Here is a 72,089-nt window from a genome sequence, read left to right as displayed (position 1 = left end):
GAATCATCACTGATGCCTCTTCTGCATTAATTAGCTCTAGTAATGATGATCCAGCAGTGCTCCTGTACTTTAAAGTCTTGTTAATTTTATACATAGCAAAATGAATTGTTTTGTAATTATTAGTAACTACCTTTCATATTCCAACAAAATGTGGAGTCTTATTCAGGTGAAAGTCATTCAGCAAGACTTTTCCCACACTCAGCAAAAGTCTTAAATAATGTAATTGTACTTTGATGCCTGAAAAGTTACAGACCTGTTAATCACAGAGAACTGATATGATTATCCTCCATGAGGTCTTTTTTCTGGTCATCCTGGGTGTATGACTGACCCTGATTCCCCTCGCTGGGACTGGTCCTATCTCCCATGTTCAGGCTGGCAGCCTTGGCTCTCCCAGTCTCCAGAAAGGTGCCCATCACACCCTGGCCTAGCAGCCCCCATTAGGGCTTTCATAGTCCAACAGAGGGACAAACCCATAGTCCAAGGGAGTCCCTGACATTTGCAATTGCCCAACTGTGAGTGCAGACATGGACAGAGGAGCCTGGGGTGGACTGGAAATGGGGTGATCAGGTCCAGCCAGCTGGATTTGTAAAAGGCGGGTTCTTCTTGACTCACCTGATCTATGACGGGACCTGATTAGTCAATGAGGAAAGGCTGTGGATGTTGTCTGCCTGGGCTTCAGTAAAGCCTTTGACACTATCCCACAGGACTGTCCTGTAGGAACTGGCTGCTCATGGCTTGGATGGGTGCACCCTTTGCTGGGTAAAAAACTGGATGGCCAGGGCAAGAGACCCGTGGTGAACGGAGTTACATCCAGCTGGTATTCAGTCATAAGCAGTGTGAGTCTCCAACTCTGGAGATATTTAAAAGACATGTAGACATGGCACTTGGGGCACAGTTTAGTGCTGGACTTGGCAGTGTTGGGGCAACTGTTATAACCAGTTTTCTTAGGGGTCTTTTACAACCAAGATCATTCTACAGCTGCTAGAGAAGCACATAACCTACTGTTTCATTAGCTAAGAAGTGCAGTAATATTTCCATAAGGATTTGTTATCAGAGGTTTTGTGCATCCTAGAAGCTTGTAATAAAGCAAAAAGAGGACTAATTTTTTACCTTAAATGCTTGCAATTTTTACTAAGAATGCTGCTTGTAAAGATTTACAAATTGTTGCTTCAGGAACATCAGAAAAAGAATACACTTTAACACCAATTGGTTTTATTTCACTTGAAGCAAAAAGCCTAATTTCTGTGATCTATGCTCTTATTCCCAAGTGGAAAATGGGTAGTTTACTTGTCAGTTTTATCTAAAGAAATTTGTGTTTTCTTCAAGAAATGCTTGAAGTCCATTTTCATCGCTTCTCATTTATTCCACACCATTTTTCACCATAATCTGTTAATTAAACTTGTCCTTAAACCAAATAATTTTGGGAATTCTAAGACTACATATTTAGGATTAAAAAGTCCTAAAAATAAAAGGTAGAAGTTTCTCATACACAGACCAAAAAATAAATCTTATTTAGAAAGACTTTTAACCTCACAATTTTGGACAGTGTAAAAGCATAGGAGATGCTGAAATAAGCCCTTGGATAAGCCAGTTGGTGCAAAACACAGGATGGTCAGGATCCTGAGGAACATTGCTCATGCAGAAAATTAGTCTGAATTCCTCTTTCAGAAAAGATATCTTATTTGTATAATAATAATTATTGTCACTCTTTTTGCTTCCATCTCCTGCAGTGCAAAAATGATGCTAAAATGTCCACTTTCTTTCATCAATTTTCTGTCCTATTCAAAAAGTTAAGTCAAAAAATTATTTTTAGTTTTGATCCTTTTGTACAAGGAGTTAAGCATCTGTGAAGTTTACCATAGCTGTAGTTAGAGGAGAGAACTGGTTAACCACAACACAACTATTCCTGCAATATTTTTCTTACATGTGGAATAATCAATTCTATGCCAGCCTCTTTGAATGGTCCCTTACCTTTTACTGATAGATTTTCTCTGGAAATCAATATTGTCAATGTTCAATCATAAAAAACATAAAATGATTTGTTTTGGAAGGGACCTTAAAAATCATCTTGTTCTAGCTACTCTGTTGGGGCAGTGGCACTTTTCACTAGATCAGGTTGCTCAGAGCCCTGTCCAACCTGTTTTTGAACACTTTAGGGATGGGGCATCCACAGCTTGTCTGGGCAATCTGTTCCAGTGTCTCACCACCTTCACAGAAAATAATTTCTTCCTAATGTCTAATCTAAACCTACTCTTCTTCAGTTTAAGACCATGGCCTTTGTCCTCTCATAACATGCCATTGTAAAAACCTCATTTCCAAGCCTTTTTGTAGGCCCCTTTTAAGTACTAGAAGGTTCCTATAAGATGTCACTTTACAACACATAATATAAACCACAAGGAAGTCCCCATGCTATTGATACTGTTAAAAAGTATTCAGTTTGTGATCAGCAAATGTATCAAAGAAAAATGGAGTATGCCTGGATTCAAATGTTCTTCACTGTCTTTTTCTTCAAGCCTCATGATCTCTATCCCTCAACATAGTAGAAACGGTTCAGGTGTAATGCAGTATCCAGAAGAAAGAAAAACTAGAAGAAATATGGATAGCACAGGAAGTACATGCCTCCCCACATGCTCATTCCAGATCTATACCATTTCAAAATAAGGAAGCCTATGGGAAATTTTTTATCTGAATATGATCACTTGTTCTGGGTTGGATACTGTTCCCCATGCAATTTAAAATGCTGCAGCTGATTTCTCTTAACTTGGTGTATCTTCCAAGGGTTGATTTATTGGTATATTCAAGTTCTTACAGCTGTCATAACTTGACAAACCCCAGAGCCTTCACTCAAAATAGCACTCTAGTGTAGCAACAAATGGTCACATGCTGGAGAGATAGGTTTTGGGTAGGTTTTCTTTTTTTTTTTTTTTTTTTTTTTGGGGTTGTTTGGTAGGATTTTTGGTTTTGGGTTTTTTGTTTGTTTGTTTGTTTGTTTTTTGTTTTTTTAATTATTGTTATTTTGGCCACAGAAATATTGAAGGCTTAGAACTTATAGACTCCATTGCCTACATAGCCATTGGAGTGCAGTTTGTGCATGTGGGTTATATGCCTAACTATGTATTAGGAGTACCTCTAAATATACTTTTACTCCAAGAAGCATGATTATTCCTTCTGTACCTATTATTTAATTGAAATGTATCTGGAAAAAATGAAATGGGGCAAAATCCTCTCTGTTTACAGGCTCTATAATTTTACTAAATATAGTACTTTGAAAAGCAGTGACAGTGTATTATTTTCATGGACAATTTGTGCAGCAGAAATGCAAGAGGCTTCCTCACATTAAAAACTCTACATTCCTTGAGTTGATCTTATATATTCCTACAGATAAATATAATAAAAAAACCTTAATTCCTCCTTTTTCTTTTGTTACTTTCAACTTATGAACTAGTTTCAACTGATAGAAATAATTTATAGCCTAAATAGAGAAAAATGGGGTGGGTGTGGGTGTGAGTGTGGGGGGAGGGGTGCGTCTGTGTCTTTCTTCTGGGAAAAAAAAAAAAAAAAAACAACACCACAAACAAAAACTCCTCAAATTTTGGGTAAAAGGCCATCATTTAGATAATACTGGATAATTATTATTTTGTGATATACTATATCTTAGCCTAAAATTCCCTTTTTTTTTCCTTTTTCTTTTTTTTTTTCTCATCAAAAAGTCACCTGTTCTGTTTCATATATGAAAGGTGCACATTAAAAGAATATGAGCTAGCAAATATCTTTACTGAAGCACTGTTGGCAGCCAAGATCACTGACAACTTCCTGGCAGTGATTCATAATCTATATTGGTGCCTTTGAGACAGCAAAGTATTGATTTTTCCCAGTCTATAATCCAAGACCATATACACAGCTTGTTAGACATCTGTGGGAATATAAACTGAGTTTTGATACAATTTAGGGAGCTTCTGTTAGCAGAGCACTTAGTTTTTGTCTTTGAGAAAATCTTTACACTTCTGTGTAATCTTGAAGGGATTTTTAACAGTTAATTCGATAGCATTTGAGTTATCTTTTTTTTTTCCCTTTTTGTAAACTGCTTTCCTGAGTGCAACTTACGTGAAGCAAATTTTAAGTGGGAAATTATAACATACAGGGAACTTTTTCTAATGCTACTATAGCTTTTCTCTTCTTTTTATTTCCTTTGATCTTTTTCAAGTATAATTTGGAAGTACTCCTAGTTTTTCATGTTTAATATCTTGTCCTTCTCAGGAAAACATTCCTGTCTTTACTGTGATACTTATGGTGCATATGCATAGAAAACATTCAAAAGAACAATCATTAGCTGCAATGCAGTTCCTCCACCATAAAGGACATTAGATAAGTGCACTAAAATTCTTCAAAAACTACACATAGCTAAAAAATACTTTTTGGGTTCAAGAACTACATTTAGTGTTAATTTTCTGTCTTCTGAGAGTCAGCTAAGGCAAAGGAAGAGGCTAATAATGATTGCAGTTTATACACTAATGTAGGAATGCCATAAGGAACAGTCTTAATATACATTCCTTTAAATATCATTTAGTATTTGTCCAAGAATACTTTACAGGCTGCCATGTAGGGAGAATAATACTGATGTACTTTGTGGACTTCAGATGAAAGAAATATTGCCATGCATGTCGTCACATTGCATGCTGGTTTGGAGGGACAGGAAAATACTTACCCTCTCTCCAAAATCAAAATAATGCATTCTTGACTGTACGTTATAATTTAGCTAAACTTGGATGATCCAGAAACTCTGTCATCAGAATGGGGTAATTGCTTGTTTTATTTTGTATGATAGATAAATTTTCTTAAACAATAAGGAGAAAAATGTTGGTATCCATGTATATAGAGATTAGCAAAATTTTGTATTAGAAAACTGGAACAATCTTCATAAGTAGTGGAAAAAAAATTATAACATGAAAAAATCACATTTGAATAGACTGATTCTAAATGGAATTTTTACAGAAGACCATTTCAAATTTGAAAATAGTTTTTCATAAAGTTTTTTTTTGACTAGCTCATTTATCTACAACTTAATTGGTTTCTAGGAAAAATAAATTTAGTTTCTAATTCTCTGTATGTTTATACATTTCTCAACCTGAAGATCATGAGTAAATCCACTGAATTAGTATATATGCTTTAAGTTAAACAAAAGATTGTTTTTGCAAGGTCAGAGATAATGGAATGTGGAAAAAGTTAGAAATCTAGAATAGATTTGATTTATTAATTTTGGTTTCAATCAGCATATTTCACAACATTGCTTCCCACTATTTGTATAATTTCATTGTCATATTTAAGCTGGATTATTTACAGAAAATCTTTAAATAAGCCCTCCTCAAAAAAAAAAATAAACCTTTTTTTTTTATTTTATTCTATCCTTAATTACTTTGTGGAAGAATCTTACATCTTCCTGTCTTTATCTTTCCTAATTTCCTATCTACCTGCTGGAATCTAATATGGAGCAAGAAGACAACTTATATGGACTGAACCAGACTGGCCAGTGCAGACTGCAAAATGAAATAGGAATGACAAAATTATAAAAAGGCAAGGAGAACATATTGAAGTTTTCAATGCTAATTATAGTTCACTAGGTTCTCCAGACCAAGCAGCTACAAGAGAAAAAGCAAAGAATTTGGTTTTTTTTCAAGGCTTCTAATGTCAAGAAAAATATTTGTTATTCATTATTTCTGGAAATGTGAAAGGATTTTGGATCCATTCATCGTCTCAAAACTGTGAGAAACAGATCATGCTTGCTCATATCACAGGATGACAAAGAAAGAATGAGCAGACACTGTGCTCATTAGCAGTCTAGAAATACATGTGATGATAAAAATTATGAAGTAGGAGATGGAGCTTAGTTATCAATAGCAGATAATAGTTTTACTAAACAAACTGCTGTTCTCACAATAAGTAGTTCAAAGTTGTTCTACCTAGAGGTAGATAGTTCAGTAGAGGTTCATCTCGCTCAAGTTCAGATGCTGTTTTAAAAGTGGTTACAAAATGTGGAGAAATGTCAGTGCTTAGTGCATGCCTAGGTTTGTACTCTTACAGAAAGGCTGGAGACAAATATTTCTTCGTTATAAAATTCCATCTGAAATTCTGCATACACAGCTGTACCAAAGACACAGAAATTGCACACTGCCCTCTTAGTTGCCCTTTCCTATCTTCTGAATTCAGTATTGTAACAAAGGCTGTTTTCCCAATGTGAAAGTAAATGTATGATTATATTCAAATGATGCAGGGTGAGGAACAAGTATTTCCATCTTTATTCTCCTATTACTCAGCAAAACTTGCACTCCCCCTTCATTCAACTTCCTTCTACAAGCTAAGTACTGCAATAGTCACAAGTTTTCTCTTAATGAACATCATGGGGTAAAAATTAGCACATATTTTGAGAGTTCATTTTCATGTAGTTCATTTTCATGTAGTTATAGGAAAGGATAAGAGCACATTAACTAAAATGCATATATTGTATTTTCATCCAAAGACAGACTCCAGAGATCAGTGGGTGTAATAAAATTCCAGTGTCCCTGGTCAGGATATTGTAAATGCTCTTTCTTTCCTTCAAATTAGAGTATCAGTCCACACAGAGAAACTTATTCAATGCCTGTACCACACCATTATAAACTGAAATTGTGCAAGCTTTTCAAGTGGTTATACCTTCATTTTTCACCTTTTGCTAGCTTTCAATACAAATCCACCTTTGTCCTCAGCTAAAGGGAGTAAGTTCTAGAGTAATAAACATTGTATATTATAATTCCTCTTATTTTTAGGACCTAGGATCTGGAAATCAGCACAGGGCAGAAACTGGGCAAACCCAACTCTATATAGGGGTACAATCTATGATGTACAGATTGTGCGGTATATCCCAGCAAAGGGAGTCACAGCATATGATTATCACTTGGAGTTGCAAATGGGTGTAATTATGAAGATTGTAATTTAATATGAAACATGTTAGATCTCGTGGGTTTCCAGTTTTTAAAGGACTTGCTCTTTGGAACCCCCTTTTTCAAGGAAAGTCCTAAGGGCCAACTGCTTTGCTAGATGTATATTTCAAAGACCCAGGGAGAGAGAGAGCAACCGTGACCACCCATGTCAAAGACAAAGTATATGCAGAGTAGAGGAGATAGCTGTCTCTGATTTGTGAAAGCCCGAGTAAGTTTTTAGACTTTCTACTTATTTAATTCAGAATAAGATACTGTCTTCCAAAGTAGATGAAAAACACTGAAGAGGAATTTTTGGAAACTTCTGAAGGCCTTAATGATTTTATAGAAATAGGTAATGACCTGTAAATACATATTTCGAATCGGACAGCTTTTTATATGTCAAAAATAAGAAAGGACATCAGTTCCTTAAATTATCACCATATAATCATATAAAAATTGAGAACTTTAAATATTTACTATAAATAACAGAAAATTGCTGTTTCAAAGTTGTCTCTAGTAGCTCATTACATGGCTACTAGAAAAATTCAGTGAGACTTTATCACTCTTTCTGTGAGAAATAGAGAATCATGTTTCATAATTCTGTTTTTAGATAATTTCAAAAATTCTGTGTTTCTTGGATTTAATTTAGATCAAATAACATCACAGAACCCTGTAATTCATTTAACCTCTTCTTCCAGAGTAACATTTGCATTATCTGCAGATGAAGAACATATATAATTAAAAATGAGAATGAGTGGGTTTTTTTAATGTATATATATTTTTATACCAGCAACAAGAAAACTAGCTTCTGAAGCTCAGCCATCTCTACTTTAAGGATGGATGATAATTGCTTCTTAACCTGCTGTATTTTTCTCAGAAATCATATTCTGTATTCTTTCCTCAAATAGGAAGAAAAAGAAAGGGCCAGTCCAGAGGGCTAAAATATAGACCCCAGATTCCTAGAAAACAATTATTTTAAGGAAACATTAGAATATTTCTGTGAGTAATTATGAATATTGTCATTTAATATGAAACATGTTAGGACACGCGTTGTTGTGGGTTTCCAGTTTTTAAAGGATTTTTTTCCTACCAATTCCCAGAACTCCTATTTACTTCAATAGTAGCTGCAGGTGCAGAAAATCCATTTGAATAGTCCATAGTGATTTGAAATTTGCAGTGGCTTTTCTCTCACACACATGCTCACACATGTTACTCCTTACCCTTCTATCTTTTTCCCTCCATCTGCCCAAGATTAAGGCCAATCTTGCCAGACATGGATACTCTTAGAGTGGAGATATGAAAATTACAAAGAGGCAGTTAAAATAATGGGGGGGGGAAAGAAAATAGAAATAAATTTGAAGTTCTTATGCTGCTTTTTTCTCCCAGAACTTTTCAAAAACAAAATGCAACCTTATTATGAGGAGCTAGATTTCCTAGAATATTAATCGAGATGCAGGGTACATGCAGATGACTGAATTCTTTTAGAAGAACCTCTAATGCATTTTTACAAGGGTCATTGTGTTTTACAATGTAACAAAAAAAAAAAAAAAAAAAAAAGAGAATAAATCACATTTTTACTATACTTGAAATAAAAATAGGCAATTGGAAATGCATTGTAAACAGAATTATTCAAACTCAGCTTGCCATAAGATAGAAACAGCTTTTAAGCAAGCTGTTACATAAAGGTCCAGTATTTCTGAGATTTTTATGAGAGTAATCTAATGCATTGGTCAGACAAGGTTAAGAATAATGCCCTTGCAGTCTCCCTAGATGCAATAATGGAATTTGATGTGAATAAAAAGGCTACACTTTCGGGGTGTTGCTGAAACTGAACTGCATAGACATCTATTTGGAGATTTGGTTATGAACTTTAATATTTCTCAGGAAAAAATAAAATCAAATTAAATTTCCATAGTCTTTTTGAATCTTCTTTTTTTTCCTGAGTTTTGCACTTAGGCTTTGTTGTCCATCTTTTACTCCTTCCTCCACATTAGCTTTCAAAACACTTCCTGAGGCTTTTAGAAATGTCGTAAACTTACTGTATTATTACTGATGCACACAAACAGGAACATAAATGAATACTGTATGTGGATGACATTCTTCTCTTTATAACCCATCCTGATATTTCAATCCCAGCTATTACACTGTTCATAAATCAGTTTGGGATCCTCTCTGGCTTTAAAAGTAATTATAATAAATCCAAAGATATGTTTATGTATAGGAGGCCAATTGAACCCTTTGCTTTTCAGTTTCCATTTAAATTGGTCTCCAGAGGTCTTACCCCAGGTTATTTATTCCTTTTTCTTTAGATCTGCTGTACAGATTTAATCTTGCTTCTCTGCTTTGTAAAATTCAAGAGATGCTGTACAGGTGGTTTTCTTCTTTCTTTTTTTTATTACAGGCAAAAGCTGTCATTAATTAAAAACAAAATGCATTTTTTGTTTTTCTCTGATAATAAATAAACTTACTAAGGTATTGTGAAGACTGGATTAAGAAATGTTTCTAGATGCCTTGAAAGGAATTGCCCAACTCAGTTACTTTAATACAGAACAAAAAATGTTAGTTTGCTCTGTAATTCTTCCTTTTGCCTGACTGTTAAGTAGAATTCAGCTTCTAAGTCCTTTCTTTCTGCATCTTTCTGACTGATTAAATTCCCATACAGGAATCTATCAAGGTAAGTTGGCATGTCAGTAGGTGTGGATTAGAGCTACAGAACTGCATGGCTGGAAAGCTTTGTCTGATCACACAGACTTCTGATTTCACAAAGCTATTCTTCCAGAAATGCAGCAAATGCCAGAGTATCTTGAAAGAGGTCAACTGAGAGAGAAGATGCAAATCTTAGCAACGACCTGTTAAGTGCAATGTAAAAAAACAAGGGAATTTATTTCATGAAATATAGACCTGAGGAACACCCATGCACAGCATTTTATTTCACCTTTTTCATTTTATCTCCATCCCCTAAATAAAATGTGAGCCACATGTAAAATTCAAATCTGTGAGTGAAAATGTCCCTTTTCAAATATAATAGCTCATCAAATAAATATCAAATATTTTAAATCCTTTTCATCGTCTTTGCAGGTGAAGCATATAACTTAATCTTTGTAAGAGAGATAAAAAACAGTGCTTCATATGTTTTGATTGTGAAATAATTTTCACTGTAAGAAACAGTTTGATGTTACAGAAATGGGCATATGAGGAGGGATATTTATGAGGAACAGTACTGTGCTCACCTTAGTATGCATCAAGTCTATTTATGTCCAGGACATGCTAGAATAGAGAGAGGAGAGGAATTTTGTAAGAGAAGCTTTTTTTTTTTTTTTTGGTGGAGAACAGTGGGGGTGTGGGGGTGTTTTTTGGCTTATTGGTAGAATTTTCTTCTTTGTTTAGGGTTTTTTTGTTTTGTTTTGGTTTGGTTTTTTTGGTGAGGGGGAAGATGTATTTTAGGAAAGCTCTGAAAGACATGTAATAATCAGATGTCCAGAAGCTGTGGCTTTAAGAACACCACAAGTTATAAAAAAAGGTAGAATAAAATTTTCATATACTCTTCCGGAAAGTGGGAGTTTTTCTAGGGATTGAGATTGTAGAATTAGAAATGTTAGATGCTAATGTAAGCTGAACCAGAAAAAAAAGACTAGAAAAAAGGGCTACCTGCAAGGGCCAGATAAGCAGGTTAGCTCAAGAGCTTTCATTTAATCTCTCACCAAAATGATTCAAGCTTCCTCTCTAAATTACAGAGAATAATTGTTTTGATTTTTTTTTTGTTTGTTTCATCTATTTTTTAAATTTATTTTCTGTTACTAATAGACAGTCTCTATTTTTGAAATTTCCTGGAACATTCATTTGTAAGAGGGTAAAACACTTCCGCTTCAGGGTTCAGGTTAGTGCACTGTCAGATCATGATGTGCCTTACCATTTTTAAATTACCTCATATACTGACTGGAGGATTGAGATATATCTGCCACTAAAGGACACTAAGCAAACTGGCCTAAATACTTTTTCTCTGATTCAGATCAATAGACCCAAATGATCCTTTTTATAGGACAGTCTTTCCTGGCAATGTACTACACAACACGTTATAAATATGAATCCCAACAATATAACTCTTTAAAATGCAAATAATGTCAGTGTTCTAGATGGCTTCAAATTTCTTAGCCTTCCTCATTTTTTCATTGATTTGAGATAGGAGCTTTATTTCTGTTAAATTATGACCAACTATGTTTTTGAATGTCAGTTTAGTATACAGATTTATTAGCTCATACCATATTCAAGACTCCATGGCCTTATCCTAACCCACTTGTGAAAAATACAGATTGAGTAAATTATTTCCGTGTTTGGACATGCACTAAGAAAAATGTCTTCTGAATGAAGCTAAAATCCATTTTCAGCCTAACACAAACCTTTACTTGGAGTTGCATCTGTCTTCAAAAAAATCAAACAGGTCTTGCTGGTGTGTATTTTTTTTCTTATTGGGCTTTTTCAACAAAGAAAAATTAACTTCCTTTCCATTCATTTACAAATGACTGACATCAACCTCCTCTGTATCCCCTCCCATGGTATGATCTCCTCAAAGTCTTGTGGCCTAGGTTTGGCTGGGATAGAGTTAATATTGTGCTTTAGTAAGTGGTACAGTGCTGTGGTTTTGGGATTTAGTACTGAGAATAATGTGGATAGCATATTAATGTTTTAGATGTTGCTAAGTGTTGCTTAGTCTAAATCAAGGACTTCTCTGTCTCGTACTCTGCCTGTGAGCAGATTCACAAGATGCTGGGAGGGAGCACAGCCAGGACAGCTGACCCAAAGTGGCCAAATAGATATTCCATACCACAGAGTGTGATGCTCAATATATAAACTGGGGGAGTTGGCCAGAAGACATTGATTGCTGCTCTGGGACAGACTGGACATTGGTCAGCAGGAGGTGAGCAATTGCAATGTGCATCACTTGCCTTTCTTGGGTTTTATTACTCCCTCTCTCCTTTTCATTTCAATAATTATTGGCATTTATTTCATTTATTAAAGCCTGCAGGTTTTACCATTTTCTGATTCTCTTTCCCATCCCACTTGGGCCGTGGGTGGGTGGGAGAAAGTGAAAGAGCAGCTGCAAAGTATTTAGTTGTCCGCTGGTTTTGAACCACAACAGTCCTTGAAACTGAATTGAGACCTTGAAACTTATTTTAGTAATGGTTCTTTCTTTAGAAGCACACTTTTACACAAATGAAGCTATTGACATTTTCCTGGGAATAAACATTGTCTCTATAGAAAAGCCTGTAGGATCTCAAGCCTATTAGGTTCTGAGATGCCATTTGTTTTTCAAGTGAATACTTACTGCTGATTTTGACCTTAGGAATACTTATGAGGTTTACACTCCTGCCTGCAATGGATACGTAGATTTTGGAGACCTTCAGTGTGCTTACCTCTAGGGTTAAAAAAAAAAAAGAAAAGACTAATACTGGGGTTCTCTTTCTTAGATTGTTTTTAATTCCATTTTTCTACTGAGAACCCCTGGATATACAAATCACGAGGCTATTCTGGAAGGCTTTTCTGTTTTTTAAACCTCTTTTGGGTAGGAAAGACATGAGAGTAGCAGTAAGCATTTCTCTGCTGGATATATAGTAGAAGTTCAAAAACTACATTGAACTATCTGCATTATTGTACAATAGTTTTGATGGTAAACAGGATTTGTGGATTTGATTCCCCTTTGTAATTTGAAATCTCTCTGAGTGTTTGAACATATAGTATTTAGAAATATTAAGAGGCATTAAGTTTCTCAATTTCCTTGGTTCTCTTTCGAATAATTTTACATAATATCTGTGTGGGCCTACATACATGCAAATATGCATATTTAGATTTGGTTGGTTTTTTTACCATGATTTCCCTTAGTAAAGGGAAATAATTTGATCCAAGTCATTCTAGGATCAATGAGAATCATATAATTGATTACTGTGGAAATATATTCAGTTCTCAAGTATCCAACTCTGGTCTCAGTTACAGACATAGTGTTATGATTGCTGGGAGCAGTCTATCTCTTATTCTCTAATTCTTGGTCTTTCTTGGTAATTTAATTGGCCTTATACATAAATCCAGAGGAAAATGTCTTTGAATAAGCATGTTTTAATATGAATACTGGAGATAGTTTGCTACTACAGAATGATATATTTCTGAAATACTTAAAGTAATACTAATCAGCTGAATTTTTATTATTTTTGTGCTTATTCTAGAAAGTTTTCTTGGTAGGCATATTTCTGTTTATTATCATCAGCAAGTGCAGAATACATTCGGGTCAAGTAGACTCAAAATCATTTAGACCAAAAAACTGCATCATGTTGCTGCATGATAGCAGAATTATGCACATGAATTCTATCAAAATCAGACTTGGTTTTTTTAAGCTTTTTTTTATTATTTCCTTAGGTGTTTTGAAAGTACTTTTCAGAACTCTGTGTTGAACAGATTAATTAGCTACTCTCACCTCATATAATTAAAATTACCTAGAATATGGGGTTGCATTTTAAATGTACTTGCTTGAACCCATTCCATGTTAAAAGCTACACAGTCTAGAAAACTCAAGGAGTGTTTTGCATGTCTTTGTGTATAATTCTCTTCTTTATTTGATACTATGTAGGCCAATATGGAAGGCAGAAGGAAGACACGATTGAGACATGCACAATATGTATGATAATGAACAAAGTTATATAGGCTATTTATCTTCTTTTAACAATTAAGACCAAGGAAGAAGCAACAGATATAAAGAATATCAGAGGGAAAAAATTATATTTTATGTCATTCTTAATCTGTAGAACTCCATCCAAAAGATATCTGATTCCTGATTTTGACAGGATTGGAAACATGGATAAGTATCTGTATTTCACTTAATTAAAAATATTCAGAGTGAATAAGCAAATGACAACTTATTATGAAAATCAGTAAGGAAAAGAAACTTGAAACTAAGGTAGAATTTCAAGATTTAGTGGTATATTGTCTATTTCTTTTGCAAAACTGTAAAGATATAGTTACAAACCAGATATAATTTAAGTGGAAAAAATTAGGAAACAAATTTATTAGGAGGCAGGTTTTACCTTAGGATTATTGCTTCAGAAGTACTCATTGCTGAAAATAAACCTGAGGGAATGCTTTTCCACTTATTATAAGCCTGATCCTTGATCTCATAGTATGCTGAGGTTTGCTTTTTGGGCTCTGTGCTTTAATTGTTTTGGCTAGCACCATGCTGAATTGCAACCCTGGCCTTTAACTGCTAAGAGGATATAACTCTAGTAAACATAACAACATATCCATGGCAACCTACAGTTTTGCTTCTTACTCTTCAAAACACAAAAGGGTAATTATTTTTTTTCATTATATTTTTATATTCCTATGGCTCATAATAACAGTGATGACCTCCTGGCTGGGCATTTCCAAGCTATTAATGACAGGCTGAGTTATGCGACCTTGACTTCACCTGGAGCCATTAACTTTTCTATCTAGTCATTAACTGCTGAGAAATGCCCTCCCTTTTGGTCATTATTTCTTATATATGCATTTCTTAAATAGGCATTTTCTGCAACAATTACATGTCAGAGTAATTTCATATTTTTTATTAATAAGTACTATCTTATCTTTGTGTTCAAGCCACAGGGATCCTTTGACATCTAGCAGCTTGCACATAATTTAAGTTTCTAAGGAAGAGGTCGTCATTTATGCACAGGCAAATGGGAGACAGAGGGCTTAAAACAGCATGTTTTACATGGGAGGAAAAATCCGTGCATCGTTTGAGTTAAATCTATGGAGCATATTCAGAAATGCTGAGGAATTCATTTTTAGATTGGGCATTTAGATGTACAATGTATGTATGCCACAATACCAGCTAGAAAACCCTTAACGTTAATAGTAAAGGTGACCTCTAAGTTATCCCTCCTGACTACGGGATCTTTAGACAAAATGGTTAGTAATTTCACTGGGATTAATTTGCCAGCATTTTGCAGACCCTTATCTTATTTTCTGGAACTCATAGAGGGATCAGAATCCACATGATATATTTCTCTTATCTGTCAGTGCAGCAGCATAAGATAAAAGAAGATTCTTTATTGAATGGATATATTTTTCATTGTCCTTCATACCACAGATTAAATGGGTCTTGTATGATTTTTCTTTTCCTGATACAGCAAGCCATACTTCTGCATAAATAACTTCTGTGTAATTCGAGAACTCTTGTGAAAAGCTTAGTAATCAATTTTTTAGGTGCTGTAATTAGTGGTCTTACCTGGATCAAAAACTAAATGTTGCTGGAGGGGAAAAAGGTTGTAGAGTTATTTTCAAGGGTGGGATTTAGTTGTCTGCATGGATGACAAAGATTATCATATATACCTGGAAATATCAGCAGAAGAGGATTTGTTTAATTTATTTGTTCCTGTAACTCAGACATCGAGTTATACTTCTGTAAACAATGTTTGTTCAATGAAGTGCTTAGTTCTTTGCATAGGAAAATTCTCTGACAATATCCTTGACTAACAGGAGATATCTGTCATATGAAGAGAAAAGAATGCTTCCAGGAGATAAAATTTGTTATACTTTTTGCTGTTATTTTATTAAGATGTCTGGTTTATTAGAGCATATCATCCTAATTTTGTGCAACAGAAGTGGGGGGCAGGGGGGAGAGTGTGGAAGCAGAGAGAGGTGAACAAGGCCAGAAGAACGTATACTAAAGAAGTAAACTCTGCAAATCTTGATAAATGCAACTCCACCAGTAAGTGACAATATAGGTGAAATATTTCTCTTTTAAACTTTTTCCATTAGTTTTTTGACAGGAATATACTAGTTCAGCTTTAATGAGATTCTAGTGTAAAAACTTCAGGGCTAAATAAAAGAAACAAATCAAAAGGACTGGATGATTGCCATTTAATGTGAAAGAATGAAAGTGCAAACAATCATTGTATGACATCTAGCTGTGCTAGTCACTGCAGAATGACAGGTAGAACAATTCAAAGTTACTGATCTAAAGATGGAATAACAGCTCATATGTTTGAAGTGCTCAGAAGATGAAGAAATAAAACAGACTCTAAGATAAGACATGGTTAAGCCTTTTAAATTCCATGCCTTATTGTCAGCATCATTTGAACGCTTTTGTACACATTTTTTCCCCTCAGAAACTATTTTATCGAAGGAATTACTTTTAAGAGCTGATTTTTATTATTATCCTCCAGGATGTATGGTGTGCTTTGTTTTTCAACAAGACAAGAAAAAATGTACACAATGAAAAGTATATTACTAGTTTTCTAAGTACACATATTGTATATATTCAGAAGTATGCACTCTGAGTATATATTGTTAAGCTGTGAATTATAAGTTCAATAAACCACATGCTAATTTACTCTACAGGTAGTCTCACTTTTTTAACATGCAACATAACAATTTTTTTATGAATTTCTGTTTATATTTTCCTTGTCTATTCTTTTCTTGACATTATCTTAAAACTCTAAGGAAAATCACCTATTCTTTCTTTCAGCAAGCCCTTTTTATCAGTGAAATAACCTATTCTAGTTACTGCTGGAAACAATAATCTGTAATTGCTGCTTTCAGTCCTAATTTGGCTTGTCTCTAGTTTTTCATCTCAATCTAATCTAAACCTATTTGAGCAAATAAAATGATATTTACCTCATCCTCTGTTACAAGCTTTCAAGATTACAGGCTTCAGGAAAAATCAATACAAAATACCAGCTTAGCAGCAGGTTTGTGCTCAGAAAGAATGCTAACTTTTCTTTCCTGCATTTTCTGAGTCTCTACTCCCCTGGAGTGAAAGCAAACCTTAGACTATAAGGACCGAAGGGTGAAAAAAAAAAAAAAAAGAAACACAAAAACCCCAGCTTTCAATGATGTGTTTGGTTTATGGTTAGTAGCCACTTTTGAACTTACAAGCCGAAGTGCAGTGCATGGTCAAGCTCCTAACCTTTAGCATCTGCTTCCACACTACACATCTTACAGAGTTCACCAAAAGGAAGGATCTCGCCCTCACGGATGATTTTTCAGACTCAAATGCCATCTTCATTTATTATTTATTTGCTCCAAGCAGTTGGGATTTGAGGTATCATCATACCTGACTGACTGATTTAAGGAAGTAGCCACCTCTCTGTGGGGGGATCTCATGAGAATAAAATCCTATTACTTTCCAAAAAGATTACTTCATTTGCTGCCTGGAATAAGCTTTTGAAGAAAACATTTGAATTTTGAGTTTGTAAACAACCAAGAATCCTCAACAGTGGTACCTTTTATACTTGTTTCTTTCTTTTCTTCTTTTTTTTCCCGTTTTTATTTTTGTGTTTGCTTTTTCTTTTCCTTTTTTGCTGAAAAAGACATCTGGTTGTTTTTTATTTAGATTTTACTTTGTTATATTTTTGTTGGACTTTTTGACCAAGAAACTGATCAATACAAAAATATGTGTCTTTATGAGAATTATACTGTACTTAAAAACCTTTGCAAATTATTCATTCTGTCTCTTTGTAAAAGAGAAAAGTTCCTCCTTTTAAAACTTACATTGGATTTGTCTTTCAATGGTCTCATCACAGACTTCCTCTTCCCACCCCCACTTTGTGAATGGTGTCTGATTTGAAAAATTATGCATTTTTTTGTCTCTCTTTAGGCAGACAAGTGCAAAAAGTTACCCACTACATTTTTATTTCCCCCATAATATTAGCAGTTTTATTAATGCTCTTAGGGGGAAAATGCAAACAGGATATTAAGACCCATTGTATTCACCTAACTTTGGTTACTAAATTATTACCCCAGCCACTCTAGGCAGGGAAGTAATCAGTGAAGGAAGATAAGAACCTTTGGAGTGCTTGAGTCTTAGGTGAACTGAACTGCTCTTTGGAGAAACTTTTTGTTTTATTTAATATAGATGGTAGCTGAGGTAACCTCAGGTGATTAATCCTAAATTTATTTGGCATAAATCCTAAGTGATAATTTTGCTGCATCTTCTAAGACAGAAGACTCCTATTCCACAGACCTTCTCTCACCTGTATAGGACTCTCCAGGAACACGGAGTGGCTGAAGTGTGTATTAGCTTCGAGTACAACCTTGACAGAAACACCTAAAGCTTAGGAAGAGCAGTTCCTAAATGTAATTACTCTATTTTTGCAGAGTGATCTGTTAGATGCAAGTATCTGAAAAATGATTGAAGATTATTTCACTCCACTTGTGTCCAAGATTTACCAGTGTGTAGGTGAAGTCAAGGCTCTCTTGTGTCTCTTTCTCACCAGTCCTCTTTACCTGTGGTAATGATTTATCCTCAGGTGATTATGTGTCTCCTTTTCAAAGAGAAAATGGGATAGCTTACACTGCCCAGAGCTGTTGTTCCAAGATCACTCCAGACTCTTTTATCACCTACATACAGCTCATGTTTTGAGCCCATATATTCTTAATGAAGATCAAACTAGGAAACATATGATTTTGAAAAAAAAAAAAAACCAAAAAAAAAAAACAACCTTTTATTTTATAGCAGTATATATTGGTCTCATTAAGCTTTGTGAAGTTTCATCCCCATTTTTTAATCTGACATAGGAGTAATGTGATCAAATTGCCTATGCATCTCTCAATCATGCCAATAACTTTGGAAGTCTTTGACCTATTCAAGAAAATTGAATTGAATTAAATGCTTATAATTCGAAGTTCAAGCAGTAGGTGGATACTGCCTATCCCATCCATATACATAACTCTTTGGACAGAAATGAGATATGGCGTCCTGTTAGCTCAAGGACACAACTGGAACTTTCACTGCATTTTATCCCAGTGCAGTTTCTGATTCTGTTAGTGGTTTTGAAGAGTCTCTTAGCAATTTAGGCGAGATTTACAAATTCATACTTAGCACATCTATATACAATTTTGATGAAAGCACTGAACAAGCTTCTCTGTTCTATTTCAAGAGCCCTTTTACATTTCGTTTTCACCACTTCTTCTGAAGCTATTTGCAGATAAAACTGGCTGAAATAATACAATCATATAGCATAGTCATAGTTATATCAGCTGAAGGTGTTTACACACTGGTTGTAAACTCCTTCTAAAAACTTACAAAATTTCCTCTAACTGCTACAAAAAGTATTTGACCAGGGCAAAATAAATAAAAACTTCACTCTACACATTAGACAAGTACAGAGGAAAGTGTACAATCACTGAAAATTGTAAAATACTTATTAAAAACCTCCAAACATGTTTATGATATCTTATAGCAGAATGATTTTCTATGCTTGTGATTTTTAGGAAAAACCAAATGAAGGTGAGCAAAAATCAGCAGAGATTGGGGTTCATCCTAACTGGTCACCTGGATCCTGTGTCAAAGAACAAGGGATATTTTCTTCAGGGAACTATTGCTAGATCATTGATACTATTTAACCAGCTGAAAATGTAGACAGGATGGCCCTTTAAGTTTATATTCCAAAATCATTGTGTCGAGGATTTTGGAAGATTCCAGAAGATCTTATTTCAGTTTTTAGTACTTCTTTAAAAAATGGTAAAACAAAGATCGGTGTCACACTGAGTTGATGCAATGGGCCAATCTTCAGTTTCATTCAGTTTCATTCTGTTTTGGAATATATTCAAATAGTAGAAACATCACATCCTTACATATCCCTGTGTAAGATTTTATTCCAACATAATGACAATGGTTAGGAGTGACATAGTGCAAAGTTCTGTGATGTAATGTAACCAATGAAGAGAAATAGCTGCCTCCTGAGGACAATTCCAGAGCTCTGTATTGGGAGAGACATTTAAATGACATCTATTCACTCCCCTACACTACTCCAGTCCATTTATTGTAACCAATTGTTGTTAGCAGTCTTGTATTTCCCTGGCAAGCTCTTCAGAATACTAGTAGAGTTATACAGATTCTAATACAACAGAGCATTCTTGTAAACCCTCTGTACCCACAACACAGGAATCAACATAACTACCGCTGCAAATAGTAACAATAGCACAAACAGGATTTATTGTATTTGTTAACAATGATAAAAATATTATTAGTAATGATAAAAATAACAAGTTCTCTCAATTCCTAATTATGCATTTATGAGATAATCTTCTAACAACTTGTCAGTGATGATTCTTACGGGCAGCTACTGCTTCCTGTTCTGATCAGAGTGACAAGAAAACATAACCAAGATAACAGCAGAAGGCACACCTCCACATCTGCTGAGAAACCTTTGTCTTCCAGAAGGCAGTCAAAACCTGAAATTCTCCTGCAGATGCTGAGAATTAAAACATGGCACCTTCAGACTTAAAAGAGCAAATCTCAGTGACCTGTGTTACTGAAGTGATATTTAAGTACCTTTTGGTATCTCAGCATGAAGACCATTGTCTTAATTTTCTAATACTGTCAGATTCTATATTTATTGTAATCAAAGATCTTTGGATATCCTCATGTAGTTTTTTTTTCCTCCTTGGAAACCTGTTAGGTTTCTCATTATTTGGTTTTAAATTCCTAAAATATCAGTTCTAAAGCTAATAAAAAATTAGTTCTTTGTGTCTGATCCTACTCCTACTAATCTAAATGTAGAATTTCCAGGATAAGAATTTGGATATAAGTCTCACTGCCTTAAGGTATTGAATCTACCTAATTGTTTCACCTCTCTGAACCTTAAAACATACAAACCATTTTTTTTTAATGAGAATGTTGCAGTATTCCCACCACTTGCAAGTGTTCACTTGCAAGCACACTTTCTTGGTGATTTTATTGTTTACCCTGCACATCCAGTTGTGCAATTGCACTCAGCTAAACACAGTATGGGTTTGTACCTAACATTAATTGAGTGTAGCAGATAACTTACAGTATGTGGCCTCTCAGTTTGGAAAAGCTAAACTACATCAAAAGAAAAGGAGGTATGTGAATGTCTTGAAACTAGACATTGTTCATCCATATGACCAGGAAATACTGAAGACATAAACATTTTAGATGCTTCACAGTGCAGGACTTCTTTGCTCACATGTGCAAGTAGGCCAAAGGGGAACATGTAAAGAGTCTTCCCAAAAAAGACATTTCCAGACATGATAATGGCTTCTACTTGCCTTTCTCATCTCTAAAAGATTATTTTAATTTAAGTAATGCATTTTCTTTTGAATTTTCTAGGGAAGGCAGTAGGTTGCTTAACTTGTTTGGGATATTAGATGTAGGTTTTGTGCCTTTCCTTATTTTCAGAAAGTAAACTTCCTGAAACACCACAAAGGAAAAAAAAATTGAAAACAAGAAAATTGATGCAGGACGGGTAAAACTGAAAGATCAGACATTTGGATATTTTTCCTCTTAGTTCTTCATTCAGAAACTCTTTTTTTTTGTGTGTGTGTGAAGTTTGGAATCGTTTTCAATCACTAGATCTTTTTTTTCCTCTGACACTCTTATTCTTTCATATTTTCTTCTGCTGCTGAGGATTCAGTCTCATCTGGAGGAAGAAGGCATTGAGGCCAAGTTACAGCTTAAAGAGTGTTCAACTCTGTTTCAGGGACAAGCAGAAAAAAGACCAAATAGTCCAAACAAATGCAGAAACTCATGAAGAATGATTTATTAGTAAAATAAATCCCTCCCATTCAGAAATGATAAATGAATATTAATAAGAAGAATATGCTTCTTCTTTAAAGGCAATTTAGATTTCCTTAAAGTTGAGATAGTAGACAACTCTAAATTTAACCATTTTCTTTGTACATAGTGGAATTTGGATTAAAATTAAATTCAGGATGTTGTCCAGCTCTAAGAATCTCACAGAATACACTCCTTTTTTATTGTGTTTTTAGCTCATATTTTTTGTGCTTGTCAGTGAATTTTTCCAGACATGTTTTCTTTATTTAGTGACTAAATAGTAAATTTTAAAAGCTTTTTTCTCTAAATTACAGAAGCAATTTCTTTTCAAATTAATAGATACAGAAGAACATTTTGAGTTTCTGAAAATTAACAGTACAATATAATGAATGATATTTCAAGAGCTAAGACAACGTAATTTAAAATAGTCAGCTTAAGATTCAGAAATATAATTTTGCTTTTGTTGCAGTTGAAAAATGAAGGTTTCTTTTATATACTTTATATCCCAGGATGATTTCAAAGCACTTTCACTTAGAAAAGCTAGCTGCTATTACATATGAATTTTCAAAGCTTGCCAAGGCTTTGGAAGGAATGATGAAAATTACTATTGCACGACCTTCAGGTTTTCTTTGTTTCATAAAAGGCTAAGATAGCATTTTTGTCATTTTTCTTTCAGCTCAGGTCTTTCATCATAAATATCAAAGCATGCAATTATGCCCGCTCATATCCTACCATATTCTGCCTGTTTTCTATCCATAGTGATGGTGTTCTCTTTAAGGATACCTTTTTCTTTTGTTTTTCACAAATCTGAAAGAAGTCCCATGTTTTTGTCGAGTGCCATAAATTGTTCATGAAATGCATGTTGCACTGATTAAAAAGAAGAAGAGTTGATTAAAATAGCTTTTATTCTTTTGTTCTAAGCAAAATCCTAAAGTAATGTTTAAGTGTCAATCCTACCAGGATCATAGAAGTCTGATTTGGCCTACAGGGGGAATTTTTAAATAGTGCTCATTGTGAAAAATAGGACAATCTTCTATTAAAATCTCTAGTTTTATGCTAAATTATTCCTATTATTCCTTTTCATTTTTCAGGTATAACTTGTTGATTTGTCTGGTTTTGTGGTTTCATATGGCCAGATCATCAAAGGCATAGAATGCCCATAGCTGCTGTTGCCTAAATTAAGTCATAGTTGAAATATATATCTCAAAATTAGGATACTTCTATGTCTTAAGTACTTCAAATGAGCATCTGTTTGCTTTATTTGCATATTTACTGATCTATTCCAATTTATACGGTGTGTTGGCATAACACAGGTGTTATATCTGGCTGAAAGGTCCATATCTCATTTCCTTCTGAAGTTTTTTTTTTTATTTGGGCTTGGGCTTTTCCAGCTGCTACCTTAAACACTAATAATGACTTATATAGTAAAAATAATAAATTCCATTAACTGATTGAAGAAAAAAAATTCTTTCTTGAAAAACAGAACAGAAAACCTTTGCTAGTGCTTGCAGGACCACACCTCCCCATTTTTGTTTATTATGCTCAGATTTTTATGAAATTTACAATGACACAAGGAATACATTGTTTTCATCAATTTGAACTGCGCTGTCACATGAATGTGAGCTTACTGGCTATGTCTTAAGTTAAATGTCAAGGGATATACATTTTCCACATAGGATAAAATTGATTTCGAGTTTCCTTTAGTGGTGGTGGAGGAAGAAAATGACATTTTATTTTTAAAACAAGTAGGAATGACCCAGCATGTGTTAATAAAAATATGTATTCCTAAATAGTAAAAATGTTACTCATAGCACCTAACATAATAAGTATTTCTAACAAAACCTTACTGTGTAGTATGATTTTCTTGTGTAAAATGATAATAAAGTTATTAACATTGTTTTCAGAAAAGCTTAATTTCACTAAAAGAACATTTAGGCATATTGCAATCCTCTTTAAAAAAAAGGGAAGAATCAAAAGGGAGAGGCTTTCTGAAGGGTTCCTTTTGCAGGTAGGTGTTGAAAAGTTCCTTCCCAGCATATAAATACTCCCAGCAAAGCCTCCTTATAGTGGCTATATGTATCAATACTGCAAAAGAAAGGAAGATGACATTCGCCAAGAATGAATGAACAGAGTTCATTAATTCTTAAGACTTCTAAAATATTAATAGGACTTTCAAAAAACGTTGCTTGCTTATGCAGTGTCCATTCAATTTGTTATGAAGTTGAGATGATAGGTGGAAATTCTTACATTACTGTCCGTGTCCTTCTTCCTAAATCAGAGCCTGTACTTTTTTTTTTTGTTTTCCCACACTGAATTATGAGTAGGCTTAGAAATTAATTGCATTAAAAAATACCTGCAACCTGATAAAGTGTCAGAGAGTCATTAGCAAAACAGCTGCTTGAGAAACTTTTTAATGTCTGTAGCAACTGATGGAAGATTTTGGCCTCTGCCTATCTGAAAACCATCTGAAGTAACTTGGTCTTTACAGTGTGTCTATCGATCAGCCAAAAACTGCATTTCAAACGTTAAACATCAGTAGTAAAGGGATCTTATACTGAATAACATATTAAAATATATCTTATTCTTGATCCATAATACTTGCATCACAGAATACTTCAGAATCGAATCACAAAGCAGTTGCTAAATACTAAATTTCTTTTTTAATTGGAAGAAACTCCTTAATCCACTTTACCATTCCTTATGGTTACTGTAGAATAGTAATGACACAGTTATTTTTTGCAGATTATAAATTTTTTTCCCTATAAGCATATCATAATACATGCTGAAATAATAGCTTCAACTAATAAAAGTTTGGGTTTGCTTTTGTTATGAAAACTATAAAAAGGAATTGAAAAGTATGCAAAGTATTAGGAAGATATTCTAAAGTATTCACTTTTGCCAAAGGCAGATACTATTAGAGACTGATGCAGGTGTGATACTTATGATAACGGCTGAAGAGGCCAGAGCTTTGTTTTAAAATAAAGGCAGTATTACCAATTACACATCTGTAAAATTATCCAACCAAGAACCAGGCAAAATACTTCAAAGTTAGGGGTGAAAGCTTTACTTATTGCTTTCAGTATGGGCAACAAATTGGGAGAAAAAGGTCAGTAGAAACATGGTTTAGTGGAAAACAAAGAATTAAGCAACAGAGGATAACATATATAATATCCATTGTGAATTATAATGAGTGCTGGAACATCATGGCACCAAAAGAACAAATTATGCCATGTAGTTTACAGAAATTAGAAGAAGGAGAGAGTCTTCCCATAAAATACATGTTTAGGAAAAGAGTCAATGAAGGGGGTTCTGATGATGAAAATCTCTATATGTAAAGGATAGCTCACTAAAATAAGTGTATGTAAGTTGTATTGCATTACTGACTTTAGGGTTAGGAAAAAAATACTGAATGCTTAGCAAAAAATAAGATCAAAGATGTTATTAATTTGCTATTAATGGTAATCACAATTTCTGATAATTAAATAGTAATAATTAATTATCTTAAACCAGTGTAGTGCCTTAACAAGCCACATTTAAAGATGTGTATCCTTTAAACCACTTCTTTCTAGGATTATGAATTCTAAAAGCACACGGGAGAACTAAATTGGAAGTGATAATATACAGGAATTGTTTGAAAATATTGGGGCCACTAAACAAAAGTGATGGCAATATAAATTATTTCAAAATTGCAGGAATAAGACTCAAACAAAAAACAAGTACTGTGACATCAAATTACAGAAAGGATTTTTTTCATTGGGTTTTGTTGTTTCTTTTAATAGCATAAGTAGTCAAAATGACCCTAATATCAAACATGGGGAAAATTAAATTTTTACTCAGGATAGACATATGTTGACCGTGTTATAACAGAATTACAGAGAGCATAACTTACTATATCAGAAAATGTAAGACAGAAGTCAGTATCTGTAAATGGCAAAATCTGCAAGATTACTTGAGTCAAGCTGCTAAATCCTATCTTTCCATGTAGAAAGAATCATAAATTCCGTCAGACAAACATTTAAAATAGAATAAGAGAATAAGAACACACACACAAAAAAATTATATATCCAGATACTAAAAAGCAAATAATGTATTGCTTAGGTATGGAATAAAGAGGAAGTGTATGTGGAAATGTGTGGGTCTTCAGGGCACCCAGGGGCTTATGGGACAGACTGTGAATGATAAGGACAGAGTGATAAAATAGTTCATTTCTTCCTGACAGCATTCATCTTAGGTCATACCATATCTTCAAGAGGAGATCTTTCCTCAGTGATAATCCTACTGTACCATTATTTTCAGATGTCTCAGTTTATGGGTGACACTAAACTATTTGATACGCTTAAGGGAGAATGCCAGCAAGAGGTACCTTGACAGGCTTCAGAAGTGGGCCCAGGTGAACATCATGAAGTTCAGCAAAGCCAAGTGCAAGGTCTTTCACCTGGATTCAGACAATCCAAATTATCAGGAAAAACAGAGGGATGAATGACTTGATCACAGCCCAGCAGAGAAGGCTTTGGGAATAATGGTAGATGCAAAATTTGGCATGAGCCAGCAGTATGCACTTGTCGCCCAGAAAGTCAACCATTTTCTTAGCTGCAAAAAGAGAAGAGTGACCAGCAGGTTGAAGGAGGTGACTCTCCTCCTCCACTATAATGAGATCCCACCTGGAATATTGTATCCAGCTCTGGGCATCCCAGTGCAAACAAAGACATTGATCTCATAGAACAATCCAGAGGAAGGCCACAAAAAAGATCAGAGTGCTGAAACACCACTCCTATGAAGAAAGGCTCAGTTGAGGTTGTTTAGCTGCAGAAAAGAGGGCTTTAGGGAGAACTTATTGTGGTTTACTTACTCAAAATAAATAAATAAACTGGGATCAGTGTCCAGAAAATAAATTTCTAGAAGAAGAAAGCTAAGATAGGAGCTTATCACAGAAAATAAATTGTCTCACAAAACCTCAATCAGGCCAAACTAGTCTCAGTCCTTGACTAATTGATTTTTTTAATCAGTGGCCGAGGATAAAGGAGGAAGGGGATACGGATACTATGAGTTTTAAGTAGGTCACCAAAAGTAATGTGTTTACCTCCAAGTACAATAAAGGAGTTTGTGATAGTGTATTAAGGCAACAAACCTACATTCAAATGCAAAAATCATTGAATGCTTAATTGAATGAAGCATTGAAGCATCATGAAGAAATCTGATGGAGAAGAAAATGCAAAAGTAGCAGTACAATTTGGTGTGTAATTTAGGTGGTCTTATGAATGAGGCCATTCATATAATATCTTTTATAAAATGGTGCATAAGGAAGCCTGAATCCAGAGCACTTATTTTGATATCCAACACAAAATTAATTGGGAGACCTTAAGTACAGGAAAGTAAGAACAAACAAACAATATGAAATATTATAAATAATCATATGGTGATCCAGGGCTTAGTTTAAGGAAATTTACTTGTAATTAAATAATTGGAATGATCTTCAACACTGTAAGATATTTGCAGAAGTATAGAGCACCTTAGATCTGTGCACTGGACAGTTGTTGCTACGCTATATATTTCACTGCATTTTTGTAGGACACTGGAAAGATGTGCTGGGACACTGCCAATGAACTGCCCAATCCTACATGGCAGCAGGGCCTCCAGGATGAAAAAGCAATCTTTTTCAGTATATGCAAAACAATCTGAAAAAGCAATCTTTTTCAGTATATGCATATATATCTATATACTTTTGGGTTCAGGGAGCAAAGAGAAATTATCTTAAGATTTGTGACAAGGAACAACCTGGCTGGTTAGCAGAAACCTGTATCTACCAGAAGAAAGAATATTCCCCTTATATCTCGCTTTTCTTCAGCCTTGGAGAGAGCAGATCAAGCAACAAGACTCACTAAAGGTTGCAGAAGTTAACCCTCATACTTGTAAATCTAGTTAATTATAACATATATGTTTGTTTTTCCAGCAATATATATGTTTGTTTTGGTGAGAGTGGAGAAGGGATACACATTAGTAAGAGCCAGGTGTAAAGGCTGTAAAGGTCATTTTTGCTTGATTTTCAGTTTTTAGTCAATTAAGGTTCTTTGGATCTTACTGTACTGAAAACTAGCACAAGCCCTTCCTAAATGTATTAAGTTGTTCTTGGGCTAATCCCTTGGCAACTCATTTGTAACCATCCATTAAATTAGCATAGCGTCTTTTACCCTTAAAATTCTACGGCTTACTATCTTAGACAAACTAAAGCTTTAGGAACTATTAATTAGGAGTTACGGGACTTGATTAAGAAGGATGAAGAAGAAATTTCTCAAACATCATCTTGTGTTGTAACATGTATTTCTATGCAAAATAGCTGTTAGTTTGTTAGAAAGAGCAGAATATGTTGGTTTGAGAATCTATATAGCAAACAGGTAGAAAAATACTGAAGTTGACTCGTGTGGGTTTTTTGAAGTATGAAGCAGAAAAAAATATTACTCATGTCCTGTAATTTAGGTAGTGTTCCGTAAAACAAGCAAACAATTTCCAAGATTTTCTGACTGGGCTATTTAGCATGCAGGATCTTCAGTCTCTAAATGTTTTCATTGCACAGGTATTAAAAACATTTCTAAATATCAGGGTATCTTCCATCTGCTAGTGCGACTCCACTAAGAAGAAAGAAGACCGCATAAAGCTGTGTTTTGACAAGAAGAAACATTTTCAAAATATTATTTCTTGAATAAAGTCCTTGTAGAGAGAAACATGGTCAGTTTTTAACCTGTATCAATGGATGAACTATTATTGCATTTGGATAGATAGATAGATAGATAGATAGACAGATAGATATTCCAGATGAACTTTGTTATATTGTCTGACTTCAGGAGAAATATATCTGTCTGATGAATCAATATAGATATATGTAGATATATCAGACAAATATTTTCGCACTCAAGTAACTTGATCAGAATATGCATGCTCAGAAATCTTCTTTATTAAGTTATCTAATGCTTTTATGAATATACTGTTTGCAATTTAATCCTCCAAATCAATTTTAATTTTTAAAGTGAAAAATTTTATCAAAGTCAGAAAAATATCTTCTTATAAGTTAAATGGAAAAATCTACGTAAAATCATTGAAACATCTGACAAACCACCTAAATCTAAATTCATAGATATTAAAGGTGTGATAGAGTAGCCTCTCATATTATGATCATGACTATGGAACAGATGTGTGTTTTTTTCATCTTTATTGCAGCTTCAAGGTTGCACTTCATTCATAGGAATTATACAGTGGACGTGAAATCCAGTCTGTAGATATAGCCATAACATGCAAAGATTAAGTTTTCCTGTAAGGTGATCTAAAAGAAAAATTGGTGTCCCTTCACTCTGTCTTGGTAACTGAAAGAGATAGGCTTAAAACCATTATGCTGCTTCAGAACAGTGAGTAGATTCTAACTGTGATTAACTTCCTTAGGTATGGGTCCAGATTCATGGAAGTTAATGACACTTTACTCTTTCTACTTTGCTTGAGCTAATTAGAGTGAATTAGAATTGAGAGTCCTGGTTGCCTGATTTCCTAAATAAGGTAAATGTGACACAAAGGTAGGCAGATAATAGGGTGAGGTTGATAGCCAGGTAGTGGTAAAGGTCAACTGTAGATTAATAAATACCCAGAAACCAAAGAATTGCAGAAAATGAATAATTTTGAAGAATTATCCCTTCCTTATGTCACTACAGATATGGGTGCAGCACTCAAATGGTGCAAGTACGGCATAACCAGAATCTCTGCACTACATATTTTTCCCTTAAATTTTAGATCACAAAGTGCAATGGCATCAGTTAAGCATGATTACAAACAGTTCTTTGGTGTATTACTGTACATTGGTTATATTAAGCCATTTCTTGTTTCAATCAGAAGCAGAAGAGATCATTTAGCGCTGGATACAAATATAGTAGAGACAAAGAGATGGCAGAAATAGTGTGATCCTTTTAAGTTTTTATTTAATATATTTATGACCTATATTTCTTTGGGTTTCAAAGAGAGTCAAAGGGTAAAAAAAATTATAATTATACAAAAAATCTGGAATGACAATAATATCTGTATAAAACAGAACTTATGTAAACTGTGGTTTTTATTTTAGCATTTTTCTTCAGCTTCCTAAGTTACAAAAGATGTAGACGCCTTCTTATATCTATCCTTTAAGGTGATACAGTGTATTGATTTGACACATCTTGAGACCTAATAATCAAGTACATGTTTTTATGATTGGTTGATGTTGCCTTGTGTCTGGCTGCCTAAAGAATGTTAAGTTGACTGAGGTCATCTATAGCCTATAGATAATCTACACAACTAATAAAAATGCTAAATAGACTGTCAATCTGTTTTCCAATCATATCAAACTCCCTAATCCAATTTGTAATTTACAAGATGAAACTAATCTAAAAAAAAAAATAAAATATATGTGCTTACTGGAATGGAGTGATATATTACCCATACGCATTTAGCTGCATTTTAACATTTGAGCTTTCTATTGAAAGGCTATGATAATGAATATCATAGCCTGGTAAATTTTTAACAGATTTTTATGGACAGAACATTGTACTGGTGATCATTATCTAAAAAAAAAAAAAAAGTTCTATCTGAGCCTCAGATATGTGGAATGAATTACTTTATAACCTTAAAAATCCATTTTGTGCTTTCTCATAAGGTATTTCCAGCTGCAGATTCAGATCTGATGATGGTATCTGGCTGAAAATATACATTATAAAAATAATAGTAATATTTTGTTCTGCATACAGTAAACTCTGAATTTTTTCTTTTGCTGATGTGGTAAAATGTATATTTCAGTTTAGTGGACTTAGAAATATAAAACATTGGAACTTTGACTATAGAATACTGTACTCCATTTCCATGACAAAACGAAATTTATTGGTAAATCCCAGATCATCCTTGTCCAAAATAGGAGGTGTTAGCAAAGAATATATTGTCCAAACGTTCACATTATTGAAGAGTATTATATTTTCTTACCAAGATGTGCATCTAAAGAAACCTAAATTTTAACAAATACTATGAATTTCATCATTAGTCAGATAATTTCCTAACTTCAGATAAGCTTGGTTTAAAGTCATATATTGCAGTATATTGTAGGGCCACTGATAAATTGTCAGTCTTGTTCAGTTATGTGAATACAGATTTTGCAGCATAAGCCATTCTGCAAAACGTTTTCATGACTTTCTGCTGTAAGTCCTTTAAATCAGATAAATTTCCAGGGAGATGTGGCCACTTCCCAATTTACAGTTGATCAATACATGTTACATTTATTTTCAGTTTTCTTCTTAGAAATCAAATTCCTGAAATAATGTAAGTGTTTTTAGTTTAGAACATAAAATATTGACTCTGTTTTTAATTATATCATTAATATGACAAAACAAACATTTTTGTATGTGAGAATCCTATTATTTAGCCTCTGTTTCCAGTCGTGAGGCTGGATATTACAAAAACAGAATAAGTAGTTAAAAATTGTTAGGCTGAAAATTTGCTTGGCTTTTGGCGACCTGTTGTTCAGACCGGATAACTCATGGTATTTTCCATACAGCCTAATCTCCCTGTTTTCTTTTACACAAAAACTAGAAAGAAGGGGAAAGCTTGCAGTGTTGGGTTCACACATCTCATCCTAAAATAGGAGGTAAGAGGTGGTCCCACACCCCAGCCATGCTCTGCTGTTAAAGTCTAACTAAAAGAAATAAGTAATATTTTGCTTAGTAGAAGAATGATGTTATATATGCACTGGTCTAGGAGAGGAATTCACAATACTGATCAAGGTGCTCAACTCCCATTAACAGTGAATGTAAAGAGCTTCATACTTCATGATAAAATGTGCATGAAGAAGGAAATGAGACAGAAGAAAAAAGTAAATTAACAGTAAAAATTTTGACATATTTTTATTTGCTGAGTCTTTCTTCAAACAGCAAATTCTAAATAAGTGAAGTTGTAAATTCTTTTAAAGTTAATTTTCAGACTTTTGGTAAGATAGGCACAATTGATTTCCCTAAATGTCTATATGTCTATTACTATATAATCCATTAATATATCATGCCTGACTTTTACCACTTCTTCAAAATGGAATAGAACTGCAAAATTTTGCTTTATTTTGCAGTCACATATAAGGGTCACAGCTTATGTTCTACAGCCTAATTTTTTAGTTACTCTTTGGTGGATCCTTTAGAAGTTATGTATAGGTTTCCAGGGGCTTTCAGATAGCTGAATGGGAACATTCTGCCTTCAGGTAAATTTTGATGTCATTTGCAGATATCTTGGCACAGTTATTCCTTCTTAAAAAAAAAAAAAATGAGGTTCTTTTTTTAAAGAATAATGAACTTGATTACAGTTTTGGTTACTTTCAAGGTAGGGAAATTTAGAAAGCTCTCCAAATAGAAAAAAAAAAGGAATTTTAAAAGTGCATCACTGAAGTACTTTGAAGGGACAGAATTAACTTCCATTCTTAGTGATGGATTTTAATGCAAGTAGATTCTGCATTATACTTCTTTACAAAATAAAGTTAGTGAAGCCTCCTTATGTAACACATAAATACTCCTTATCTTAACTTCTAGATAGGCTTTTTTTTCAGGCCTTCAACTTCTTTTTTCAGGCCTTTCAACTTTAGGAATTGTCAAACCATTTTAACTTTAGGTGAATCATTGCACACATAATCCCCTAAAAAAGGATCATTTCAAGTGATTATTTTCTAGGTGAGATAGTTTAATTTGCAATAAAAAATTCTAAACTACAACCCAGAAAAAAATAAAAAATGCTATAAAATTTTACTTGGGAATTTCTTAGTTATAGCTAAAGTTTGCCTACTCCCTAGAGAGCAGAACAAGAAAAAAAAAATAGTAGCTTCCTTTCTTCCTATTTGGCCAGCTAGAAACATCTGATCGTGATTTCAGCCACACAGAAAGATAAAGGCAATGCCTTCACCCTTTCAGTATCAGAATAACGGCAAAAAAGAACCTGGTAGGTGTTACAAAAACATACATTCTTTCTTGCTTAGGACAGCCAATCAGGAATGTTGGAATACTTCCTGAAAAAGAAAGAGTAAACTCATTTTATCTAAATGGAAAGAATTTCACCTTACACTGGGTGATACTTAATGCTGTGATTAACTCCCAGAGGCTGTGTCTGAGGTGATTTTCAGTAATTTCCTTTAATTTTATTTGGTTCTCAGTAGATAAGAATAAAAATATCCTGGCTTTTTCTCTTCTTGTCCCTCTAATTGGCAGAATTTCAACCCAAGGCTTTGGATCTCTGACTTTCATTATTTCGTGTGTGTGCCAGGAGTAATTTTTGGCATCTGGCACTTTAATAATAGTATTTCCAGTGACCAGGCATTGGATAGAATCAAAGAATTGGCACTGTATTTTGTAATTTTTGCAGAAGCATTTGATTTGATTGACTCTAGAATGCTGATTAGAGGAGATAATGCTATGATGCTCTTGAGGATAAGTCACTTAGCTCAGATTCATGACTGTTTGACAAGAAGAGCACACAGATTTGTTGTACAGGGCAAGGAATCTGGCTTGGCTGAAATGGACTGTGATGTCCGCCAAGACTCAGTCTTCAGACCATGTTTATTGAATTTATTTGTCAATGATTTATTCTTGATTGTATTAAATCTATTTTACAGCTATATAGATGATGCAATGTTACAATATGGTTCTAATTCATTGGCCATGGTAGAGAAGGATTCACATAATTTATGGAGTAAACTTTAAAAGGAAAGCATTTTCTAATGAACAAGAGAACTGCTAGCTATTAATATTTCCAAAAAACCCCAAACACTTCTCAGTCTTTACTCAGTTAAAAAAAAAAGAAAAGCCAAACAAAAGAGAAAGCCCTGCACTGAAGTACATGCTTAAGTAATGACTTAAGGATTGGATCAACACTGTCTAGTTACTCTTGAGCAATTTTGTGTTGAAATGATGTTAATTGGAAGCAGGTATCACTTTAAAAGGTAAGAAGTCCACAGACTATATTGTACTTAAGCAATAGATGAAACAAGAAACAAAAATTCTGCAATGTGCTGTCAGAATAATGTTGTTCAAGTTTAGAAGTAAGACAAATAGACTGTGATATCGATAAAAAGCTATGTAGATTTGTTTTATATTAATGCTATGGATAGATAAAATACAATTTCGCTTTAGGCAAATTTTCAGATTTGTAGCTTGACAGAATATAAGAACACATCACTGCAGCTTTTATGGGAATAAGTCAACTTACTTCCTCCTCAGTGAGTCTGGAACTATGCAAATTTATTTTATGTTTGGATAGGCCCCTGGTTATATGAAAACAATGTTGTTGTTTCTTTTCGATTTTAATTTAATATTCTGAGCCTTGGAGGGAGAAATCATCATAGACTCATTTACGTACAGTCAATGTGACAGTATGGGAGGATACATTTAATGCCTTAGCAGTAAGCATTTTGAATAGGCATCCAAAGGTGATAAGAACTGAAATAATCTTTGGAAAAACTCCTGCATCTTAATTGAATATTTAAAATCTTTCTATAACTAAGAATACATTTTGTAATGATGTGGTAGAAATTATTTTATTTTATATTTCCTTCTGCTTAATATTACCACATATTCTTGGATAGGAGTAGGGCAAGTATCTTGCTGTGAAAGTCATTTGAGATGCAACACAAATCATCGTACATTAATGAGATTTTTTTATCTCCTGTCCTGATATTTTTATGAATGAAAATATAAAGGTATTTATATACTTCTTTAAAGCAGGTACTGGTTGAGACCTTCATTTCATATTGGCATTTTCTGTTGTATATAAAATTTTTAATGCTTTATAATTTCATATGGACATTTTAAAAATCAAAGAGTTTTTATATGCAGTGAATAGATTTTATATGAGGGTATGTGATATAACACATTCCTTCTTCAAGGCAGAAATATTTAGATGTGTCTCCTGTCTCCTAGTTTTATGTTTCAGGTTTTGGTTTGAGGGATTTTTGCAGTTTCTAACCTATGGAGAGATCCCACTGGATAAATATCTATGCCACAAAAATCTGATTATGCTTTGCTTAATATTTTAAAAAGTAAACAGAATTTCCTAAGTCTTGGATGAATGAATTACTGACATCTAAGTCCTCTGTAAGTACTCCAAATGTTGGAATATGCTAATATTAAAAAGGATGCAAAATGCATTTATTTTGAAAAATAGTGCTGATTCCATTTATCTGTAGACATTATTATCTCATCAAACATCAGTGTGGTCATTTCAGCCTCAGTAAGAACAAACAAAAGAGGTTTAGCTACAAACTTCAGTGGCACTTTGATACCTGCAATCAAATAATAAAATTATAAATGAAAATATGTTTCCATGTACACATAAAGCTGAGAAATGTGTATTTTTTTCATAACTCCAAGTGTATTAAAGTCAAGGCTTAGCTCAGACAGTCTCTCTCTCATGGATGTTTTTCAGGGTTACTGTTTGCTCTGCCTTCCATCCTGTCTTCACCTTACTTTTAACTATATTGTCTCCTTCTTTTTCTGCCATAATTGAGCAAAATTGAGAAAATATGAATTCTGCTCACTAGAATACCTTATTCAAAACAAGGAATTCCCACAATAGAAGAACTTTTCTGCCTCTGTATGCTAAAAGAGATTAATCCTATCTTGGGAGAATATTGCTGGAATTGCTCCTTGTGTGTAACCAGTCTGTAGTCATATGTACATAAAAAAGTGTTTTGTCTTAAAAGTGGAAAAAAAAAAAAAGGAGTCTAGGCTGATTTCTAAGTCAGTACTCTGAGAAAAGTGAGTTCTCGCAGTGCTGATAGTAGCTAGTGAAGAAGGCAAATCCTGGTGGTCAAGTAAGTTCCTGAATTTAAGATTCAGCTCTATGGAGCTGGCCTCAGGGGAATAATTAGAGGTGTTCTTCATTATCTTTTGCCTGACAGTTTAGTTGCCTTAGTCAAGCTAAGGCTAAGGTTGGAAAAATCCTGCTCTTAAACAATTATATTTTTAGATTTTCAGGTTTTTAAGATTTTCTTTTTAAAACTTTCTTTTTATCTACAGTTGATATGGTTTCCTTCAAATTCTTTAAATACTTGTTGATATACTTGTTATCTTTGCCAGTTTTGTTGAAGATCTTTTGAAAAGATTGCTCTTTGAGTGATAATAAAGATAAAAGTACTGAGTGTTTAACCATTGGAAACTATCACTACTGAAGGTAAGCACAAAAAGAAAATCTCCCTCTTAAAAAGCAGATTTTTTTCCTTATGAATTTGCCTGTCAAAGACCTCTTGCACATGCTGAATTTCTGTTACTGTGAGCTAGTTTTTTGCATCTGCAGGAGATCAGGTTATTGAAAGTGGGGGTTTGAGAGGCTTTTTTACCAGAAGTGAAAATGCTGTGACCAGGTCAGTTACAAATATATTTCAATACGTCTTAGGCAAACTAATTTTTTTGTTCAGTTTATACCTTAATTTACATTTTGTGCAATGAATCACTGAGATAACCCTAACATTTGCATGCCATGACTTCTGAATGTTTAAAGTAGAAACCTTCATGTTGAATTGACAAATGATTTGTATTAATATAAAATTAGATTTAGGAAAATCATTTAATCTATAAATGACATCTGGTATTTACAGCTTTAGAGTCTGATCAAGATAAATGCACTAACTTACATGTTTATAATATTTTGTAAATTTGCAAATGCATATTTAAAATGATCGTATTCCTCTCCAATTCTTCAAATGTCACTGGCCCTCTAAGGACCTGGTTCAAAGCTCACTTTCATTAATGGAAAGACTTAGAATATAAATGTGTAACCTAAAATTAAACAGACACTAGGAACATTCCCTAGCTCTGGAATACTACTCTTTCTACTGTTCAAGCATTAGTATGTTCCTCAGCATGACTTGGGTCTATGCCAGCTAGTTTTTAAATGCCATATTTGTGGTAGATCAGGAGTTGGCAAAAGCGAGTGAAAATCTTGAACAGACACTTTGAGTGCAGCCACCTTGTTCTGGAGGGTAAAAGAGTTAAGTCATAAAAGTGTGGGCCTGTGTCAGTTGGCCTTCGTGTCTCTTTCCGGGTGCTCGCAATATCTAAACCAGCAAGTTTGGGGTGCTGGGTTTTCCTCACAGCCTTGTGTGCACAGACTTCCCTGCGTAAGGCTGCGCTTGAATAGAATGGGTCAGAGGGTCATTTTGATCATAAGAAATTCTTCATCAGAATGTCCCTTCCAGTCCAAATGAACGTAGAATTCCTAGTTAAGAAAGTACACAGTTTCACTACCTCATTCAAGAACAATAACTTGAGAGGAGAGAGTAAGGCCCTACTTAAAAGAATCAACAGCTGGGGAACCAGTAGCCTCCAGCCCACTGGAGTCATCTTCTGTGACTTAACATGGTGCTTTTTGGGATCTCACTGTGAGGCTGGGGACTGGTGCCAATGTGCTCTTGTACTTCAAGATCCAGTGTCAAGTGGGATGAGACCTTTTAAATTTGAAGTAAGTGGTACTTTTGAGTACCCAGAAGATCAGGGTCCATATCACTTTGGCTTGGAAAAACAATATATTTGAAGACAAATATTAAAAATCCCTAAAAACTCTGGGCATAACTCCACTTCTTTGTATTGCATTTCTTTTTCTGATTCAACTAGCATCTTAAATGTTTTTGATTTTGACTTATTCAGAAACTTGTCTTGAATTTTAAAGAAATTTTTAAGTAATAGGAAAGGTAAGGGTCATATAGAAGCTCTCTCTATGCATGTGGGTGTGATTGTGTATAAAAACACCAATAAAGAAAATTGTATATTCTGCAATAAAGTTACTTTTATCAATTCTTTCTAGTGTATCAGTGTTTGTTTCTTCTCATGATGTTAAATATTTCTATTTGGAGAAGCAAGGGACTATTCATAAGGTTCTTTAAAATGAGTTCATACAATTTACTTTAATGGCAGGATTTAATCTCTGCAAGTTTAGACAGAATTTGGACTTTTAACATTGTTTTACATTAATGTATAATGCAATTATTAATCGTCTTTTCCTTCCTATGAATATTTTGCTCAGGATCATACAAAACCTTTACAGTCTTAAACCTATGTTGGTCCACAAAAGACTACTTCTATTATACATATTTTATAAAAAAGGTAGTGACAAATATATAGGCTGCAAGTTCTGAATAAACTATAGTTATAGTTATGACTGAAAGCAAATACTCCTGAGACACTTGTTTGTGTGCCTCTTACACTATGTGGAGTCCGACACAGCAATAAGAATTTTGTTTGGCTATATTACGGCAAAAAATTGTTGCATGGTTTAATGGAGCCTTGCCAGACTGAGAAATACAGTCTCAATGCATAAGAGTCAATAGAGTCCCTGAGACATCCTTGCTAGAATGGGAAAGGATGCATTGTTCCTTCAGCTGTGCTCATGATTCCAGTGATCAGCATGCTTCTACATGTATTCCTCAAGTGCCAAGGATTATCTTCAATACTCCAAAATGTGAGAGTGTCTGGGAGAGTGAATTCCTTGCTAATCTGCAAAGCCAGAAAGAGGGTGCATTAGGGTAAGGTAGCATGGGTTTTGTCTTGCCAATAATGTTGAGTCTCTGTGCAGTTCTCCACTACTTTTGTAAGGTTTATGGACAGTTTTGGCCTCTGAAATTGTTGACGTCTCCAGACACTGCTGCTTCTCATCTCCTTTTTGCCAAGACAAAATAAATCAAAAGAATATTAATGCTAAGACTGGGAATATTCATGGGACTTCTTCACATTGGTCAATATATTTTCCCAGTAGTCTCAAGTCTACCTCTATTATCCCTATTGAGGAAACCAAGGGAAAATAAGTTTTTAACTTGAGCAAAATTTAGGTTTTAATGACCATAGAAAAAGAAGGACAAGTTTTGCCCATGCAAGTGAATAATCTCTGTAAGACATATAGGAATGGCTATAGGCATTACATTTTCCCTTTTCTTCATTTTGGTCCCAGTATTTGTGTCTTTATTCAATGGTTCTATTCAGTTGCTGATTTTGTTTCTCATCTCACTTTTCTCCATATTTTATTTTTAATCTTTTTTTTCTCTTTTTCTTATCTTGTCTTGTCCTATTAGGAATCTGCAGCCCATCCTGGCTCTGTTGGACTTTCACTCACAGAGCTCTGAAACTGGCTGAAAATGGACTAAAAATATCATCTGTTCCTAGCTAAAATGAGACTGTTAATTCCACATACATTAAATGGATACATCTGTTTATACCTGGACATTGCATGACATGACCTTTTGGTTTTGTGTTCCTGCTACCTCTGACCTTGCTTTTACAAAACCTGCTTCACAACATCTGATTTGAGCAAAAATGAAGTTCCTTGTGTAGCAGAATACCAGTTTCATGCAGCGTGGATGAGAATGCTGTTGTCTCATTTAAATAATACCTCTCTATAAGATGTTCCATGAGAAAGCAAGGGGAAATAAAGTTTTGTCTTTAAATTATTGGCCAAAGACTGTTTTCTGTATGATATATAGAAGCTGTAAGGAAATGAAATCTATTTGGAGTACTTTTGTCAAGGTAAACAGATCTTAAGTTTTCTATACAATTTTCAAAAAAAATTCTTTAGCAACCTAGAGATACAAAATGTTTTCATATCACTACTGATGAAAGGAGCCTTAAAAAGGAAAAGAGTTCTCAACGAACTGAAAAGAGACCTGAAATCATTATTGTAAATATCACTAACAATCAATTAATGATATCTGAAATAAATGTGCATAAAGGAAAGCAATATAGAAATGAAATAAAATACAGCTAATACACCCAAAATTGTAAAATTGTTTTAAGAAGAGCCTTTCTCATTACAGCTGAATGTGATTTTCCAGATAAAGGCATTGTAATATGACCCTGTGTGCTGTTCTGTGTGTACAATAAAGCAAGCAAAATTAATCCCTTCCCCTGATGACCTCTAGAAATGAAAACCCATTATAGTAATAATATTTGTACTTAGGCCTTGATGTTTTTGTGCTGAATCTGAATGCCATGAAATGATTGTATACAGTGGCTGATGAGGACACATGTGCAGATAAATACATAAATAATCCTCTTTATATAGGTGCAAGGTGACTTTTTAGATCTGGTATGGAAACTAGTTGAAGCCTAATAAAACTGGTAAATCATTTTCTTTACTGCTTAGGCCTGAATCTTATTATGTTGAAAGGTCTATTAGGAATGTTTCCCTTTTTAACATGGAATGTATGTAACTGGATATTGTGCACAATTTTCCTGTTTGTAAAACTTGAATTAAGCATTGAAATTTCTGCCTAAGTTACTGGTTTTGGCATTTGCCAAAGTGTATAGGATATCAAATACTATAATACATCTTTGTTACCAGTCTGTGGTTCGGTTAGCAAACCCCACTTAAAGGGTAAAAGATCTTTTAAAAAACAACATTATTTAGCTTGGAACAAGAATCAATACTCCATATGATATGGTAATGAAACACAGACTTTGCAACATATTGATGGACAGTGAGAAAGTGTGTGTGGTGAGGGGAGTGGGTGTATTTGTGTGCATGTTGGAGGGACCACAATAGTATTAATAGCCTGTAAAGGAGGTTTCTGACATTTGGTAAACACATGAGCATGACACAGAGCACAATAGGAACTGCAGTTCAGAAACAATGATACGTACAGTACTCTGGAACGCCATTAAGTATGTGTAAGCTTTCTTCTGTCAGCGTTTGTATTTTCACAGGATGTAGTAGCAAAGCATTGGCTTTGTGGAAAAGGAGGTCTAAAAAGATGTTCACATATTGTTTTACTATTCTGCTTTACTTTTAATGTTTATGTGTCTTTCTGATGTGGGCTGTACATTCAAGGCAGTTCAGTTTTGCACAGTCTGGCTTTCTATTTGTCTAAGTGGTAATAAATTCCCATTGATCAGGGCTTAGTGGAAATTAGAACACCTTCCATGTGCTTCAGTCAGGGAAGCTGCTCCCAGCAGACTCTCATTCACATTAAAAGCCCACTGGAATGTTTCAGGATGGTTGGTGTTGCTGCATATTACTTCACAATGTCAATACCAGAAGGCCTATTGATTTGGATAGATTTCTTTAATAAAATAAGTTCTTTTGTATTTGAAAATAGTAAAAATGGCAACCAGAACAAACGTAACACTACTTTCTTAGGCTGCCCATCAGCTTGGGAAAGCCTTGAATTATTGTACACTGTATTTTTTTTTCAAAACCATATACTATGTGTTGTGATTTCAGTATATTAATTGTAAATATTTATAATTGTAGACTTCATCTGAAAAACACCCTTGAATTTATTAATTGTGTTTTATTTCAGTTTAAGATTGGAAATTCTTTTAAGCAGTATCCATAAGTGTTTAAAGAGGGTGACCTGAGAAAGATACAGATACATGTATACAAGATTTATCAGTCTTTCAGACCTGTACTACTCAATGTTGGTCATGCAGCAGTGGCAGAGAAGATATGAAGAGGTCTCTTTCTAATGCTGAGTTCCATATGAGTGTAAGCAGACTACTAAAAAGTGAGAGAGAGGAAATATGAGAGCAAAAAAGACAGATATAAATTGGAAGGCAATATATGCTATGGTAATATCTGCACACATGAAACTCTTCATAATTATTAAATACCTAAGTCAGTTGCTTAAATCCATATTATAAAGAACTAGAAGTCAAGATTCATCTGTATGACATAAAGATTGCCAATAAAGAGTGTGATTTGGCTTCAGAGGTGTTTTCTTTTTTCTAAAGAGGTTAGGAAGGCTGCAACTCAGCTATGTATCTAAGTGTGCCATATGTCAGGATGAATGTGTCATCTCTACATCAGTAGTTTATAATCTAATATTATTTCCGGTATTTTTACTCAGATTGTTTCCCACCCCTTCTTCTGGGTTCCATTTTCCTTTGCCTGATCCTTCAGGATCCCTCCTGGTATTTGCTCATCCCTGCATGTATGACTTGCTGTCAGTAGTTGATGAAGGCTATTGAATGGATATAGCTCCTTGGGATGGGTGAGAATATGTGGCTGGTTTTGCCTGGGCTTTCCTCTCCAGCATCCTTCTGAAGCTCTACTACACTGCTTTCAAATCATAGTACTACTCTTTGAAAATAATGCAGCTTTCTCTCCTAGCTCAAAATGTGGGGTTTTTTTTTGGTTTTTTTTTTCAAGGACAGCATCAGTCGTGCACAGCCAGTTAAATGAACACTTGTATTCAAATAACTTACTGATTATGCAAAACAACTCTGCCTGTTATGATACACATTCAGTGCAGAAAATTGCTGTGTTATTTGGACTGCTTTTCCCGTCACAATGAAACATGCATCTGCTTACAGCTAAAAGTCCAAGGGCCTGATTTAGTAAAAATTAGTGATCCATCAGATTGATGGGCAATCTGCAGTCTTGGTGCCTTGAAATTTCTTGCATCAGTCACCGGATCATGATTTACTAATAGGGTTTCAGGGCTTGCAAAATAGCACAACTCTAACCACATATTAATATTTAATCTGGCATTTTAAGTGCACCTAACAAAAGACCCCAGAGCTGCTGACAGGACCCTACATTGTGAATTTCTTTAAAAGGAATTGAGCATTTCCATAGTGGTTTCATGTGGAAATCTGAAACAAGAAGAAATACATGACTTAAGCCCTGCTCATGAACTTACAAGCTTCTGAATACCTTTTCTTGAAGATCTGTTTATAGTCTGGGGTTTTTTTTGTAATCTAGCTTCATTAACATACAACAGAACTTCCTTTGGCCATTTCACTGTCCATAGCTCACAATTGCAGAGAAATTTCAAAACTCATTTCTATTCTGTGTGCAATTAAACAATCTGTTCTTTTAATGCTTAATCCACTTGGCAACTCTAGAAAGGTACTAAATGAGGTTAAAAATGTATAAGTCACAAAGACCTCTTTATAGCCATGAAATTTAGTAATTGAATCTGCACAAACTTAGTAAATTGGGCCCTCTGTGTTTTGTATAGCATTTTAAAGTAGCCAAAGTAGGCAAGAAGCTGAATTACATATTGACAATGTTTCTACCATTTCTACCATTTCACAGTTTAAATAGAGTAATAGAGTGATTTAATAAACAACTTCTGCTGCTGCTGTCAGATGAATATTCTAATTTTACAAAATGTATATAGAAAAGCATGTCTAGAAAAGCGTTTATTGTTTTCTTCCATTTTCATATGCCATAATTTATGAAAGACGTTCCCAACACCACCTGTAATAACAGAATGTTTATTAGTGTGCAAATGAGGGTTATAAATGATGCTGCTTATCTATGGAACAAAACACAAAAGACAACTTATTAGCAAAAGACAAATTGCTCAGCAAATTTCAATGAGCTGCTATGTTTGTCATGAAAAAAACCTTTTATTTGCACAGATCAATGTTTTTATAATCCATTTAAAATAATATACTTGCCACTAGGTGGCTATTTCTGATCAGATCATTTTACCATTTTAATTACATTTTTAATATCCTGGCTGCATAAACAAAGATAAATTACAAGCCTTGCACAATCTGGCTGCTAGCTCAGGCACAATCTGTAATAATATCAGCTTTTGTTTGTGCCTCCTCTAATTAGATTCTGAAATCTAGGCTTTATCAATCAATAATTTTAATTTCAGAATTGCATTTTGATCTTACATTTCATGTTTGTTTGCAAAAAATGATCAGTAGGACAAAGCTGATAATTTATGCAGAAACAATCTCTCCACAGAGTTACAAGCGCATTCCTAGCCATCAACACAACCCGGCAGACTAAGCTTGACACAGGTCTAATTAGCATGCAGATATGTGTCGCCTCATTGGCAATTCAAATTGCTTTTTTATAATGTACCTCAAATTGTGCTACTCAAACATTGTATTTGATTTCCAAAGCCCCCTGGGCATCCCATAATGTCTCCCTTCATCGTGGGTACGAAGCATTTATTGAACAATCTGCTTTGACTCTGGCTATCTTTTCGAAAGCACCCAAACATCATAACCATGGGACCAGGTTTTCCTCCTCATCCGACAGCAACTTGTTCTTCTGCGGAGTGGCAGATGCCACGTCCGTAGGTTCGGCGATGATATGTTACCTTGTGAGCTCCTGCTCCCACGGTGGCTGCACTATAGAGGGCTTCATTCCTGTGCCACTCATCTAAAAAGGGGGAGGATGTCTACAGAGCGCACATTAATATGCGGCACATAACCACGTCTCTGAATGCCAGCCTTCCATTCTTCATTAAACAAAATGGCTGGATTGCAGTGATTGTTTTCCCCTCCACGCGCGCGCGCGCACAGGCACACACACCACACACGCAGGCACATACCCACACACCCCCCACACGCACTCTGGCTCTCTCTCCTTTTGTCCCTCATGCACACGCACTCACACACACACACACACACACTCTCTCACACACACACGTAGCGTGTTGCTGTCAGTGCAGCGAGTTACGTGTGAAAAGTTATCTGCGGCATGCGTGACACGCGAGGAGATTCCTGCCAACGTCAGGGCCCTTTTTTGCCATGCAGCAACAAGTGGCAGAATCAATGGTTGTACAGTTATTCAGCAATGTAATTCATTTCACTGGCTTTGGCTCCCAGCCAGATCCGCCATCTGTCTCTTGCTCTCCCTCTCTCTCTCTCGCCTGAATTTGTCCTACATTTCGTAATGTTACGTGCTTGCCATCCTTATTCTATGTCAGAGGTACAGCACGAGCCTCACCCCCGTTCCGACGTGGAGTTCTGTGAGTTCGGTGGCACTTCGGATATTCCACTCCAGTGCCATAGGAAGAAAAGGGTAAGGAAAGAACAGAGGGATAGCTGCAAAGAGAATGGTGCTCCTCTATCTGAAAGCCAGTGCCTCCGCTTTTTATTTAAAGCATTGATATGGATCTCTCTCACATGGGAACTTTTCCTGCTTCGTTAGAGTATCTTCGTTTTCTTTATTGGATGCTGGCACTGTACGCCACTGCACAGCTCCGTGGAATGCCTGCTGTTGGATACTTGCACATCCCTGCCACCAAGCAACCTCCTGCATTGGAAATCGGGTGACTACTCCAGGATCTTATGCGTGCTTGCTGTTTGAAGCTGCAGAAAAGTGAATAATCAATTAAGTATTGATTTCTTGTAAGATTTGGTAAATTTCAAAGGCAAGACAAAGAGGATGGCTTAAGGAAAGCACTGCAGGGACTTGGCGTAAATTAGACAACTAACAGCAGTGCAGAATAAAATAACACCTCAACTGAATATTTCCTTGGAAGAATTAGCACTAGCTATTGGAAGACGATGGTGGATTTAATCAAGACGGCAGGCACGCTTGAGTTTTAACCGTGAACCTGAAAGAGGAGCTAATTATAACCACCTTTTTATATGGAGCTAATTTGACTGAATGGATGCAAATGTGCTTTATTTATGGATGAAGAAGCAAGCCTTACAGCATTGACTTTGGGATCATCGCATATGCTAAGCTTTACAGTTTCTCTAAAAGTCAAGCCTACAGTACATTTTTATTTACTGAGAAGGTATTTATATGTAAGCATAAGCTAGCCGTACAAAAGATTCATCAGAACAATGTACTGTGTGGCACCGAGGATCTAATTATAATTTTGCAGCATTTCATGTTTTCTCTAATTTGGTACTTTTCAACCTTCGCTTGTGATGGGCTATAAATGGGACAATAAATGTATGATTTAAACTATTGTGATTTTCATTGTATAGTTTATTAATAGTACTGTAGTTTTCTTAACGTGTTTTTGAATTATTCAGCAGTAATTTATAATGAAAGAAGCAGAAATGGTGGGGTGGTTTTAAATTCATTTATAATCTTCTCACAGATCTAAATGTACAGGTTCTACCAGCCGATGAGCTCTATAATTATGAAAGAATGTTAAAATTTTCAGATAAATGGGGCACTGACTTTACAATGGGCACAATATTGTATAATCAGTAAAAGGAGGATTGTTATGTTTTGACTCTGTGGAGAATGGTCTTGGTTAGTTAACTCCTTCTATGCTGATAATGATAAGCAAATGTACTTAATATAAGAAAATAGGGGGAGAATGTAATGCACTGGTTTGATGTTTTGCTAGCCTGAAACCTTAGGATATTTTTTTTCCATTTATTTCCATTTCTGTTACTTTTCTTTTCCCTATTTGCTTCTCTGGGTTTTGTCGAGGCTTTTTTTTCCTCCTGTCTTGCAATCTACATTCCCTGAGCAACCACAGGAACCAAGTTACATTAAGCTTCAACACAAAGACGATGTAAGAATAATGAATCCTCATTTGCATCGACATTTGTATTCAGATTTGCCAGGCTATAAACTTGGCAGATCAAGCGGAATATTAAGTAGAGGCTTCCATGGTAAATTGCGACTCTTGCAATTGCTGAGTCGTTTTTCCTATTTTTTGCATGCGTGTGTGTGTATGTGTGTGCGTTCGTGTGTGTTTGTGTGTGTGTGTGTGTGCATGTGTGTACATGTGTGTACATGTGCATATCTGTAGTGGCACGTGAAGTCTCATGACTACTTGGTTTCTGAGAAGCACATTGGCCCTCTTTCTCTTTCAGTATATGATGTCAGTTTATGCAAAATGAAGCAGGAATACTCAAGCAGTGAGCATTTTAGCTGAAGATACAGTGTGACATATGAATTAAGTGTTCACTTGCTTTTCTAGAGACTGTGAAAGAATTCCTTAAACAAATAGATAAACACTATTGCAAAATCACACAGATCTTTTGCATCAGCTAGAGGCTTGATTTCACTGCATGTAGAGTCCAAAGCAAAAACTCTGAAGTAGTGTTGAACATACCTGCTGCATTATACTGTTTTATTTGTGGTGGTGCTGCATGTATGCATGTATGTTTCCGTGAAAAACTTTGGCCTTGGTGCACCTACCATCAGCTGCTCTTCACTTTGGTTTGGTTGGACTGTCTCCAGCTTTACAGCAGTATGTGCAAGAGCTAAGTTGGCCCTTCTCTTCCAGAGCTGGATATCAAACCTTTTCCTTCACTGATATTTGCTGAAGAAAAGGTGATCCTACATAATCCATTTCCTCAAGAAAGAGGAAACCTCTGGATGAACGTCTTTAAGAATTAATAACTGCAAAAATGGGGCATTTACCTTATAATTCTCCTGCTTAATTTTGTGCTACTGAAAGTAATTTATTTCAGAAGCCGTGAAAAAATGCTCAGTCAACAAGTGCTAAAAATGCTTCAAGACTCACTTTTGCTATCCATAGATTTTCAAGTATTTCAACAAAGTCCTCTGGAGAGAACTTAAGAGTGCCACTGAATTAGGCAATGCAGGAAATGATCAGGCATGCAGAAAATACTTCCAGTCTCTTTTTGCATGCATCCCCTTCCTACCACTTCCATAACCACAAACCTAGAAAGAATGTCACTAGAGTCCACAGTGTGTGTTTTCACAATTTATAGTTGGCTTCTATGTTAAAAATGTAATATTATAGAGAAAAAAAAATCCTGGAACTTGTTCCAGTCCTTTCTAAACAAGTTAAAGAACAGACTTTAAAAACTTAATCTGTTGATGGTCATTTAGCTAATCCATTGGAAAGCAAGTGCAATGCAATGGCTGAACCTGTTGTAAACAATATTATACTCTATAAGTATTGGCTAAAATTTCAGCTGAGAAAGCTGTATCAGCTTTGTTTTCTATAAAAATACACAAAACCCTAATACTGTTTGGATTTACTTTAATTTTGTTTTTACACTATAATGGGATAATTGATTATGCAGGAAATGGTCTGTTGTAATGCAGTGTTCACTGAAGGAGGAGGATGATGCTCTGTTCACGTAGAACAGCAACTTGTGGCAAGCAAAGGCAACCATGCATCATTACTTGTTTGCTATTTTTGAGAAGCTTCATAAGTACATTCTTTTATTATGGGTGAAAACATGGAATATAGTGTTTCCTTCCTTTGAAATAGTATTCTGAACTACATTTCCAAAACGGCGCTTAAAGTAGAAGGGAAAGGTAGAACTTACAAGGTATGTTTCCATACTTTGCTTTCTTATGCACATCATCTTGATGAAATTATATAAAACTTTGTTGTTTGGGTTATTATATGTACCTCCCACTAATTGTTTTGAAAATTTACCTTAAAACAGTAAGACACTTTTTAAGTGTCTTTTTCTGAGAAAGGAGAAACAATATCTCAGTAGCTTTCATAAAAAATAAAATAACATTTTAAAAATTTGAAAATATATTTAAGTTCCAAATGCATAAGGAATAAGATTAATAGACTGCAATGTTTTTGTTAGGCATTTGCAATAGTCATTCACTAAGTGAATCCTTTGAAAAATTAATACCTTTGAAAAATTAATACCTTTGGGAGTTTCTTTGTCCCCATAAAAAATTCCCCAATTTCTTGCTCTTTGGCTGTAGAACCCAAAGAAAGGAGAGATGAATGAACAGTACTTTAGGCTCCAAAAAATTTATCATATTCGCTGACAAAAAGATAAAAACACCTGGAAAAAAAAAAAAGGAAGGTGTGAAGCTAATATTTCCTGGGAGAAACTCCAATATGTTGTCTGGCCTTTTATGTGTACAGTGTTGTTGAGTAAAATACTGGAGTGCTACATATTTTAAAAATGTAGTGTGTGATGTATATTCACCACCACTGGAAAGAGTGATGGCAGGCAGTCAGTGCAGGCATAGCATGTGGATGCTTTAGAAGATGCTTTAGAAAGCTCAAGGCCTGTTATAGTATTTCAGTCTAGCTCATTCTGTTGCTAAAGAATTTAGGATTCCAACAACAGAGAGCTCACTACATATAGCAAGGGTCAGATCTGCTGGCCCCGAGCATTTAAAGGGAAGCTATAATTTTTTACCATTAGTCCTCTGATCAAAGATCCTTTTGTGTAACTTACTGTTGTGATGAGTATCACTCAAGTGTTGTATTTCTTACTGGCAGTTTGGTTGTCTGTTTCTCTCATTGGTGTGGACTTATCTTGGGACTGAACTCTAAGTTTTCTGCATCTGCAGGAATGTAGTTTCTTAAATAGCATTTTTCAGAATACTTTGTGCAGGAAACAGGTTTTTGAATTTGGAGAATTTAACTATTTCTCTTATATAACAAGTAAACCATTTCCATTTCAAGTTTCTGGTTTTTGCTTGAGACAGAAATGACTTTTTAAGTGAGCAAATAGGTATATATGCAAACCAGAGAGTAGAAGAGAAAACAGACTGAGACTCAGAAGTGGCTTTTGCATATTCTTTTTATAAATTATAAGAGTTAAATCTTTCTTTCCAAGGTGAAACACCTGTTCTCCTGCTTTATGGTTCCTTCAGTGGTATGTCTTTTGAGACACCAAATCTGTAATCTCTGTGCATATTTCAGTAATTTACAACTAAAAATTGCATATTTTGTGCAAGATTTTCTAGTTTTGCTAAAGCCTTTGGTGCAAAAGTGTAATCCACTGAATTATGCTGTATGGCCTACTTTGGTATCCAATAAAAACTTCATGTTTTCCTTAATAAAATAAGTATACTTTCAGTATCAACAGCTTTCACATGGCAAACCTTTTAATTTAATTGCCAGAACTGAGCTATCTATTTTTAATTTCAAGCTGTCCTTCAATTACTAGAGACAAAATTTTAAAGACTATAAATATTTTTAGATAATGAATAAACTGGATATGCACAAAATTCCCTCAGACCTGAGACCCTTTTTTGTGGTTTGTTACTTATTGAATCTTATATCACATCACACTGCCATCCTGTAATTTGTGTTTATATAGGATCTAGCATAATAAGATTCCAGTTCTGATCAGTATCATAACATAAATAATCCTAGAAATGCATAGTTTTAGACAATAGACAAGCTTTCCAGGGTGGCTGTTTATTTGCATAATCAACACTGTCTCAATTTAGTTTAGTGGTTACTGCTTTTGGCAAAATTCTGTGGTCATTAATTGTGCTTTGAATTTCATTGGGAATTGTGCTTAATGAGAACAGATTTTGATGCAAGGTCAGCTCTCTGAAAACCATACCAAACCATGCTTCATTATTGTCACAGTTAGTCACAGAACAAGCAACATGGAAATCACTTCACTCTGCACTGAACTTGGCCAGCTCTAGGGTTGAATTCAACATTTTGGTAACAAAACTCACCAACTGAGCACAGGGGAAGGCTGAGGAAAGGAGAATCTAATTTTTGAATTTTAGGTTGTTAAAGTGCATAGGTTAGAGACGGGGGAAAGTTTCTGTGCAATGGAGGCACAATACTGGATGCTGATAAAACAAGTGCAAAGAGATGGGAATTAAAACAGTATTTTTACTGTTAACCTAATGTCCATAGCTAAAAGAAAGAACAAGATGCAGAACACAAATTCTAGTCATTGCAACTTGCAGTGTAGAAGTACCAGTTTCTCCTGGATTCATAATTTACATTGGAACCTGCAATGAATCAGGGCACGTACAAGTGGTCCTAGGCTGCAGAAAATAAATCTAATGACACATCAGCTATTACTAATTTAGGGCTGCCTGCTTCTGCTCTCAGTAATGTAACTGGGAAGTTTTCTGTGAACTACACTGGGATCTGTATTTGGGCTTATTCACAATACACTGAAGCTACTTTTGCTGTACCACGCCACAGTCATAAACACTGAATAGGACATTTTAAATATCTGAAGTATTCTGGAGCCATATTCAATTTAAAGTTTTTCCATCCTGATCTAAGCATTTTCTTAATAATAGTTAACATAGAGGTTTATCCCTCCAGTTTAGAAAAGTATTTGATTTTTCTTTTAAAATTTGAAGTTTTTGCATATGAATTGTCTAGATAACAAATATAATTTATCTTAAGCACTTACAAAAGATAAATGAAATGCTGCAAAATAGAGGTTAAAAAGGATCCAGCTATTAAATGTATCTTCTTCATCTTATATTTTTCAAATTCAAATTAGATTTTCCTTGCATTTGTGACCCAGCAAACCAGTAAATTCCCCCCTGAAAATCCTTGCAGCCAGAATGATCCTAGAGAATGTTCAAGCCACAGTAAAAACACATGGGGATGAGCTGATATCCCACTCATGCCTTTCAGACTCTTCTTGACCATTAACACGCCCAGTACACCAAAAGATAGAGGGGCAGGATATCTTGAAGCTGTTGGTCAGAAATCTGAGTCTGGGGGGAGAAGGAGAAAAGTGGAGCAGAGCAGACCCACACGTGTTGTTGCATCACAGAAAATGAACTGGGGAGTCCTGGCAAAAGAAACTGTCCCTATAGTCCACTTAGATACCACAGATAGAAGGGGACAGCAGTTTTTTAGTAAAGTACTACAAAAATGCAAGACAAAACAGAGCTTTAAGGTACAGGGAAACAGTATTTACATTGTTAAGCAGTGCAACTATTTTAGAAAGAAAAAGCACAAAGTACTTCCTGGAATCAACAACTGAGTTTTTTACTCTGTTTCCACAGCTTCACAAATTTTCTCAGTACTACTTTGTATTGCACTTTCAGCAATATTCTCTATGATTTTTAAGCTCCTACCATCAAAATTGTTTTCCATTTCTCATACATAGTACTTCAACAGTGCTTCTTCTTATACATAATGACTAGTACTGTCTGGACGACCCGCTGAAAGTGTTTCAGAGTTTCTCAGCAGGATGAAAGTTAAAAACAGAAAGAAGTTGTAATCTTCTTGATTATTTGCGGGGAGATCACAAATTGAGGGAGAAGGTTATCTTGTTCTCAATAAAAATGAAGGATTGTGAAAAAAAAATTGCTTAGCATCCTGTGGGGGGTTTTAACAAGTCACCCGCTAGTTTTATCTCAGTTATGGATTCCAATCTTTTGTTCAGTCATTTTGTTCCAAATGAGTCTAAGTTCTGGTGTTTCTTATTACTTGCATTTTCTTTCCAATTTATGTTTTAATCTATTTCTACAGCAGGACACCTCCAGATGTTTAGTTTTGTGAAGTGTTAAGCATCTTAAGCATATGCAGATCCTCTGACCTGAGCACCACACAGGCTTTGCTTAAAATACCTTAGTAGTTTTTGAAGACTCAGTTAGCATGTTCCATATAATTAAAAACAGAGTACAGTGATGGTTATTCCTGAGTTTTGCTTTTATTGGCATTTTGCATTAAAGCAAAAATAAACCTCTAAATGAGCTAACTCCAAGATTTTGAGTCTGGCCAGTAATTTCCAATTTTTTAAATTCAGATTGGTGGTGCCGATTTAAAAGAGTCATGACTGACAGTACTTTCACAAATTAGGCCTCTGTCCCAGCTGTTGAAAATGTCAGTCTTCAAACTTTAACTTGCATTTTGAAAATATCAACTTCAATCAATGCTGCATTTTAAACTTCATGTCTTTTTTCTTTAAAGAAACAAACTATCACTTATGCTGAATTTATCTAGTCCCAAAAAAAAAAAAAAAACCTAAACCTTAAACTGGTTATAGTGTTCATTTTGCAGTAACTATATATTGATGTGCAATTGCAATGAAGATTTCTACTACTCCAGATGTTAATATTGTAGGAAATGCAATGCAGAGAAATGTAGCAGACAGAGTTCTTATTTCTACCCCGGAAAGGGCAATACTAGACAGAGCTGGCTTCAGCAGTATTATAACCAATACAAAAAGGGAGGAGTTTCTTCAGTTCAAAAGAAGAAAAAATATTATCTTTTTATCATCAAATAATTTAGAAAAGAAACCACAGGTGGGAATCCTGAAAGCTTACATGAGTCAGAAAGGTCAAAAACCAATTTCTGACTTGTTGAAGACACCCTCCTGGTTCTTTGAAGTGTGATTTTTTTTTTTTTTCTAGTGGTATTCTTGGCCAGCCAGGCAGCTTATTAGACAGTCAGACTGCTTCATGTGACTATTCTAAAGAATGTGTTGGCTTCTAATTTGCACCACTATTTAGTTTAAGGCTTTATCTGTGAAGGTTATTTGGTTTGTATTTGGTGATATCTCTCAGCCCTAAGATTTGCAACTTACAAGCAAGCCTACCTTTGTAGATCTTCAAAACATGGTGGGAAACCCTATAATTTTTTTAATGAAGGTGCTCACTTACAGAAGAAAAAAAATACCAAACAACATTATAGAGTAGGGATATGCTTTTGAATTTTTAACTGTGTAATATGACATGGCCAAAACAGTATACTTGGTAAAACTGTTAATAATTGCTGTCAAAAACTGTTAATAACTGCTAAGTCAAACAAATATTTCTAAATAATGCATCTAGTCTAAGCATTAATTCTTGTATTGTATCTTCAAGAAATTGTCTCCCAAAATACGCAGCATATCTTACATTATAAGTAAAGCAAATGAAAAGAGAAGATTGAGAATAGATAACTTGGAGGAAAAATACACACAATCCACTTCCCCCAAGACTAAAAGAAAAGAAAAAAAAAAAAAAAGAAAAAAAAGAAAGAAAACCAAAACCTCACAACCTACTGGATTTCAGCTGAAGGTTTGCAAATCATTGTGTGAAATACTAACCTTTCATTGCACTCAACAGATCCTAGTATGTGACAGTATGAATCTTCTAATCAAGCTGCTTAAAACCCTCAGGCCATGGCTTGACAATACAGTAAATCTTACTTCAGAGCTCTTGATCTAGGACTGGAAATGCCACAGCCACATGATGCAAAGCATTCATTTGGTACACGATCATTACTATGTCATTACTATGTTTGTACCAGCAGCCTTTTGTTAGATCAGGTGTCTATTTTCCTCCTACAGGTGACTTGAAACCCCTATAAGAGAAGAAAGATTATATAAATGCTCTACTGTATCCTTTGATACAGCAATGCATATTGATATTGAACAAAATCAAGTTAGTATCTGATCATGCAAAAATCTGGTATAAGTGGAGATAAAATTGTGGCCAGAAAAAAAATCATTTCCTGTGCAAGGGTATTCCAAAATATCTTAAATTGCTAGAAGCACTGAAAATTCACATGTTGAAGACTCATCCTAAAATTTATTTTGTTCTACCTAATGGAGCTTCCTAAAATTTTGAGTCTACAAGTTCTACCACGTAGGGCTCAGTACTAGTAATATGTGTAAGATTATGCAGTGTGACATCCTAAAAACCCCTTTTACCATATGTAGGGTAAAAGCCTGGGACTTAATTTTTTGGGGTTATTTTTTGCAGTTGCTACTGGATGTTGATCAGAAAGTTGGAAGGGCTGACATCCTCCCACAGTAAGTTCTCACTGGTTTTCACTGCCAAAATTTTCATGATAATCATCAACATTTTTACCAACAATTGTCCCTGACTGTGCTTAATAGTAAAGCAAGATGGAAAGAACATTTTCAAGAACAAATTGTTCATTTGTATGCAAACTACTTGTCCTGAATTTGTCAAAAACCTCTTGCTTTTGCCTTACGCCCACACCAGAGCAGTTCCAAAATATTTAGTTTCAGTACACTTAATTCTTATTGTTCCTGGCATGGGTTGCAGAAGAAAGGGATTCTGAGATTTCAAATCTTCTTGTGTGCAGTGTAACAGTTGTTTACAACCTTACTGAACTCTATCAATTAGCATCCTGCCTCATAAGACCATGCTTGGTACTGCTATATTTTAAGTACAATTTTACTCACTTTTTCTTAAATAAGAAAGGATTAACAGACGACCTAACACTTATTCGTAGTCCAAATAGTAAGGCTGCTTCTTATTTCATTGCAATTCTTAAGTGCTAATACATTATGATGCCAAATAAGTTTACACGTGAAATTCAGGAGTTCAAAGTGACTTCTGGCCTAAATAACTGTTCAAAGACTTTTGAATGTGAAGGTATTAATCAAAACTGGAACATAATCAAAGGCTAATTAAATGCATAAAGTTACAATTTTGAAAACAAGTTAGGTAAAAGAAGCAATAAAATATGATTGGAATATATAGATTAAATAAGAATCTTGAAACAGTTTTGTGAGATTCTCAGGAGAAAATTTAGTTATGCCTGCTTTTGGTTTTGCTGATGATGATGGTAGGAAGAAAAGGAGTGCAAGTGATTAAGGCATTGTCGTAATACTTTAAGTAACTTGGATCATTTCCTGACAACTTTAAGCCTTAGGAAAAAAAAGTAGCTGTAAATACCTGTTTTCAAGCCACCATCTGTGACATCATATTTCTTAATAACAGAGTCTTTAAAGAGCCATAATTTTTCAAAACCTCTTCTCTAAGCAAAGCTTAAAGATTTCTTTACTTGGAAAACAGAACTAAAAGTTTGGGGCATTTTTGGCATTGGTTTTATGTTTGGAATTTCAGTACATCTGGGTATCACCCAATGTGGCACTCAAGTCTTATCTTACCAGTGTCCTTGACTTTATGGAAGTGAGCAGGAAGTCCATCTCTCTGACTGTTGCCGAGAATCACAGCCAGCGCTTAGGTTATATTTTCCATTTTATGAATGTGCATGGAATAGAGGCTTTTCTTCCAACTGATGCACGTAAGGTGATGAGGAATCCCAGCCTTTCCATCGCAAAGAGTGCAAGATGCCTATGAGGTTGACTCTCCTCTCCAGCACCCACAAAAGGGCTGGAAATAAAGCAGTTGAAGCCACCCTGTAGCTGGAGTTGCCAAGCCTTTGTCTACCCTGTTTCTGAAGAAAAGTCAAAACAGAGGCTGGTATTTTTCAACTTTGTTGTGACCACTTGATGTGCAGTTCCTGACTTCAGAGATAAGTGTCATGTAATGGTGCTTCCAGTAATGGCGGTCAGATAATTCTGTATGAGTACAGTTTTAACTATCAACTGGAAGTAGTTTAATAGGCCTAATAAATAGATAAGATCATTGTCCTTATTCTGGCTTTCCTTAATGATGCTGAGTGTAACTTTGCATTTTTATGCACCAGTATAAGAAAATTTTACTCATATTTTTCTCAGTTTGACTGCTTAAAGAAAGCGGATACATATATCTGCCTGTCTCTGTGTATACTGTATCAAAATACTTTTTCAAAGTGGTAATATGAAAGATACAAGTAAAGACTTCAGAGATTGGCTGTAGACCTAATCATATGTCTCATATTGAAAGAGAATTACTTGGCTGAATTTGTCTCAAAGACATTTTGGCAGCTTTTCATTTGTGCTTTTTTGCCAGTAACAGACATCAAAATAAGTGCAAAGATCTTTTTTCCCCTAAACTGCCAAATTAAAATATTTTCTGTCAGTTACTTCCAGTTCATTGCTCTTTCACAGAATCATAAAGTAACCAACCATGTGAACAAAAAAAAAAAAAAAAAGTCTGATAAATATTTGTGTTGGGCTTTTTTCAATCAGAACTTCATGGAGATGTGTTGGAAGGGAACTTAAGAGGTCATCTAATCTACATCCCTGTTCTGTATGGGATCAGTTACACAGTGTTACTGGCAGACATTTGTCTAATGTTCTTTAAAAATAGCCATTACAGGGTCTTCCTCAGCCTCACTGTGTAACCTGTTCAAATACTATTCTTCTAATAAGAATGTTTTTCCCATTATATATATTAAATATTTTTGCATGCAAATACACTACTTACTTCTTTCCTTACCACCATGAAATATCATGAACTGTTGATTACTCTTTTAACAATAAATTGATTTATTTGACTTTTTTGACATTACTGTTCTATCTCAGTTGTTTAATTCTGTTGATTGCCTCAGTAGCTATATATATAACAATAGTCTCATTGGTATAGAGTTTGATTCTGTCATCTTTAGTGAATACAGATCTTTGCCAGTGAATCTGATACCACATTATATGCATATATACATATATATGTATATATATATATAAAAGAGAAAGATAGAGACACTAAAGTTCTAAGGGAGCAGTCTGTAATAAGTGCAACTATTTGGGAAATATATTTCAAAATTTCACAAATCATGAAATACATACAAAATATAATTACATAGTTGATATTTTTTACTTTGCACTTGCTGTGTATATATATACACAAAATACCTCAGTGTGGGCAAGAATAGTACAAAATTATGAATGAACTAAGAATACAAAAAATCATTTCATATCCAGAAAGAGCTTCTCTGTCTATGGGATAGTCACATTCTGCCTAGTGGCCATGGCAAAGAAATGTGGATCAGCCTCAGGCTAATTATAGCATAGTCAAAAATTGTCTTTATGTGTAAGACACAAAAGCATACAAAGACACACAAACACACAAAAAATATCACACACCACTTGTGCTTCTGAGCTTCTAAAACAGAAACAGAGAAATGCTATGAAAAATATCTGCTTCAGTTTGGTTCAGATTTTTTAACCAATGATCTTTGAGCAGGTTCACATTTTTCCCATACAGTTCAACCAACCATCATCAAAATGAGTAGTAATGAAAAGAACTGCAATATCAAAAAAAAAGGCTTTGAAAGACCTTAAAGTTCTGAAACATTTGATCCAACACATGTTGTCCACAGGCTTTCTTAAAGAGATTTCCAAAAGGGGAAATATATCCTTCTAGCTCCAAATACAAATCTGGAAAAAAGGTCAGAAGGGGAGCAAGCACCCTCATAAAAACTAGAACATTTGGGTCATTTTCCCACAATATGATGTATTTTCAAAGTCTACCACTCATTTTCTGGCTTCTAGTTTTCATCTTTGGTATTTCATAGTATTTTTCCTTTCATGTAACATGTAAAAAAATAGTGTTCCAAGTCTTAACAAATGAAAGAGTTGTAAGATTTCATCATTGGTACTGTTCCATACTCATCATTTGTCTAGGATTAACACACTCAGAAGCACAGAGATACTGAGTTACAGCTTCATCCTCCATAAAAGAGACCACATTTTTATTCGGGGAAAAAGTAGTATCAAAGTACTTTCTAGTTCTTTGCATGCACTTGTTTAAAGAAACTTTTTCTCTCTTTCCTTTTCCCTATATGCCTCTTCTGCTCACCAGCCTAAGAGAAAATGTTCTTTGATTAACTTGTGTGTGTAATGTTGTAAGTCTGTTCTCTAAAAGATCTGTTTGGACTCAAACTTGTAAAATTTTTTAGAACATTGTCCAATGATCCAATCAGTCCAAAATAACAATGTCACAGACAATTCTTTTTTGGGTTATTTTTGTGTTTAATGCCATGGCCTGAATTTACAAATCCAGTCTTCCTCAATATGTATCTGTAGAGAATGAAAAGAACTTTGATAGTTAAAAATGAATGCCTTGTTAAAAACCTTACTGTCTCCTCGTTTGATCATCACCTTTTAAAGCATTTTAAAATGTGACAAATGTGAAAAAGGATCTCAGAGAGGGGCAAGCTGTAGGCAGCATTTGAATACCTGGGGATCTGCCATATTTCTCTACCAACACATTGGCTTAATGAAAAAATGAATGAATTCTTTTTTATTGATTTTTTTCACTATTTATAAATTGAAGGGAGAGTCTGAGATCATGTACTTACAACAGGATCATAAATGGAACCTGTCCACAAGTTCTTATTAAAGATGCATCCACTTTTTCATTTTAGTTCACTTTTTTCCTGGACTGTTATTACTAAACACTCTTTAAAATGCCTGAACTATAGTTTTTGCCCATTTCAATACATCCATGTTTCTCACTGCCTGTATTTTTCCTAATATAAAGTGGTTAACAAAGGAATAAGAGAAAACTATGAAATATTAGTTCTCTAGAAAGCAGATTGCAGAGGACATAGCTGAGATGTAACTCTCAGCATATGTAGTATGTCAGCTGATGATAAGAAAGAGCCATTGTTTTAGAACAAAGCTTTTCACCCTGGAGGGAGCTCTGTTAGGTACACTATGGTCTGGATAAGTGAATGGAAGTCGATAACTGAGCCCTGCTGCTGCCCCTTCAAAAAATGGCTACAGGGTAGAGAGACACCAGTGTCTATCTTCCTTCTCCTGCCCATGGAGTACTCAGAAGTGACAGCAGTGGGGAAGGTCTCAGGGCTGAGATGACACTGAAACCTGTGCACTTTGCATCACATCCTGACAGCCACACAAACTAATGGGTGAAAATAAACTTACCGGGAAGCAGTCGAGTTACAACTTGTTGGAAGAAAATAAGAATAGGTTGATTGAACACGCTTCCTAAAGAAAAGAAACGCAAAGCTCGTCGCACATTTTAGAGGTTCTTTCACTAGCATGACTGAAATGAGAAAAATTACTTTGGAAGCTGTACTTGCAAACTAGAAGGGAGGATATCTATGTAAATGTACTGGCTGATAGCATTTATAAAGGATCTGAAACAGGTATGTTCAAACACCTATAATGTCAGATTCTGCCTTCTAGAGAGCTTCCATATTAATTTTATTAAGCTTTATTCCTATTTATAGTCATGGTTTGACACTGGCCAAATGCCAGGCACCCACAAAAGCAGCTTACTCACCCTCCCCTGCTATAGCTGGGCAGAGGAGAGAAAAATTTAAACAAAGGGTTCATGAGTTAAGGACCAGAAGAAAACACTCCAAGAGCAAAACAGGCTCAACTTAGAGGTACAAAGTGAATTTATTACTAACAATATCAGAGGAGGATAATGAGAAGTAAAATAAGCCCTTAAAAAATACCTTTTCTTCCCCCAACCCCTCCCTCCTTCCCACCAACAGCACAGGGAGGCAGAGGATGGGGGTTTGGTCGGTTCGTCATCCAAGGTTTTCTTCTGCTGCTCTGGAAGAGGAGTCCTTCCCCTGTGAGACTGTGGAATCTCTCCCATGGGAGACAGTTCTCCGTGAACTTCTCCAGCATGGCTCCAAACCTCATAAGCATCAGTTCTCCCAAAACTGCTGCAATGTGAATCCCTCCCATGGGCACATAGTCCTCCCCAAACTATTGTGACATGGGTCACTCTTCCACAGGGTGCAGTCCTTCAAGGACAGGCTGCACCAGCCTGGAAGCAAGGGCCCCCTCTCTCCACTGGGTCTCCCACTGGATCACAGCCCCATCCAGGCATCCACCCACTCCAGCGTGGGCACCTCCCCCACGGGCTGTGGGTCGATCTCTGCACCCCCCGTGGATCCCCATGGGCTGTGGGTGGATCTCTGCACCCCCCGTGGATCCCCATGGGCTGTGGGTGGATCTCTGCATCCTCTGTGGATGCCCATGGGCTGCAGGGGCACAGCTGCTTCACCATGGTCTCACCATGGCCTGCAGGGGAACTGTGGCTCCGGCACCTGGAGCACCTCCTGCCCCTCCTGCTGCACTGACCTGAGTGTCTCCATGTTGTTTCTATCACATGTTCTCACCTCCTTTTCTTCTCTGGCTGGAATTCAAACTGACCAACCACCTTTATTTTGACTTCTTATATATGTTATCACAGAGGCATTGCCATCATCTCTAATTGGCCCAGCTTTGGCCAGCAGCATGTCCATCTTCAGAACCATCACGGATTGGCTGTGCCAGGTATGGTGGAAGCATCTAGCAGCTTCTCTCACCAGGCTGTGTAAAACCAACACAATTACTAAGATTGAACAAATCCTAATGCATAATCTTAAAAGCAACTAGGCAAAATGTGGCTATGACTTGCTAGGCTTTACTCATAGCTTAAACAGCAAGAGTTTAAATGAGCCAAAAATAAAATCAAAGGAAAAAAAAGATACCACCAAGAATAATCTATCTCATGTTGTCAAATTAAAATTTAAGGGACATAAACTGCTTTGATTTGGTACTATCATATTCTAAAGTATTTATAGTACCTATGGACAAAAAAAGGGTGCATTTAGAACTGCACATCAGTCTTCACTTAGAAGTGCTTTATTTTGTCTAAGTCACACCCTAACATAATTGTAACATAGCATTTGAAGTTAATTATACCTTATCTAGGAAACACCCAGGATTTTATTGCAAGGCTGAATATGCCAAAGGTTTGGGTGCTGCCACTGCCAGCAGCTAGTAACACAGTAAGAAAGTCCAGCTTCCTGTAAAACAGGATAAAACAAGAATTTTTATAGACATAGTGAAAATATACATATATTCATGAGTCAGTGGAATGAGTCACAAAAACTATGTTTTCACTTGAGAGGAAGCAATTTTAACCCATCTTACTGAATTTTAGACGGGTCAGTCAATTTTTTTTTATTGTAACTAGTTTTATGGTACTGTCTTCCTGCTTCTCTTTTACATACATTGTGAATAAAGATTGCACTTTCTCAGGGTTCATTTAGATCTGAAAAATTCACATCTGAGACAGAGAAGTGATTAGAAGACCTCTTTCAGCTCAAAGACAAATATTTTTTAGGAGGAGAAACAAATTAGTATAAAATAGAAAAATTGTTGTTACAGAACAAACATAAAACTAGAAGTTATAGGCTTGTTAGTTCAAAAAGATCTGATGCCTACCTTCTCTAACTGCTTCTTAAGATACTCGTCAGTATGACACTTTTCAATGAATAGGGAATGAGGTGGCCTAAATTGTAATATGCCCTGAAAATTTAGGACTGGTATTTTGGGTTCCAAAAAAGTTCTGGTGCATTCAAGAGCCTTAGTGCGATCCTCTAAAGAAAGTTCTGTAAGGATCTGATTCTTATTTGCTCTCTACTTTCGGCAGTGTTCTAGACTAATAGAAAAGTAACTGGATCCATGAATATAACCAGCAATTACCAGAATCACAAGAGCAGAAATATATTCCTTAGGAAAACTTGCACCTTACATGAAATAACCCAATTCGATTAAAAGAAAAACAAAACCAAAAGGAAATGCAAACTCTACGATTAAATTCTTTACAGTTAGTAGTCTTGCACTGATTTCCCTCACCTTTTTGCATACAAACTGTGTACTATAAATCTTGCTGGAATATGCTTAGCATAGATTTGGTGAATATCAACAACCGGAATTTTATTACTTTGGTGCATAAGTAATTGTTGCAGTGAAGATTCCTGATTTTTCAAAAATAAACGGTGCATAAAAGCACATAAAAGCTCAGTTAATATGTCTGAACTTGCTCAAGAACATGGCCCAGCTCAACCAATGGAACTAGTTTTTTATTCAGCAGAGACCTCTTAAATTCACTGCCTCACTACACAGTAAATCTGCTCTTTTAGCAGGTTTTTCTTTTAGCAGGTAGTCAATTAAGGGGGAGATGGGTGTCCTCATGATATATATCTTTGCAGTGAAGTGTATGTTCTCACAACATCTCAGTTATCTTTAAATTTCATCACATATTATTTTAAGAATGGTGTCCTAATTAATTTTATGATTTCCTAGGGTAACATGATTATATTTTTGAGCATATAGATGGTGAGGGAAGAATATTTTTATTAGCAACTCTCTTTTCACACTCTCAATGCCATATATTTTTAGCAGGGAAGAAATGCAACCTCTCCTTGTAATTCTCACCCTTTATTCTTCCATTAACTCGTGTATGCACTTCAATGTGGATAAATAAAGGAACACCATAAAGTTATCATTTAGAAATTCAGGGTAAGTGACAAACAGAACATTTAAAATGTGCAAGCATTACATTCCTGATTTTCATTGTTAGGGGAATTCCATTGCCTAAATAGCAAAAGGGACATAGGTGCATTTTGGGTGACAGAACACAAACAGACCTGTAACATTTAGTGGATTAATTTTTAACTTCTGAGCCTCAGAGTGATGACACTCATTGCTGTAAAGAAATAGAAAAAGGACACCACATTATTTCATCAAGTGTATGCCATAGAAACCTAATTTTGAATTAAATTCCCAACAATTTAGGGTTCATAGTAACCAAATAATTGAAATATTAGATGATTCTGAAATGTAAACCTTATTTCTAATGTAGGCATTAAAATGCTGTTATAAACAACCATTCTATTCTTAATTGAATTTGTAAAAATCTCCATTATTTAAAAAATAATACATGTACTAATGGGATTTGATAAGATTACTGTAACTGAACACTGCTATAAGCTCCAAATCCTAGGTACACTGTATGTATTGCAGATGAATTAGCTGTTCTTAAATTAAGGAATATTACAGTCAGTAATGGTATGACATTCTTTTTTATGGCTGTGGCTTGGGTTATAATGTGACAGAAAAAAAATGTAATGTTTCCAAAATGACAGTTTTTAGATTTGTGTTGCCTGAGGTAGTTCAGCTGAACAATAAACTATAATTTGATTGATGGAAAATTGAAGTGGTTCATCTAACTTGCCAGTCTGTCTTACCCAAGGCTTTGGTTTTGCATGTATGATGATGTATCACAGTTTTAGAGATAATGTTGTTTGTATTATACATGAGATTTTTTTTACATGTAAAAATGAAGACTTCATTACCCCGTAAAGATCAAAATATTCTATGGATTAGCAAGGAATCAGATTTGTTTGAGAATGGATTTGTACATCAAAATGTGCTCTCTTTGTGAAACCAAATGATAAATAACATATAGGATCAGAGTGCCTTTATTTTCATGAGCAAATCAGCCATATCACCGGTTATGAAATTATTAACTTAAAGGAAAGGTGACATATGCACCCAAGAGAAACAATCAGAGGGTAGTAGCTTTCCCTTCATCCAGAATTAATCCTGTGAAATAACAGACCAGTCAGCAGAAATCTTTTCAAAAGAGCAATAACATTTTTATAGATAAATTAATATATCATTTTTGAAGAAAAAAGCAGATTAATAAGAAAATAATCATGATACTATTAAATACATATTGGTAACCTTTATGTAGGGTTTGGTGCTTTTTTTTAATTACTGATGCAGTGTGCACCCAGCAGCAGTCTCAGAAAAATTACTCTATTTTTTTTAACATCTGTGAGAACAATTTTAAATCACTTAAACCAGACAGTCACCAGCCATTTTTTTTTCCTTAACTATTTTGCATCAAGAAGGATGTTTGTCCTCTGCTCTTCTGTCATCAAACTAGTAACACCAGGCATCTCTAAAAAGCTAAAAATAAGGTATGGCATCTAGTTTCAGCTGCTAAAGGAAGCAAGGTTTGAGGAAAGGATCATATAGCAGAGAGTATGATTATAAAGTCTAGGTTTGATTCCTTTTTCCCCCTTCATTATCATTCAAAAGGAAAGGCCAGCTGTTGAGCCATTTTGAACAAGGGTCTTCCTTACTCTTTTTCTTCCTCCCTAAGAACATGAAAGAGCTAATATTGGCTTTCCAAGTGAAACTGTAACACTCCAACTTGAAGACACAGGCGTATTACATCTCTCTGCTATTTATTACCCTGCAAAACACTAAACAAGGCTATGATCAAACAAAACTGTGGTAATCCAGTCTTCTGGGAGATTTAATTGGCATACTACACTCTTTAGTTTTTCTACACACTGTCCTGAATTACAGATGTTCAAGAGTTGGGCCTTAAGCAGCAGATAGAGCTTTTTATCATTACATAGAAATGCAGGGAAATAGTATTTGAAACTATCCTTGAAGTAACAGAAGATCTGTCTGTAATGAGATTTCCAAAATTACTGTAGGGAATTCTCTATAGTGGAAGTGCTTTCTTCTTGGGTCATTACATTGCCATAAGTCTTAATTTTCCAGGCATTTTATTCCTTCTCCCTCTGTGTCATGCTTTTTATCAGGGTTCAAACCTGGAAATGCCATTGTCTTTTCAGAACTGCTGCTTAAAACTGAACCATAAATTCAAGGAGATGAACAGAGATGATGCATCAACAGTAGGACTGGCCTTTTTCTGTTAGAAAAACAAAACAAACCAACCAAAACAAACAAAAACATAAAGAAAAGTTGACAGACAGCTTTTCTGTATTTTTCAAAGTAAATCAAAGACTGAAGGAGAAATAAAACTTCTTTATTTAAAGAATATGGAGAGAAATCTAATCATGCAAAGAAAATAAGAATCAACTGAAACATACAATGGGAGAAGACATTTTGAGTCTTCTATTCAAATTACAGACAACACATCATAAAATGCCTTTTATAGTTATTAACTCTATCTGAAAAATATTTAGGATTTTTTTTTTACTGCAATAAGTTTAGAAGGACATCAGAGTCTTACTGCTTGGTAGAGCAGTGGTTAGGAATGTCCTTCCAGTTTCCAGAAAAATGTAGTAACTGAAAACTTATTTCCAGTTCCTCAGATGGGACTAATCAATATTTCATCTGAACTAGTTTTTCTTTCATCCTAGTATTACTTATGGTTTATTGATAGGCATATTTATTTTGGGAAAACATCCGAGGCTCGGTAGAAGGATTATTAGTTGGTGACCATGAGATCAGCACTGTTTTGGACACAAAGAAAGGCAAATTTTCAAAATGAGAGATCAGAGACAGAAATAGGGAACTATTCATGGTACACCTTGGTAATGGCCACAGTTCCTTTTGCCATCATTCAATGATTCAATGAAACTAAAAGTATACTAAAGGAAAAAAAAAAAACAAAACAAAACAAAAAAAAAAAAAAACCCAAAAACAAAAACAGAAGAAAAACATTTGGGATGATCTGCTTTTCCTGAGAAAATCAAAAAGGGGGAAGAGAGAGTTAAACCAAAAGTAAATATTGTTCCAAGTAATAGTAGTGTGAAATTGGTCCTGAATGTCTTCAAGTTGGTGGGAAAAAAAAAAAAAAAAGAAGCTTTGAATTCCTTGGTCACAGGAAATCTTGAATAGTCTTCTAGTTGAAGCAGTGGGATGAAAGCCAACCTGCTTTTAAGACACTTCAGGCACTTTATATCTCCTAGCAAACTCCATCTCAGCTTGACTTTAAAACATTACCTTCTTTGTTGTCATATGTTGTTCCCATTATGCATATGCCTCTGCTTATATATGTTCTAAAAGGGTTATGCACATATAAATCCTCTTTTTGTAAGGTCTCTTCTCTTTAGCCATGACACATCTTACTGTTACATTTATCACTTTTGACTTGGAAAAGCTTCAAACCTCAAGTTCTTAAGATCAGGTTGACTATATTCAAGTTTTTTAAACAAAACTTACTTTCCTACTTAATTCCCATATCAAAATAGATTCTTCTGAAATCCCAAACCTTACTGACTGTCCTAGTTTTGTATATTTTCCCTTTAATTTAAATTGAATCTACTTTTTAATTAACTCCATGTTAATTACTTACAGTTACTTTCACCAAAAGTACTTCTAGGGGATAGTTGATTAAGAAACATGTCAGCTAAACACATCTAGGAATACAGAGTTCCTTTGGCTATTAGTTGCATTTGTTCTCCAGCATATACCTTGAGAATTAAAATTTCTCAGTGTCATAACTGCTGAGAGTAGTGTTTCTCTCCATTAATTTTACAGATAACTCTATCCATAGATGCAGTCCTATCTGATTACCTGCGTGCAGAGGAGAGTTCTGTAATTAATTTCTCCAGCCTTCCAAAAAGTGACCTTGGCACTTTTAATACATGTCTATTCCTTCTTGTTTTTTTCTCTATATTTTATCACATGCTGTGTTTTTCGGCTATTTTTTCCTTTTTGTCAGTATTTCTGGATAAGTCCAGATGTGTATTTCGTACCTTTTTTCTTCTCCAGGGAACTTATTAATCCTTTTGTCCCCAAATGTTTCTGTTTCCTGTTCTGTGTCACTAGTTCAGGATTCTCTAATTTGCTGTACAGGTTTCTGTTAATTAAGGCTTTTTCAAAAACCATTGAAAAATAAAAACAACTGCAAAATAAGCTAAAAAAATTAAATTCAGCCTACGGTAGTAATTCAATTGTCATGGTACCTCAGTGTCTCGCTAACATGCAGAAAATTTTTAGATTGGAAGGTTGTAGTATCCAAGCTTTGCAGATGCAGATAACCAAGTCAGACTGACTAAATGTTTATCCAAGGTCAAACTGGAAGCACTTATAGAAGAATAAAAATATTTATTGCAGTTTTCATGCATCTCCTGTCCCTTGCCTTAATCAGAATACTTACCCAGCCTCCACCTGCCTGCAAGACAGAGTATAGAAATACTGTGGGACTGACTATTCAAAGAGCAATAAGGAAAGACTCTCAATATGCAATGGCCTGTCAAACTTTGTGACAGTTCACCCTTCACTTTTTCCTGGTAGTTATTGTCACAGCCATCTGTATGCTGATTTGTTTAAAACATAGTTTGTAGAATATGCAACCAAGCATCTGATCCTTAATGTACACATCTAAATTCCTTGAGCTCTTTGAACATTAGAGAAAAGCAACCATTTGTGAATTTTTAATTGGTGTCAGTTGGCTGTATCATTGTTACTACATGACATATGTTACAAGGACTTTTTCTGCTGAATGTAAGTATATAGAATGTCACTTTACATTTTTTGCAAGTAGCCAATATCTCATCAGCTTTGCATAGCACATCATTAGCAACATCACACAGTGTGACAGTATATTGTGCCCAAATATAAAATGCTGATTCCTTAGCTGAAAATATATTATTTTTAGGTTGGAAAGCAGTTTCTATATCATAATGCAGGTTCCTGAACCAAAATAGTCCTGTGGTTTGTCACAAAATTGCAAGCTGACAGATTCCACACAAGAATCTTTTACATTTATTCATATCACCAACACATTGAAAACAGCTCTCTCTCATTTGTTTTGACCTAAGGTCCTCTTAATCCTGTATGAGTGCCAGAATACTATTTCCAAGAAACTAATATAGATTTTTGACTTAAAGATTTCTTTTTCTCAAATACCAAATATCCATGCCTCTTTCTAGTTGGTTGAAGAACATAAAAAGTGTTGTTGGTTCTTATTTATATTTTAAAATTTTATAAATTTTTAAAAGAGGTACAGTTACAATTCATATTATTTGTACTTTGCTATGTCCTCAGACAAGGAGACTATGTGCCCTCCCACTCCTATTAATTTGAAGAATAAGAATAGATTCTTTGATTTTAAGACCAGGTGAGTCTGTTTATCCTCAGGGAAGACATGATGTGGAATCCTGGATTCACTGAAAGCCCTAGCAGTAACTTTCGCAGAGCTAGGATCTCTCCCATTGTTCTATATGTAGAATTCTATCTTAAATATGCAGGGGATTCCTGACAATATCTCAGGCTTTAAATTTAACTATCATTTTCTACACCACAGCTCATTTTCTAGTACTGGATAATTTTGAACTAAGACACATGCTTGCAACCACAGGTAAAGTCTTTCTGAAGTACAATAAATATTCACAGTGAAAACTCTACTAACTCAACAGACTGAATAGACTGAAAACCTTATGAAAGATAAAATGACAACTGCTATCATTCGTATATAACATAAGAGAGCATGCAGACATACAGCCTTAAAACTCCTAGCCATAAGAACCTTATAAACAAAAATCAGTGTGTTTAAAACTTAATTATAAGCATATCTATAAAATTACAGGATTATAATTACAGATTCTACATTTTTAAGAAAATAGCATCAAGGCAACATACCTTTCTCTCTGCATTTAAAAACGCAGGTGAGACCTATATTAAACAAAAACTTGGTAACAGGGAAATACTGGGGGATATATGAACTGATTTTCTATAAGAATGAAAAAATCTTTTTTTTTTTAATCACCAGAAGTTGATATCCACATAGGATTTGTAGGAACAGGATTGATCTTCATGATATCTCACAGCTGTAACAAGATTCTATAAGGTGGTTTTCTCTGGACATAAATTATAAAACTGACCTTATACTGACCAGAATATCAAAGATCTGATAACATTTCTGAATGATCTGTTAGTTAAACCAAATTTCATTAAACCAAATTCAAAGCATGAATGTGACAATTTGTGACTGAGTACCAGTTTATTTGGAGTTATTTGTAGACATCAAAAATGCTAAGAATTTTCCGTAAGAGCAACTGCCTTCATTGTTTTTGAGTGTAAAAATGCTAGTATGAAACACAAAGATCTCAAAGGGACAAGAGACGACTTTCAAAATGACCTTGCAAACAAGATTGCAAGACCCTCTGCCCCATAGGAAAGTTGAAAAACAAAGGACAATATTGCTATGAATCTCTTTTTCTGAGTCCAAAACTCATTCTAAAAGTGCAGTCAGAAAACCTGAGAAAGTTCAGTACAATTTATGGAGAAGCCAAAGCTGCAAAACACTAGGCTTGGAATGCTTAAAATTGTGCTGAAAAAAACACCAACAAACAAAGAAAAAGCCCCACACCAAGGAAAAGTCTTGGAATACTTGATTTCCTTTTGATATTTGTGTGTTTCCTCAGACTTGGTTTCTTGTCAAATTTCTTGCTGCCCAATCTGCTACTGCTGAGGTGATTATCCCAGGAAAGTCCCCAGTAGATGTTATAACTGCTTAAGTTATAACTTAGAAGTAAGTTATAACTTACCTCCCCTGGACTAGAAAGCTTGCCAAGCGACCCTGAGGTCTGGAGGGGTTTGGGCCCCCATCTGCCTGAGCAAAGCATGTAATGAGGAGTCTGACACATGCTGAAAATCTCTTTAAAAGTTGAATTCAAGATCGCACTTTTCAGCAAAAGTATATATCTCTCAAGATGACAGCTTTGCTTTCCTTGCCACATCTATAGTAGGGCCATTCTCCTTCCTCTCACATCTTTATCCACAGCCTCTCATGCTCTGCCCACTTGTTGTAGATGCAGGTCAGCTCTTCCTTAGCCTGTCAGAAACCATTATAAGGGCAGACAACGCATCAAGATAGTTCACAACCTATACAACACTTTGGGTTGTTGGCTTCTGCAGCACCAATGAAGAACATTTAGGATTAATTGAGCACTTCTAGCCCATGGACACTGACAGAACAGAAAATCAAAATATCAACAGGGCATTCATATTTTGCCTGGGTTACCGGAATCACTTGCAGAGGTTGCAAGTGTGGTATGTGAATCAGACTCATTTATGTTGGAGAAGATCTCTAAGATCACTCTTAACCTAAAACTGCCAAGTCCACCATTAAACCACATCCCTAAGTGCCACATCTACAAGTCTATTAAATACCACCAGAGATGGTGACTAACCATTTCACTGGGCAGCTTGTTCCAATGTTTGACAACTCTTCCAGTGAACAAATTTTTCCTAATATCCTATCTAAACATACCCTGGCACAACTTAAGGTCTCTTCCTCTCATGCTATGACTTTATTTGTGGTAGATGAGACTGACAACCATCTCACTACAAGCCAGAAGGCACATCACTGTAGCAGGAGTCTGTGAGGAATGAGAATGCTAAAGTGAGACAGTAAGATCCAACCTGAGGAATGTTCCCTGCCTATGCCTCTTCCATCATTACCACTGCACCCTGAGAACAACTGACCTGTCAGTCTCACCTCTGTGCCTGGGAAGGTCATGGGACAGATCTTCCTAGAAGTTGTGCTAAGGCACAGGGAGGACAGGGAGGTGATTTGGGACAGCCAGCAAGGCTTCGCCTCGGGAAGTCCTGCCCGACCAAGTTAGTGGCCTTCTATGAAAGGGTGACTATGTCAGTGGAATCTGGACTTCTATAAACTCTAACACAGTTCCCCACCTGGTATCAATACATGCTGTTGGATGAACAGATTGAGAGCAGCTCTGCCAAGAAGGACTTGGGGGTGATGGTGGATTAGAGGCTGGACATGACCCAACAATGTGCACTCACGGCTCAGGAAGCCAAATGTATCCTGGCTGCATCAAAAGCAGCATGGCCAGCAGGGTGAGGGAGGGGATTCTGTCCTTCTGCTCAGCTCTGGTGAGGCTCTGCCTGCAGTGCTGCATCCAGCTCTGGGACATGCTGTGTAAGAAGGACATGGACTTGGAGAGAGTCCAAAGGAGGGGCACCAAGTCAATTAGAGAGATAGAGCATCTTTCCTATGAGGAAAGGTTATGAGAATTGGGATTGTTCAGCTGGAAACAAGAAGACTTTGAAATTACCTAATTGCAGCCTTCCAGTACCTGAAGAAAGCCTACGAAGAAAGATGGAGAGGACTTTTTATAAGGCCATGACAAGGGGTAATGATTTCAAACTGACACTAGGTTTAGGTTAGATGTTTAAAAGAAGTTCTTTAATGTGAGGGTGGTGAAGCACTGGAACAGGATACCCATAGAAGTTCTAATTGGCCCATCTTTGGAAGTATTTAAGGCCAGGCTGGATGGGGTTCTAAGCAACCAGGTCAAGTGAAGGATGTCCCTGCCCAAAGCAAGAGGGTTAGAACTAGATGATCTTTAAAGCCACTTCCAATCCAAATCTTAGTGGTCTTTTTTACTTGATCTTAGTGGTCTTTTGCAAACCTAAATGATTCTATGCTTCCTTGTTCTCCAACTCTTTCCTTGCAGTGGCAATGTCTGCTGGAAGATAGAGCCCCAGTGGCTGTGCACTGTTCTTCTGAGAAGGAATGGCAACATCAGAATGTGGAAGTCACCAAATGTGGTTCAAGAAATGGGCATACTTTATTTCACCAGAAATGCAGACTGCCATCACAAAGTCTTCAGAGGTACTTTTCTTCTCTGCTTCTGAGCTGTTTAGCTTTACAGCATGAAAGAGTGTGACCCTCAATTTTTTCCTATTTCCATCTCTCTTAATTCCAGCTGAGGTCACACTGTCATTCCCCGCCATTGTGGTAGCTGCAGACTGACTAAACAGACTGACATATGAGAAGATAAGTCAATAAGAATGAAAAGAATTCACTAGAAAAGTTGAGTTTGTTGTTCTGATGTGCTGGGACCCTTAGTATTAATTATGTTTTGTTTTTTTGTTTTGGTGGTCCCATGATGAAAATTGGAAAAGTCTAGAGATATTATAAAGAACAATCTTGTAATGGTTACCCAACATTTGAAAGGTCTGAGAGAGCTATTTGATTTTTTTCTTTTGTAACATTAATTTTGTCTTTGATGGATCATTTTCACTTTTTCTGACCTTGATTCAGTTTTCTGAGTCCCTATTCCAAACAACCTTGCTGCAGCAAAGCAAACAGCTCTAAATGCTATCACAGAACACCTATGAGAATTAAAAAACAGTTAAGACACTAGCTTCAGCCCACAAGATGTGGTTACACAGTGCTTCCCTTTCACATGACTGTTACACCTCTGTAATTGTACCTCTGAAGAGTCAAGCCTCACCTGAGGCTTTACTGCTGAAATCTGGCCCAAGTTGTCTAGAGAACATTAATGACTGAACTTGGCTGTCATCTGACAGAACCACTGTCCTCTGAGCTCCCTTCATGGATACAGATTGAAGTGGAAAATCCATCTACTACAGTATTTTATTTTTTGCCTTCCCTCTTGAGTTCATTATGAATTTCAGCTCCATTTCACATTGGGCCTACATTTAGTAAAGAAAATTCCTGTCCTTGCTAGAACTTGCTTAAACTTACTGTCCTAAAACTGTAGAGTGTGTGCTTCTGCTATCTGTCTGGAAGCTCTATGATATAGATAATAGTGTTTACCCTCTTAATGCTGTTAAATAGTCCCTCCCAGTCTGTTTATAGTTTTCTTGCTGATCTGAGAGCAGAACTTTGACCTTTTGCCCCACATCATATGTCTAAGCCTTAACTTGTCAATCATACCAGATTTTCTGCTTTTGACATGTTTCAGTAAGGTTATGGTGTGCTAAGGCCATAAACCCACTTACACTCCTGTGGAAGTCCAGCACGTATGGTACTACTGACTTCTCTGATGATTCCAGCATGATTTTCTGTTTGTCCCTCACATGATCAAGGAGCTCTCTCACCCTTCTGCAATCAGGAGCATGTAAGGCATAAACCCCATGGTCTCTTTTGAGACCCCTTGACATGCAAGCAGAGATTTCTATAGTTATTTATCTTCTTATCCCTACTTTTGGCTAAGTCTCAACATGACTTTGGCTGTCCAAGTA

At 35.3% G+C, this 72,089-nt stretch overlaps 1 long non-coding RNA gene across 1 annotated transcript; it reads right to left on the bottom strand.

Annotated features, from left to right (window-relative positions):
* Window positions 1–17,243: 17,243 nt before the first annotated feature.
* Window positions 17,244–50,215, bottom strand: LOC137471830 (uncharacterized). The gene is made up of 2 exons (XR_010997884.1): window positions 43,574–50,215; window positions 17,244–20,176 (listed from the first exon to the last, which is right to left on the bottom strand). It is a non-coding gene; the product is annotated as an uncharacterized lncRNA (long non-coding RNA).
* Between the last annotated feature and the right edge of the window lie 21,874 nt (window positions 50,216–72,089).

This window comes from Anomalospiza imberbis, chromosome 1 (genome assembly GCF_031753505.1).
Source record: "Anomalospiza imberbis isolate Cuckoo-Finch-1a 21T00152 chromosome 1, ASM3175350v1, whole genome shotgun sequence".
Lineage (NCBI taxonomy): Eukaryota > Metazoa > Chordata > Aves > Passeriformes > Viduidae > Anomalospiza > Anomalospiza imberbis.
Note: the sequence above shows the minus strand (reverse complement) of the source record. Positions and strands in the feature narration are given on the sequence as shown.